We start from the raw sequence: 56582 nt of genomic DNA on the forward strand, positions 1-56582 counted from the left end.
TCTTTCACCTCCTTGGTTAAACTTATTCCTAGGTATTTTATTCTTTTTGGTGTGATTGTAAATGGTATTGTTTTCTCCTTCTGCTAGGTCATTGTTAGTGTATAGAAATGCAACTGATTTTTGTATGTTGATTTTGTACCCTGCAACTTTATTGCATTTGTTTATTAGGTCCAATAGTTTTTTTTTGGTGGAGTCTTTAGAGTTTTCTACATATAAGTTCATGTTATCTGCAAATGGAGATAGTTTTACATCTTCCTTTCTGATTTGATGCCTTTTATTTCTTTTTCTTGCCTAATAGCTCTGGCTAGGACTTCAAACACTATTTGAATAAAAGTGGTAAGAGTGGGCATCCTTGTCTTGTTCCTGATCTTAGAGGAAAAGCTTTCAACTTTTTACCATTGAGTATGATGTTAGCCATGGGCTTGTTATATATAGCCTTTATTATGCTTAGATATGTTCTCTTTATATTCAGTTTGTTGAGAGTTTTTATCATGAGTGGATGTTGAATTTTTTCAAATGCTTTTTCTGCGTCTGTTGAGATGATGATATGATTTTTATCCTTCATTTGTTAATGTGGTATATCACAGTGATTGATTTGTGATGTTAAACCATCCTTGCATTCCTGGAATAAATCCCACTTGATCATAGTGTGTGATCTTTTTAATGTACTGTTCAATTAAATTTGCTCATATCTTGTTGAGAATTTTTGCATCTATGTTCATCAGGGATATTGACCTGAAATTTTCTTTTCTCATAGTGTCCTTGTGTGGTTTTGGTATGGGGATAATATTGGGCCCATTAGTGAGTTTGGAAGTGTTCCTTCCTGTTCTGTATTTTGGAAGAGTTTAAGGATTTGTATTAATTTTTCTTTAGAAATTTGGTAGAATTCTCCAGTGAAGCTGTCTAATCATATATTTTTGCTTGTTGGTGGGTTTTTGAATACTGATTCAATCTCTTTAGTAGTAATCAATCTGTTCAAATTTTCTATTTATTTGTGATTCAGTCTTGGAATGCTGTATATTTCTGGGAATTTATACTTTTCTTCCAGGTAGTCCAATCTGTTGTTGCATAATTGTTCACAGTAGTCTCTTATGATCCTTTGTATTCCTGTGGTATTAGTTGTAACATCTCCTCTTTCATTTCTGATTTTATTTATGTGAGCCCTCTGTCTTTTTTTCTTGGTGAGTCCAGTTAAATATTAGTCTGTTTTGTTTATCTTTTAAAAATATTATTTCTTAGTTTCACTTATCTTTTCTATCATGTATTTAGTCTCTATTTTATTTCTTTCTGCTCTGAAATGCTTTAGAAAGTTATTTTATCGAGGTTGTAATGGTTTATAACATTGTGTAATTTCAGGTGTACATTGTTATGTATCAGTTTCTGTACAGACTACATTGTGCTTACCACCAATAGTCTAGATTTTATCTATCACTATATATATGTTCCCCTTTACCCCTTTTGTCCACACCCAAACTCTTCCCCTCTGGTAACCACTGATCTGTTGTCTTTATCCCTGTGTTTATTTATCTCCCATATATGAGTGAAATCATATGGTATTTGTCTTTCTCTGTCTGGCCTATTTTGCTTAACATAAAACCCTCAAGGTCCATCCAAGTTGCTGCAAATGGGATGATTTTTTCATTTTTAATGGCTGAGTAGTATTCCATTGTATATATATATGCCACATCTTATTTATCCATTTGTCAGTTAATTGGACTTGGGTTGCTTCCACATCTTGGATATTGTGAATAATGCTGCAATGAACATAAGGGTGCCTAAAACTCTTCGAATTGTTGATTTCAAGTTCTTTGGATAAATGTCCAGTGTGATACCTCTAGCTTTGTTCTTTTTTCTCAGGATTCCTTTGGCTATTTAGGATCTTCTGTTGTTCCATGTAAATGTTAGGATTCTTTGTTCCATTTCTGTGAAAAACGTTGCTGGAACTTTGATAGGGATTGCATTGAATCTATAGATTGCTTTAGGAAGTATGGAAATTTTAACTATGCTAATTCTTCCAGTCCAAGAACATGCAACATCTTGCCATTTCTTTTTGTCTTCTTCAATTTCTTTCAACAATGTTTTATAGTTTTCAGTGTACAGTTCTTTCACCTCTTTGGTTAAGTTTATTCCTAGGTATTTTATTCTTTTTGTTGCCATTGTAAATGAGACTGCATTCTTAATTTCTCTTTGTGGTACTTTGTTGTTAGTGTATGGAAACGCAACTGATTTTTGTATGTTGATTTTGTATCCTGTAACTTGACTGTATTCATTTATTATTTCTAAAAGCTTTCTGGTGGATTCTTTAGGGTTTTCTCTATATAAAATCATGTCACCTGCAAATAGTGATAGTTTTACTTCTTCCTTTCCAATCTGGATCCCTTTTATTTCTTTTTCTTGGCTGATTTCTTTGACTAGAACATCCAATACTATGTTAAATAAGAGTCATGAAAGTGGGCATCCTTGTCTGGTTCCTGTTCTTATAGGGATAGCTTTCAATTTTTCTTCATTGAGAATGATATTAGCTGTGGGTTTGTTACACATGGCCTTTATTATGTTGAGGTATTTTCCTTCTATGCCCATTTTATTTAGAGTTTCTATCATAAATGCATGCTGTATCTTGTCAAATGCTTTCTCTGTATCTATTGAGATGACCATGTGATTTTTATTCTTCATTTTGTTATTGTGCTTTGTCACGTTGATTGATTTGTGGATGTTGAACCATCCCTGAATCCCTGGAATAAAACCTACTTGATCATGGTGTATGATATTTTCATGTATTGTTGTATTCAATTTGCTAGTATTTTGTTGAGGATTTTTGCGTCCACGTTCATCTGTGATATTGGCCTGTAATTTTCCTTTTTTGTGTTGTCCTTGTCTGGTTTTGGTGTCAGGATAATGTTGGCTTCACAGCATGAGTTAGGAAGCTTCCCCTCCTCTTCAATTTTTTGGAAGAGTTTGAGAAGGACAGGTATTAAGTCTTCTTTGAATGTTTGGTAGAATTCACCAGGGAAGCCATCTTGCCCTGGACTTCTATTTTTTGGGAGGTTTTTGATTGCTGTTTCAATCTCCTTACTAGTTATTGGTCTATTCAAATTCTCTGTTTCTTCTTGATTCAAATTTTGGGAGGATGTGTGATTCTAAGAATTTATCCATTTATTCTAGATTACCCAATTTGTTGGCATATAGCTTTTCATAGTATTCTCTTACAATCTTTTGTATTTCTGAGGTGTCCATTGTAATTTCAGGTAGATTGCTTATTTCTGTTTCATTTAGTTCTTTTTCTGGGGTTTTGTCCTGTTCCCTTGCTTGGAATGTATTCATTTGCCTCCTCATTTTGCCTCTTTCTCTGTGCTTATATCTCTGTATTAGGTGAATCAGCTATGTCTCCTGATCTTGGAGAAGTGGCCTTATGTAAGATATACCTTTTGATTCCCAGCAGTGTGCTTCCCTCTCATAGGCAGTGCAAATGTTCCCCTGTGTGGAGTATGTGTGTCCTTCTGCTGTGGCAGGGTTGCTCTTACTGCAGGTATCCAGGGAGTCTAGGCTTTCTCCCCTGGCCAGCTGTTTGTAAATCAGGTTTGGGGAGCTCCAACACAGTTGACTTCAAGGTCTAGTAGCATACTCATGTTGCAGTCTTTCTGTTAAGTGAGTAGGCACCCAGCATGGCTGGTTTCCAGGCTCAGGGGCTTACAATGGCTGTAGGCCTCATGCCTGCATGGCTCTTGTCAGCTCTCTTAGGCTTGCAGCTGAGTAGGGCTGGCCCCAGGCAAGGGACACCCAATTGTTTCATGCTTTGGAATGTGGGGACAATCCTCTTTGTGGCTGTTTGTGAAGCACAGATCTTCTGCTGCTGATAAGCCCCACCCCCACAGGTCCACACACACCATCAACACAGTCCTGGCCTGTGCACATTTCCCGACCCCCTGGAGTGTACCTAGTCACTCTACTGCAGAGGCCCCACTCTCTCCACCAACAACCCCCACACTTCATCTGCTCCTCATGCTGGCCCTGTCCCACAGAGGTGGACACACTCACCTGCCTGCAGAGGATCAAGGCACCCAGTCTATGCAGGCCAACAAGTAACCTGAGGGGTTGCTGTTGGGTAAGGCCAGTCCCTAGGGCAGTCTGCCTGTCCTGGCTGAGATGGGTTAAATTTGTGCTCCAGTGGGTGTGGCAAACCACTGGGCTCACAGGCCAGGGGAAGAACTCCAATGGCAGCTGCCAGCACCTGTGTCAGTGTGCCTGTACTAGGTCACAACAATGGCTTCTGCCAATGTCTCAGTCTCCAGAGAGGTCTCCCCCTCACCAAGAACACCCAGAGACTACCAGGTGAGTCTCTTTTCACCAAAGGACTGTGCACCTTTCTTCCTGGTGATTTTAGGTTGCTTTCTGAGATGGATGAATTTGTGCCTGGACCCTTTAAGAGTTGGGTTTTCCCACTTATGTCTGATAGCTTTTCTAGGAGTGTTCCCCATTGTAGTTACTACCCAATGAGGGCACATATTATAAGACTCGTCTCAGTTGTGCTTAGTCCAAAGGATGCTTATAGCAGTAACGTGCCCCTGCTCAGGTCCTTGCTCCTCCAGGGAAGGCTGCATGCATTAGGGTTGCTCCCACTCGGCTGTGGAGCTCCGTGGCTTGCAAAGTTTGCCTTTTTCTCTCCAGAAGGAATTTATGCCTCTTCTGCTTCAGTCAGGACTGTCCCTTGTTGTGGGGATTCTTTTTATCCAGTTTTCAGTTCTTTCTTTGGGGTAATTTTTCCAAGAATAGTTCTAACCTGGTTGTGTTCATGGGAGGAGGTGAGTTCAGAGTCCAACTATGCCAGATGAGATCCTCCAGAGATTCTCTATTTCTTTTTGATTAAGTTTGGGAGGTTTATGAGTCTAAGAATTTATCCATGTCTTCTAGGTTATCCAATTTGTCAGCATATAGTTTTTGTAGTATTCTCTTATAATTCTTTGAATTTCTGTGAAATCCATTGTAGTTTCTCCTCTTTCATTTTAAATTTTATTGATTTGTGCCTTCTCTCTTCCTTTCTTAGTGAGTCTGGCTAAGGGTTTGTCAATTTTGTTTATCTTCTCAAAGAACCAGCTCTTAGTTTTTTTGATCCTTTCTATTCTGTTTTTAGTCTCTATTTCATTTATTTCTGCTGTAATTTTTACTATTTCTGTTCTGCTCCTTTTGGGCTTTGACTGTTTTTCTTACTCTAGTTTTATTAGGTGTAGCTTAAGATTATTTATTTGAGATTTTTCTTGTTTGTTGAGGCAGGCTGTACTGCTATAAATTTCCATCTTAGCACTGCTTTTGCTGCATCCCAAAAGAGTTGCTTTGTTGTATTTTTATTTTCATTTCTTTCCAGGTATTTTTTTGCTTTCCCCTTTGATTTCTTCATTGATCCAATGTTCAGTAGCATGCTGTTTAATCTCCATATATTTGTGCCTTTCCCAACTTTTTTCTTGTAGTCAATTTCTAGTTTCACAGTACTGTTGTCAGAAGAGATGCTTGATATGATTTCAATCTTCTTAAATTTATTGAGGCTTGCCTCGTTTCCAAATATGTTTCTATCTTTGAAAATATTCCATGTGCACTGGAGAAGAATGCGTATTCTGCTGTTTTTGGATGGAATGTTCTACACATCTCTCTTAAGTCCATCTGGTCTAGTGTTTCATTTAAAGACCCTGTTTCCTTGTTGACTTTTTGTCTGGATGATTATTCATTGATGTAAGTGAGGTGTTGAGGCTGCCTACCATTGTTGTGTTCCTGTTAATTTCTCCCTCTAGGTCTGTTATTGTTGCTTTATATATTTTGTTCCTGTGTTAAGGGCATATATATTCATAAGTATTATGTCTGCTTGGTGGAATGTTCCTTTCTCATTATATTCTGCCCCTCTTTGTCTCTCATTGTCTTTTTTCTTGAAGTCTGCTTTGTCTGATATAAGTATGGCAACACTTGCTTTCTTCTGCTTGCCATTTGCTTGAAGTATCATCTTCCATCCCTTCACTCTGAGCCTATGTTTGTTTGTCTTTAGAGCTGAGATGTGTCTCCTGGAGGCAGCATATTGTTGGGTCTTGTTTTTTAATCCTTCCAGTCACTCTGTGACTTTTGATTGGAGAATTCAATCCATTTACATTTAGAGTGAGTATTGATCTATGATGGCTTAATACTACCATTGTATCTCTTGTTTTCTAGTTGTACTATATTTTTATTGTTTCTTTCTCTTGCATTTCTGAATGCCGCTTCAGTTTGGTGGTTTTCTGTGATGATTTTCTCAGTTTTCTCTTTACTTATGATTTGTGGCTCTGCTCTGATTTTTTGTTTAGTGGGTATCATGAAGTGTGTATAAAAGGTCTCATAGATGAGATAGTCCATTTTCTGATAGCCTCTTATCTCCATTAGCCTAAGTAGGTTCTATCCCTTTTCTCTTCCCCTTCTGAGTTATTGTTGTCACAAATTATTCTTTTTTTGTGTTGTGAGTTTGTAACTAAATTGAATTGTTTATAGTTATTTTTGATGCTTTCCTTCCCTTTATATTTTATGTTATAATTAAGTATTTGCTAAGCTGTTTTGATAAAGAGCTGCAACTTTCTGATTTTGTCTATTTATATCCTTGCTTAAAGTTTTGCAAACATTTGCCTTTTCATTGCAGGTAGGAGGGCTTCCTTCATCATTTCTTCTAAGGGAGGTCTAGTGGCAATGAACTCTCTCAGCTTTTGTTTATCTGGGAAAGCTTTTATTTCTTCATCATATCTGAAGGATAGTTTTGCTGAATAGACTATTCTTGGCTGAAAGATTTTGTCTTTCAGTATTTTGAATGTATCATTCCATTCTTTCCTAACATGTAAAGTTTCAGCAGAGAAATCTGGTGAAAACCTGATAGGGGTTTCTTTGTAGTTATTTTCTCCTGCCTTCCTGTCCTTAATATTTTTTCTGTCCTTGACTTTTGCCAGTATCACTATTATACACCTTGGAGAAGGTCTTTTTGCAATGATTTAATTAGCAGTTCTATTGGCTTCATGCACTTGTACATCCAGTTTCTTCCCCAGACTTGGCAATTTACCAGCTTTATTTCTTTGAACAAGCCCTCTGCTTGCTCACTTCCCCCTCTGGAATGCCTATAATCTTTATGTTGCATTTCCTAATTAAGTCAGCTCTTTCTCAAAGAATTTCTTCATTTTTTAAAACATCTTAGTTTTCTCTTTTCCTCCGTGTGAAGGATTTCTACATTTCTAGCCTTTAAATCACTAATTCTGACCTCCATAATGTCAGCTCTATTTTTTAAGGATTCTAGATTTTATTTTTGTCTCATTAGTTGTGTTCTTCCTCTCCAGAATTTCTGTTTTTTATTTTATTTTATTTTTTTAGAGTTTTAACCTCCTTGGTGAAGTGTTCCTTCTGCTCATTAATTTTTTCCCTTATCTCATTGAACTGTCTTTCTGAGTTTTCTTGTAGCATGTTGAATTTCTTTATCATAACCATTTTGCATTCTCTGTCATTTAGATTGTAAATTTCTTTGACTTCAGGATCAGTTTCTGAAGACTTGGCGTTTTCCTTCTGCTCTGAAGTGTTACTGTAGTTCTTCATGGTTTTTAATGAATTGATCCCTGTCTGGTACATTTGTGGTAATATCAGGTGTCAGTTTCCACTTGCTACTGCTGGGGGGGCCAGAAGTTGTTTCATGATTCTGCTCCATCTGCTGGAAATTGTTTGGACAGGGCTGCTGTGCATTTGCACGGGCTAGCTGCAGCTGTTCTGTAGGTTGTGCTCACGTGGTCAGGGTCCCTGCACTGAGCTAGTGGGTAGCACACCATAGGCAAGGCCTCTGTGCTCCATGGACAGGTCACTCCTACATAGGTGGGGCCACTGCTCTTGGCAGGGGACTGGCTGATCTCTTGTGCTAGGCGGGATGGGTGCTTACACAGGGGCCGAGCCATGCTGTGGGCTGCTGTTCTTCACAGGCCAGGTGCTTTTAGAGCAGACAGGACACCTTCTCACCTGCGCTGCACTTGATGGGTGTGTGCTCTGCTGGGGCTGACCTACTGCCTCTCAGTGTAGAGTGTTTCCACTGATGGGGCCACTGCACCTTGATGGGTGCTCTTGCAGGCAAGGCTACAACTCTGAAAGTGCTCATTTGGGCCAGGCTTCCCCTGCCTCTTCTTATATTCATGCTGGCTAGTGTGTGAGGATCCATTGACCTGGCTCTCTGCCACTGGGATGGGGGAGGGATGCACTCACCTAGTTCCACTGCCTCCCAGGGATGCAGTCCAAACACCTTCAGATGTGTGGCTTCATGGATCTCTCCCACTTCCTGTTGGGTTGTGCAGGAAATCCTCTGCTGGTGAATGAGTGTCCATTTAGTTGTAACTTAGAGGGGAGAGGCAAGGGGAACAATTCACTCAACCGTGATGCCAACATCACTCTCTGCTCTGAAATTTGTTATTTCCTTCCTTCTACTAACTTTGGGCTTTGTTTGTTCTTTTTATAGATCCTTGAGGTGTAAAGTTAGGCTGTTTATTTGAGATCTTTCTTGTTTCTTAATGTAGTTATTTATCACTAAGAAGTTCCCTCTTAGAACTGCTTTTGTTGCATCCCCTAAGTTGTGGTCTAACATATGATTTGTTCTGGAGACTGTTTTATGTGCGCTTGAGACTCATGTGTATTATGTTGCTGAGGATAGAATATTCTGTAAATGTCTGGTCTAATGTGTAGTTTAAGGCCAGTGGTTTCTTACTGATTATCTGTCTGCATGATCTATTCATTCTTGAAAGCAGGGTATTAAAGTCTCCTGCTGTTAGTCTATTGCTATTTTCCCCTTTAGGTCTGTTAATATTTGCTTTATATATTTAGGTGCTCCTATGTTGGGTGAATAAATATTTGTAAATGTTACATTCTCTTGGCAGATTTCCCCTTTATCATTATTAAATGAATTTGTCTCTTATGACACTCTTTGTCTTAAAGTCTATTTTGTCTGATATCAGTATAACTACCTCAGCTGACTTTCAGTTTCCACTTGCATGGAATATCTTTTTCCATCCCCTCACTTTTAGTCTCTGTGTGTCCTTACTTCTAATGTGAGTCTCCTATAGGAAGCAGATAGATGAGTCTTATTTTTTAATGTGTTCAGCCACTCTATGTGATTTGATTGGAGAATTTAGGCCATTTAGCTTTAAAGTAATTTATTGATAGCTATGTACCTATTGCTCTTATGAAATTTTTTCTGGCTGTTTTGTAATTCCTTTCTTTCTCTCTTCTTCTATTGCTCTCTTGCAGTGTTATTTGATGATTTTCTTTAGTGTATGCTTAGATTCTTTGCTCTTTGTCTTTTGTGTACCTACTATAGGCTTTTGCTTTGTGGTTACTATGAGGCTTACATAAAAACTTATATAACAGCACATTTTAAGTTGATAGCAACTTAAGTTTGAATGCATTCTAAAGCTCTTTATTTTACTCTCTTCCTCCAAATTTTACTTTTTTGATGCCTCAATTTACACATTTTTAAATGTTTTGTATCTAAAAACATTATTGTAGTTATATTTACCTTTACTACTTTTGTCTTTTAACCTTCATACTAGTTTTATGAGTGATTATTCCACTACTTTTACTACATATTTGCTTTTATCAGTAAGATTTATACTTTCATATGTTTTCCTGTTCCTAATTAGTGCCCTTGGTTTCAGCCTAAAGAAGTCCTTTTACATTTCTTATACGGCCAGTTTAGTGGTGGTGAGCTCCTTTAGCTTTTGCTTGTCAGGAAAATCTTTATCTCTCCTTTACTTCTGAATGACAACATTGCTGATCAGATTATTCTTGGATGGCAGCCAGTATTTGAAATCTTTTCATTTTGAAACAATTATATATTCATAGATCTTTGCAAAGATCATACAGAGAAATCCTGTGTACGTCTTCACCTAGTTTCCCCAAGTGGTTATATCTTAAGGAACTATAATACAATATCCTAACCAGTGAACTGATATTGGTACAATGTGAGTGTATAGTTCTACGCCTAAATTTTATCACATTTGTAGATCTGTGTAACCATCACTGCAATCAAGCACAGAACCATTCCACTCCGGAGATCTCTGTCATGCTACCCTGTATAGTCATAACCATTTCCCTTTAGACATCATCACCCTAACACCTGACAATCACTAATCTGTTCTCCATCGCTGTAATTTAGTCATTTCAAGAATGTTAAATAAATGGAATCATACCGTATGGAATAATGGAATCATACTTTTTGAAATTGGAATTTTTCACTCAGCATAATGCCCTTGAGATCCATCCAGATCATTGGGTGTATCAGCAGTTTGTTCTTTTTCTTTATTGCTGAGTAGTAGTCTATGGTGTGGATGTACTAAAGTTTATTCAACTATTCACCTATTGAAGGACATTTTGGTTGTTTCTAGCTCTAGACTATTACAAATAAAGCTGCCATAAACATTTGTAAGGTTATTGTGTCAACATGAGTTTTTCATTTCTCTGGTAGTAATGCCCAGAAATGTGATTACTGGATCATGTTGTAAGTACATGCTTAGTTTTTTAAGAAACTGCCAAACTTTATTCCAGAGAGGCAGTAGCATTTTACAGTCTATGAGAAATCTAGTTTCTCTGCATTCTTAGCATTTTGCATTGTCAGTATTTTATATTTTAGCTGTTTTAATAAGTATGCAGTCATATATCACCATATTCTTAATTTGCATTTCCTTAGTGGATAGTGACGCTGAACATCACTCAGTGTGCTTATTTGCCATCTGGATATCCTTTTTGATAAAATGTCCCTTACATCTTCAGTCCATTTTGTAGTAAATTTTTTTCTTTTTTTATTGTGGAGTTTTGAGGGTCTTTTATGTGTTATAGATACATGGCTTTTGTGATATTTGAGGTGTGTAAATATTTTCTCTCTGTAGCTTATGTTTTCATTCTAACAGAATATTTTGCAGAACAAAAGTTTTAAATTTTGACAAAGCCAAATTTCTTGCTGTTTTTCTTTCATGGATTGTGCTTTTGCTATCATATCTAAGAACTCTTCACCAGGCCCTTGGTCCCAAAGATTTCCACCTATATGTTCTTCTAAAACTTTTACATTTTACGTTAAACTTATGATCTATTTTGAGTAAATTTTTGTATAAAATGTGAGAATTGGTGTAGTGTGTTTTTTATTTTTCTCATTTTCCTTTTTTTGCCTATGGATATCCACTTGCTCCATCACCATTGTTTGAGAAAGCTGTCCATCCTCCATTCAATTGCTTTGTCAAAAGTGAGTGGATGTGGGTCTATTTCTGGATTCTCTATACTGTTTCCCTAATCTATGTGTCCATCCATCCACAATATCCATCAGTCTTGAGTACTGTAACTGTATAAATGACTTAAATTTGGTTAGAGTAATTTCTCAACTTTATTTTTCTTTATAAAATTTATCTATCCTAAGTATTTTTCTTTCTAATAAAATTTTAGAATAACTTTGTCTGCAACTATTAAAAATCTTGCTGGGATTTGTATTGGAATTGCATTAAACTGTGATATCAATTTGAGGGAGAACTGACATCTTTGTTGAGTTTTTCAGCTGATGAATATGGTAAGTCTCTCCATTTATTTATTTTTTATCAAGGTAACATTGATTTGTAACATATAAATTTCAGGTGTACATCATTATATTTCGATTTCTGTGGAGACTACATCATGTTCACTACCTAAAGTCTAATTACCATCTGGCACTGTTCACATGTGCCCTATTACCCCTTTTGCCCTTCTCCCTTCCCCCTTCCCCTCTGGTATACATCAATCTAATCTCTGTATCTATGTGTTGGTTTGTTGTTGTTGTTGTTTTTTCCTCTTATGGATAAAATCATGGGTATTTGAATTTCTCTGACTTCTTTTGCTTAGAATAATACCCTCAAGGTCCAACCATGTTGTCACAAATGGCAAGATTTCACCTTTTTTATGACTGACTAGTATTCCATTATGTATATATACCACATCTTCTTTATTCATTCATTCATTGATGGGTACTTAGGTTGTTTTCAAGTCTGGGCTACTGTGAATAAAGCCACAATGAATGAAGGGGTGCAAATAACTTTTCACATTTGTGTTTTCCTGTTCTTTGGATAAATAACCACAGTGGAATAGCTGGACCATATGGTAGTTCTATTCTTAACTTTTTGAGGGATTTATATACTGTTTTCCATAGCTCCATTTATTTAGATTTTTGATTTCTTTCATCAGCATGTCAGCTTACAAGTCCTGTATATGTTCTGTTAGAGTTTTACTTAAGTGTTTCTTTTTTTTTGAGTGATTGTAAATGGTACTTATTTTTAATTTTTGTTTTATGTCTTTGTTGCCATATATAGAAATACAAACTGATATTTTTGATTGATCATGAATTCTGCAATCTTGATGAACTTCGTTAGTAGTTCTAGGAGGGGTTTTTTTTTGGAGGGGGGAGGCATTCCTTGGGATTTCTTATGTAGACCATCATATCAACTGAGGATAGGAAGAGTTTAATTTCTTCTTTTATGATCTGCATGTGCTCTGACCACCTTCTCTTCACCCTGTTGATGTAGGAGGGGTCCTCCACCCTAAATAGTATGAGATTCCTGAACACACAGCACTCAAAATGGACAGATGAGAGTGACAGCAGTTCATTACATATACTCACAGCCTGTGGAGGAGGATAATGCATTCCATGTAGGGCCCCATGGGGGCTTCCCTCAGGGATAGAGTGAACCAGGAGGGGTTATGAGAGGCAGGATTTGTAGTAATGAGTGCATGAGGTCCCCTTGGTTCCAACAGGAGAATGTTATTGATTTTTTTGAATCATTCCATGCCCTGGCAGAGAACTGAAGCCCTTAGGCTGAAGATCAGGTGGAGTGCAGCTGTTCGGGCTAATAGGAGAAGTAGCCAGGTGGGGAGGCTTTCCTGCTGGGTTAGAGGAACATATCTGGTGAAAGCAAAAGAACTCATAGTTAAGTCTTTGGGGGCCCTTTGAGCTTTCAAGATGTTATGGAAGCATTTGAAATTTCAGCTCTCACCATATAGCATGCCATTTATTTCCTTTTCTGGTTTTATTGTGCTGGCTAGAACTTCTGCTACTACGTTAACTGAAAGAAGGAGAAAGCCATATGACCATCTTGATAGAACCATAAAATATCATTTGACAGAATTCAACACCTGTTCTTAATTTTTAAAAACTCTAGTATTAAAAAAGACCAGTATTAAAAAGGGATTTTCTCAATCTAAGAAAGGATAGCTACCCTACTGCCCATATCAGATTCAATGGTGAAATATTTAAAAATTTCCCCTTGATTTCTGGAGTACTGGAGGTGATAGAGAATGAAAAATGGCAAGAAAAATAAATAAAAGGTATAGAGGTAGCAAAGCAGGTTAAATTGTCATTATTTACTTTTGACATGATCATGTACATTTTATTACATACAATATTTAAATATTTTCCAAGTAAAAACTATTAAATAAGATATATTCAGAAAAGTCCAGCTTTCAACTCTGTTCCCTGTTACTCATTCCCTCTTTTGCCCTTTAGACAGCCATTTAAAAAATCTTTCCATCATTTCTATGTACAAATATAAGTACAATAGAATATAATGGGTAAACTATATATTCTTATTCTCTTCCTCTATTTTATTAAACAAAATGTTGTATAACACACACTCTCCTGTACCTTGCACTGAATATATTTTAGAGATCATTCCATAGCAGGGTACAGAGAGTTTCTCATTTCTTTCTTCCAGCTGCAGAGTATTTCGTTGTTTGGATGCACATCAGTGCATTCATACATTCTCCTTTGTTTCCCAGCATTGTCTCTGATTTCTGCTAAGGTGAGATCCTTACAAGATTCTCCTGTGACAGACAGCTTGTCACACAATCCAGAGAGTCTCAGAAATGCATCTTTTCCACTAGAGTTGTAACTTTGCCCTGATGGCCTTCTGAGTCCACTTATGGGGAAGAGTACATCCCAAGCAAAGAGTGAGCAACCGCTGATTTTCATTTAAGAGATAGAAAATAATTCAAGTGTTGAAACCTATCCTTAACTGATGTAAGGGCAGTTCAAGAAGACCCAGGATTATTACTTTTAAAAAAAATCATGGAAAAAGAGACCAAAGAACATGATTATAAAAATCTAGAAGGCATTAAATCCTTACAAGTTATCTGCTAGTCTTATACTCATTTTACCCTCTCTGTATCCCTTGGCGTGAAGGACCTTGTGTGTTTGTTTTGTTGTTGTAGGACCTTGTGTTGTTTGTTAAAGGACCTTGTGTTGTTTGTAGGAGACCACCATGATATGCCGTCATTAGGGCTTTATCCCAGCTCAGGTAAATATGCCTAATTATAGGGTTCAGAATACACAAGAAAAACTGAGGAAGGAATCAAGAAACTTTCCTGATCAACAAGTGACCAAAATTCAGGAATATAAATGAAAGCCATTATTGTATTGTGTTGGAATTTTGCCTTTCTCTTGTCTTTCTACTTTTTGTCCCTGAAGCTATGTGAAGCAGAGGATTTTCACACCATGTTTATCTAAGAAAAACTTCATAAAGAAATATGAGCAAAAGGTGAGTTCAGATGCACAAGGGGCCATAAGGTTTGACTACAAAACAGACTGGGAAAGAAGGAAGATAAGGTACTTCAGGCAATCCTGGGGACTTCCAGGCCTAACTGAAGAAGCCATCAATGTGAACATTTTCTGCAGGGTCACTGAACCAGGAGAAAACCAGATCCTGAGAAAGCACTCTCTTGTTGGAATAAAAGCCAAGCAGGAAACCTTTCCCTGTTGTGAAGAAGCTGGGACAGAAGGTTCTTTCTTGAGGGTCATCATCTTAACTTCAGCTCAGGAGTCCTGCAGGAGACAGAAGAAAGTCTTGTTTCCAGATCTAACTCTACAAGCAGCTTCCTCTCCCCTTTCTCAGGGCCTCATGATAAAGCTCTGCAGTAAGAAGGAGAAAAAAATTCTAACATCACCCTTAGCTGCTTTAGAGAGCAGGCCTTCTTTAAGTGGAGAAAAGAAGCTTTACTTCAAATTGCCTGATCAGAATTCAAAGTCTTCTTCCTGTCTTGTCATCTCTCTCACCTGTTCTAGGAAAACCAAACCTATCTCTAAAAGAGAATAAGACCATTACCTGTTGGCTGAAGTCCAGTGTTTCCTGGGAAAAAGAGGGGAAGATATATAATTAAAGGATATGGAGGCAAATCTTCCCCCAAACAGAATGTCCCCAGCCCCAGACCCCTCACCTGAGATTTCCATACCACCACAACTCACAACGCACAACACCAGAGCAGAGAGGAGAGCAGAAACGGAGAGTGTGTGACCCGTGGAGTTTCTGCCACACAAATCCAGTGTAATTTCATCAGCCTTAATGGCCTTTCCTGTTTTTGCCCCAAGATCTGGGCCCACAATCTCCATACATGTTAACCCGTCTCTTGTGTCTACAGGCCATAACCTCTTCAACATAGTAACCATGGACTATTGACTTCTGGATTTCCAGGAAATTTGAGGTCAATTGAAGAAAGAAAGGTTTTGTACAAGGCCACTGTTATACAGAGAACAAACCTAAGCAAAGCCATGTTTCTTCCCCCAAAAAGTCTGTGTGGGTCTCAGTTTTTGACAGGGTCCTCACATTTCTGGTTCCTGCAGTGGATGAACAGCCCCACCCCAAGGATGAGCAGACCCAGAACAAAGCCCCTGATTCCACTCAGCATCTTGCTCTTTGCAGATTGAGAATGCCCCTGAGAAAAGAAGCCAGTTTTAGTGATTTTTACCCCAAATCCAACTTCTTTAATTGAGACTCTGGGATTGAGAGCTTTGAGAATGGGGGAAGAAGGCTGCCCTGGAAGAACTACAATAATTTGGCATTTCTGGAAAAGAGATTTAAGAATCACACCAATTAGCTACAAGTTTCAGGCATTGAACTCATTTAAAGATCAGAGTCCTGACATAAGGCCACTAGTTCAACATCTGATGGAAGAGGAGGCTGGGACTCCATGAGGTTGTGTAGCTTGTATAGGGAGACAGAGCTAACAAAAGGCAGAGCTGAGATTGGACTACCTTGTGATAGGAAGGTCCCTACATTGTAGAGGATGTGTCTCTGATCAGATCACAATGAACAACTCAGAGCAACAGTGCAAGCCACTGTACAAGCCCAGCCCAAGGAAAGGAATGGTACCCAGGGCCAGGGGGTACCATGACCTGTGATATCATGGGAAAGCTCAAAACAAGGACAACCTCTCTTTTGCCTGCCAGGCATAATTGCCTCCCCAGGGGGTGCAGATATTTGTAGAAACTATCAGGGGATATCTATAAACTATCAGAGGATTTCTATCCAGGATATCACAGGGTTAGCCCCTGTGACCTGTGCTGAAAGAGAGGAGAACAAGGAATGAATGAAAATATGGTGTGTGGAGAGGAGAAACCTGACAGTCAGGGATAAGCAAAGTCCCCTCTTTGGTGGGCGAGGAATTTATGAGGTCAGAGAGTGTCTCACTCCATTCCACTGTGATAGAGCTTGTCTGGGTTGGGTGGTCCACTTGGCAGGTGTAGACCTCTCCACTCTGAGGAACTGTCTCAAGCATCACCATGGTCTGGAAGGTCCAGTCTCCATTACGGATCAGGCCTGTGGAGATGACTCCAGCCTCCTCTTCCTGCCCATTCCGGAACCATCTGACTTCGATGTGGCCTGGATAGAAACCATTCACAGAGCAGACGAGGAGGTTGTGGTGCTGCAGGGGCTGGGTCTTTGCAGGATACACAGTGACTGTAGGCGCAACTAGGAGGGAAAATGTGGAGGGAATAAGTGAGGAAAACAGAGCAAGTCTCCTTGGTGGCTGCCTTTCTGCCTCGAGTCTCCAGTCCCAGGATCTAGTCTTGGGCAGGCCTCCCTCAAAGCTGGCCATGTGGCCCAACAGGAGTTAGAGTCTTAAGTGTGGAATTAATCCTTACAGCATGGGCCCGTTGGCTTTGAGAGATTTTGAGGAAATCTGTGGGACTTTTTCATATCTGGAAACAGTTATTCATTGTTCAATTGAAGTATTTACAAATCTCTGCAAGACGTAGAGTATATTAATTCAAAGTGTGGTCTCTGGAGCTGGGCTGCCTGGGTTCAAATCCAGGCTATTCCTCTTATGGGTGGATCCTGGGAGAGTTTGTAAATTCCTCTATGCCTTAGTTCTCTCACCTATAAAGAGGAGTAATAATGCTAACTTATCTCTTATGGTTATATGAGGATTAATGGACCTAAAATATGTAGAACAATTGCTGGAACTTCACATTCAATAAATGTTAGCTTTTATTGTCTTTGTTCCCAATGAAAGAAAATATAATTCAAAGTAGTAGGATAAGTTGGGGAACAGCAGTGGGATAGATGGAGATAAGGTACGAAATCATGAGAAAGCACGTAAATGCACTCATAACTTAGATCACCACAGAAATGGTCCTACCCTGGGACCAAGCAGGAATACACAAAAGTGACTCTCTAAATCTGAGTTAAATCTCAAGAAAAGCATCAGCCCTGAAGAGGAGGATGAAGAGCAAGGAAAGTCCTTTATTTAAAAATCTTTTATATTTACACTCAGCTGACCAATCTCTCTTCTTTGCAAAAAAACCATATCTATTATTGGAATTGTTATAATTATCTCTTCTTCTAAACTGACATTTGAGGTCAGGGCAGAGTCTGGACCCACTGATACATGTGCTTAACATCTGACACGATCAGACCCTCAACAAATACAATTATTTTAAAGAAAGGAGAAACTTTGGGGACACCATTTTTACAATACCACACAATATTAAATTTAAGATAGATGGCATATCATTAGTAATGATTTTGCAGTATATTTCATTAAGTAAAAATGTTTCAATTCTTAACGTGAAAAATAATAAACAGAATGAAATATAAACCAGAAACTGGAGAAAATGCTGAATCAAATATCAGCAAGGTGTTAATAATCCTACTGCATAGAGCTCCCATAAAATCACTGAGAAGAACACTAGGAGCCCAATGATGATAAATAATAGATAATGCTTTGAGCAGTAATTACAACTAGCAAATAAATATGTGAAGAAATAGAAGAACCTTAGAAATAAAAGAAATAAAAATTAAAAATAAAAAGATATACATTTCCAATTAAGTGGCAATATTGAAAAAACCTAACAAAAGGGAATGTGAGGTAAATTGTGTCATCTATACAATGAAATAATATATAACTACTTAAATATTATTTGCATTATGAAAATCGTCACATCAGTATGTTAATATTAAGTAACAAAATAATAATTCAAAAAGCTAGTTTCACAATCATTTCAACTGTGTAGAAATGTATACACTAAGAAAACAAAAAAGTAGCAGGAAATTGAGACCTAAAAGAAGCCTCAAAAAGGTCAGAGGTGCCTGGGTGGTTCCTCCACACTTTCTCCCTCCATATTAGTGTTCCCCACAAATTTCATTCTCAATGAAATGCGTATGTGCAGCAAGACAGGCACCGTTATTTCAGGATTAGGACTGGTGGATGGTAAGATCAGTCTGCAACTGGCCTCCTCACATTCTCTCAAAACTTTTACAGTTCTCATCTCTCCTCCCTTAAAACTTTACCCCAAACACACACTCCACCTTAAATGTCCCTCCCCACATGTCTTACCACCCACCCCAGCCAATGTTTCCTCCCTCTCCAGCCCCCTGCACTGCCAATGCCCCCCTAGCACCACTTCCCCACGGTGGCCACCAAGGCCTCCTGAAGCCTCACCTCCTGCACCCCACACCCCACACATACCCCAGCTCCCTGTCCTCTCAGACCCCAGGCCCACTCCCCCCACCACACACACATATTCTCTTTCTCCCACCTCAGCTCACAATACACCCCTCACAAATACACACACTGTCCCCCCACAATCACACACTGACAAAACCACAGTCTCTCCACAACCCCCTCTCACAGGGACCCTTGTGACTTTTACCTGCTCACAATACTACATGCTCACCCCAGCACTGCGTCTGTCTGTCTCTGTCTCTTTCTCTCGCTCTCTCTCATACACACACACACACTGTCCCCGGGCCACCCATCCTCCCCGCTCACCTCGCCGCTGCGTGGTGAAGCTCTCATCAACCCCATAGTTGTGTCTGCAGAAGGTGTCCACGTACGCCCGCATCTGCTCCAGGTCGTCCTTCTGCTGGTTCCAGACCTCTGTGTCCAGCACCCCCATCTCGGTCACCGCCCGATACTCCTCCACATCGCTGTCAAAGCACAGGAACTCCTGGTTATAGATTTTCTATAAACATACCGCACCCACTCTGTCCAGTTGGGGAAATGACACTCCTGTTTAACCATCTTCAGGAAACTTGCTGTAGGGACAGGACTCATCGGGTCACCTGGGCGGGCTCCTGAGAAGAGATTGATGACGATGCCCACCAACTGGGGGCGCCTGGACGCAGGTGGGGGCACTAGGACTCCCCCAACTGGCTCCATGGGCACCCAACTACCAGCACCCCATGGGGTCATCTTTCATCTGGGGGCTGCGGAGGTTGCTGGGGTGTAGGGGATGTTGGGCGGAGGAGACTCCTCTGATCGGGAGACGTTCAGGATCCACTTGGCTTAGGTGCTTGGCTGGAGACCTCCAAGCAGGAGCTGGAGCTGGAGGAGGATTTCTTCCCATCGCTACCTCGGCTTAGAAGCCTCCACCTGAAAGACACTCACTGTTCCCTCCTCTTATTCTGTAACCTTGGACTACTGGGACTGGTTCAACTGACCCCATCTTATCAACAGAGTACTTAAGAGTTGTCTTTCAGGAACTGAGAGTCTCCCCTTGTCCAGTTCAGGCCAATTAAGACATCAACCGGGCCTGCACAAGTGCTGGACAAGTGACCCAGTCAAGGGGCTGGAAACTCCACTCTCAAATCCTACCAATGCCACCATTTTGTGAACATGAGGCAAGAAGTTTGACTGTGCTTGTACAGATCATCAATTACCTTACTTGTCCTCGCCTCCAGTCATCTATCTCCACGTTTCAGACCACCTTCCTCCCTACTGCATAAATATCCCTGAGTCATTATTTTTGAGGAGGTGCATTTGAGACTCATTTTCCTCTTTCCTCACTTGGCTGTCTTGTAATTAAGACCCTCTCTCTGCTGCAGTCTTGTCGTCTGGGTGATGGGCTTTCTGGGCAACCAGTGAAAACTAACCAGGTTTCGTAACACCTCCACATTTCAGACTGCCCTCCATTTCATCCCATAAATTTTTCCCCAAGCCCTGGATTGGGAAGACAGATCTGAGTGCATATGCTCCCTGTCTCCTTGCAGATCTATCTCCCAATAAAGCTGTTTTCTTCTTCCAAAAGCTGATGCTGTAATAATTGATTTTTTAAAAGTATGCATTGGGCAAGAGAACTCTAATTTTATGTGGTAACAACCCCTCAGCTCTTTATTCATTCCTTAAATATGGCCCACCTTCTTCATTCTGTAAATACTTCATTACTGCTGACCTTGTGCCAGGCCATACTGTCTCCTGGGAATCCAAAGAAGGGAAACATAGACATCTCCCCTCCACTCCCAGAGCTTAAAATTTAGTGAAAGTAATGGACAAGAATCAACTACATAAGAAGTTATACAAGAGTGAGAAGTGTCAAAAGATAAGTGTGGAGTTCTAGAACAGAGAATAACAGGATGATCTCAGTCACCTCAGAGTGCCAGAGAAGTGGTCTCTGAAGAGTGACATTTAAGATATGACATAGAAGGTTAAGTTGATGTGAGCTAGAGAAAGGTATGTGTGTATGTTTGGGGAGAAAGGGTGGCACATTTCAGGTAAAGATAAGACCATGTGGAGAATGTTGAAAGAACTGATGAATTTCCTCAAGAAACCAGAAGAAACTAGTTCACTGAAGAAGAGAGGGAGGAAGAAGGGTAAAAGGCTAGACTGGAGAAATCAAGTGGAGCTGGAGACATAAAAGCCTTTTAGGTGATGCCAGGATTTTGAAATTATACTAAATGTATACTGAGGAAACTACTGAAGAGTTTTAAAAAGGTTAAAACCGTAATCCCAATACAAGTCCGCAATCCCTTTTGTGCATTTCCAAATCAAGAAAGCTCAGAAAATCAGGTTTAAAAAACAATTTTGCTGCCAAAGTTCATTTGGTGTATCTGACCTGTGAAGTATGGGGTCAAATGTGTCTCTCAGCTCTTATTGGTTACATGTGCTTCTGTAGTTTCAATATATGCAAACTTGCATATATGTATAAATATACACATATATATCATATAATTGTATATATTTATGATGTTGTCTTTATGTTTAATTAAACTGTGATCAAAAAGAGTTAAAGAATAACCCTGTGGTTAAAAGTGAGATGAATAAATAGAACCTTTTGATATCAACAGTATGGGAAGTAGAATTATTGCAGAAATTTGAGACATTTACTGAAAAATATTTGTGGCAGTCACCACTATTTATGACTTAAAAAGGCAAGTTGTTGAAAGTTAATAAAGATGTAATGACCAAGAAATTTTTAAATTTTTCATGAAATTTTGAAAAATGTTGCATAAGGTAAAGAATAAAAATGAAGATCTTGAACTTTCCTCGATTGACTGGATTCAACAAGAAAGTGGTGAATTTGTGCAACTGTCTAGTTTTTTTGGTAGTGAAACAAGCTAAAATAAACTGTGAAGAATTGAATTGGAAAGAGAATGTGGGTATAAAGTGTGAGTCTAGAATTTTTAGAAGCAGCACAGTGTAAAGCAGAGTTTTCAACCATGGTCTATAGACATTTTCGAACAGATATTTCTTTGTGGTTGGGGGTGGTGAGGGCTGTTCTGTAAATAGTAAGCTGTCTACCAGCATCCTTGGCCTCTACCCACTAGTTGTCAGAAGAAACGCCCAGTGTGACAACCAAAAATGGCTCCAGATATTGTCAAATGTTCTGTGGGGGAGAAGGAGCAGGGAGGAGGGGGGTGAGCTGTCTCTGGCTGAGAACCACCGGTGTAAACCACCTGAAAAAAAACTGTGGTGAAGAAGCCAATGTTAATAATAGAGCAGCTGAGAATTACATTGACAAATTTGCCAATATTATATCTGTTGAAAATCTTGGTCCTACATGAAACTTATATTTTTAGGAATCTGGTCCTAGGGCAGAGCTATTTTTCCAACAAAATAAATTTGTTCAGGACCAAAGTTTACTAAATTCTTTGCTGGGTCTATCAATCACTCTGATACTCTAATTTACAATAAGAAATATATTTTTTTTGTCTTTTTCCCCTTTGCTGGCACAGAACTCCTAAATCTCCGGGAATTTCTAAGTGATGAGAGCAATAAAGGTGTCTTTTGTTATGTTAATGAGAAGACTTTTGGATTCCACCTTGGGATGGTGGCTGGGTGCCAGGAGAATCTAATTGGAGGGTTGGAACTTTCAGTCTCACCCCCTTGACCTCCAGGGAGGGGAGGGGGGATGGAGATTGGATTCAATCACCAATGATCAATGGTTTAACTAATCATGACTATATAATAAAACCTCCATAAAACCCCCAAAAGATGTGTTCAGAGAGCTCCTGGATTCATGATCATGTGGAGATTTGGGGGAGAACAGTGCACTCAGGGAGTGTGGAAGCTCTGCGTCCCTTCCCCATACCTTGCCCTATGCATCTCTTCCATCTGGCTGTTCCTGAGTTATATCCTTTTATAATAAACCAGTAATCTAGTAAGTAACATGTTTCTCTGAGGTCTGTGAGCCACTCTAGGAAATTAATCAAACCCAAGGAGGGAGTCATGGGAATCTCTAATCTATAGCCCTTTGGTCAGAAGCACAGGTGACAATTTGTGCTTGTCTTTGGCATCTGAAGTGAGAGGGCCTGTCCTGTAGGACTGAGCCCATAGCCTATGGGATCTGATGCTATCTCCATGTAGCTAGTGTCAGAATTGAGTAGAATTGTAGGACATCAGCTCGTGTTGGAGAATTGTTTGGTGGTGTGGAAAAACCTACACATTGGAATTGGTACCAGAGCACTTTAGCCACTAAGTCATATAATTTATCCTTCACATCATCTTCTTTAATAATTTCTCTGTAGCTGGTCCACTACTTATCTATGGTACTAAACTATAGCCACAGCCATTTTATTCCTGTTCAATGTCCCAACTAATTCATTTTCTAACTTTCAGTCTCCTACTCCCAACAATACGAGCAGGCATCAAATTAGCAGCCTTGGCCAGATGTAGAACTCTCACTTCTGTAGCCAAGTCGCCTCAGAAGGGGAGAAACCGAGAAAGACATGACATTCTCACATAGACAGTTTACGAAAAATGAGCAGGTCTCCAAACTTTGAGTAGAAGCCTTCACAAAGCTTCTTTTGCCCCACAGAAATGATGGCAGAGAGGAGCGCATTCTGGCCCAGGCCAGGTCTATTCCACTGTTCAGAAATTCTCTAAGTACCTTCTTGACACATGAAAAAGTTAAAAAATAAAAATGTGTGAAGTTGCTGCTCGCTGTAGCTTGTATGGGTAGTGCTGTTGGTTCATGCTCATGTGCCCAACTTCTCCATCGTGTTCTCACTTCACCCACCTCTTAGTGGTACTCACTACCACTGGCCACTCGCTCCTCCTTGAAAAGAACCTACTTTCCTTCACTTCCATGCATCACATTCTCTTGCTTTTCCTCAACCTCACTGTTTACCCCTATCTCATTTCCCTTTGCTGACTCATTGGCCCTTGGCCATCTTCTTGTCTTCTACACAGACGCACTCTGTCTCTATGCAACCTCCTCTACTTTCCTGGAATTTAAAACAGCACATGTGTCAGTGACACCAATGTATATATACCTCCAGCTCTTGTCTCCCTTTGCACTCTAGTCTCGTATATTCAACTGACTTCTTGACAGCTCCAGAAAAAAGTCAAAAATTATCTCAAAGTTAATTTAAGCAAAGCCTTTATTCCTAATCACCCACTTCAAATTATTTCCTTCCACATCTTCTCTACCTCAATAAACAGCACAACCATCCACTGGGTTACTATAAAGACAAAATCCTCAGGGATAAACTTAATTTTTCTATTCCCCCACCTCCACTTTTTTTTTGTGATGAAGATTGGCCCTGAGCTAAAATCCGTGCCAGTCTTGCTCTATTTTATGTGGGATGCCACCACAGCATGGCTTGAAGAGCAGTGCTAAGTCCATGCCCAGGATCTGAACTGCAAACCTCAGGCTGCTGAAGCAGAGTGTGCAAACTCAACCACTATGCCACCAGGCCAGCCCCTCCTCCACCGCCACTGTTAATTTGTTAACAAGTCATACAAAAATCTATCCCAAAAATTTTTATTTGTCTTGACCACCATCTTTGTTACTACCACACTATAAATGAAGGCACAAGCTTGTTTTTCCTGGAGAATTCTACCATGCTCCTAAATGGTCTCCCTGACTCCACTTGTGAATCTCTACAATGCAATCTCCATATGGTAGCTAGAATTATTTTTAAAAAATAAATATAAATTGATTTTCCTTGTAACCCTTCAGTAGCTTAGCAAATCTCTTTAAATAAAATTCAAATTTTTTACCCCGGCCATCAGGGCCTAACATGATCTGGCTTTTGACTTCTCCAATCTCATCTTCTGCCACTTCCCCACTTGCTCGCTATGCTTCAGCCTCTCTATCCTTCTTTCTGTCCCTTAAACATAGCAAACCTCTTCCTATACTTCATCCTTTCCCCTGTTCCTTCTCCCTGGAACACTTGTCCATTAGATCTTCCACATAACTGGCTTCTTATCATCATTCACGTCTCAATTAAATGTGACTTTCCCAGGAGGTGCTCCCTAGCCACCAGAACCAAAGTCAGGTGAATCCATTCTCTCTGTTCCATAACTATGATGTATTTTTTTCAGAGCACTTATTGCTTTCTGAAATTTTTTTCTTTGTTAAGTGTTTATTGGTTTATTGTCTTTCTCTGCTGTCATTAAGTAGGTTCCATGATAGTAGGGGACTTTTCTATCTTATTGAAATAGAATTCTCTGAGCCTACGTCAGAGCCTGGTATATAGTAATTGCTCAGAAAAATATTTGTGTCTTAATAAATAAACCCAGAATTCTGGAAATTGATCATTGCGAGAAGGGGCTCAAGCTCCAACACTCTTTATTCTGATGACACCTTATATCCCTTCCACATCCCATGAGAAATTCAGACAAATTTACTCTTTCTCTGCCTACTAGTTGCAAGAAACATTCACTGGTAAGGAAAAGGTGACTTTAAGAAAGAGGAAAAGTTTCACTGTTTCACCTCATCTGATGGGTCTGTCATAGTGCTGAGAGTCTGTGTAAACTTTGGGGATTTTCAGTAATGGTGATGACATGGCTGGGGAAAGAATAGGGAAGACCTGGAAGTAGAGGTAACCAAACACGGTTAATTAAGGAAAACAGGGGGAATGATATTGCAGGTCATCCTCCACCCCTCAGGATAATGATAACATTTGCTCCTAATTGGGGCATTCTATTTCTTTCCTCTGTTTCATTCCAGAATATGAGGAGACTGAGTTGTCTGGTGAGGAAGTAATGTCTTCTTCCTTCTCTTTGGATGGCAAGTCATCTCCCAATCCTTTGGCCAAAGGGAGATATTGTGGGGATAAGATGTAAGGATGGCTGTGGCTGAGTGGCACTGTCTGCCAAGTCTCTGAAATGGGAGGGTGGTGGTCACTCATGAGACTGTTATCACCGTCCCTGCAGGTCTCAAGAGCTGTTCTCCCACCACAGCCATACTAAGGTCCTAATTGAAGCTTCTTCCCCTGGAGCCTGAAGTGGTACTGAGTGGCCTGGCCCCAGACTAAGTAAAGGACATTTATGAAGTCAATGTTCCCAAGCGACTCTTTTCCATGAGGGCTGGGAGGAGTCCTGACTGATTCCAGAGTTTGTGTTCTGAGATCACGCATCTGTCAGTCTTCTACCCTCCTTCCTCCTACTTCTATATGTTGTTAGTCCCCATTTCCAATGACAGCGTTCAGAAATTCCCCCAAGACCTGACTCCTTTCAGTCGCAAACTATTTACTTTTCTATGGTCCAGCCCTAACCCTGTAAGTAGTTATCCTGTCTTTCTCTCTTCTGGCTGCAGCCTCCACAGTCTTCAGAAGAAAAATACTCAGTCACTGTTTCCTTTTCACTGCTTGTGAAACATTTTTTATTGCAAAATTGGTCTGTTGTGCTTTTCAATGTGTATCTGCTGGCTGTTTGAGATTTATCATATTCTCAGACATGCCAAATCCCTGGTTCCTTCTCTCTGCCTTCTCCAGCACAGACACTATTCCAGGTAGATCTTGGGATGATTACTGGTTTATCTCCAACAACTTATATATGAACTTCATGCGGTAACTTGTCACCTTGTTTTGTTGAAAATATTAACATATTTTTAAAAACTAACTTTTTAATTTTGATATAATTGTAGGTTCACATGCACTTATTGAACTAGAACACCAATCTCACACACACTTTTGCCAGTTTCCCCTAAAGATGGTATCTTGTAAAGTATAGTAAATTACCCAATCTGGATATTGACTTTGATATAGTCGAGATACCGAACCTTTCCATCTCCACAGTCTCCTTCATCTGGCCCTTTTAGACCCATGTCCACTTCTCTCCCATTTCTGCTCCTTCCTTAATCCCTGGCAACCATTAATCTGTTTTTCATTTCTATAATTTTGTCATTTCAAAAATGTTATATAAACAGGATCATACAGTATATAACCTTTTGAGGTTGGCTTTTTTCACTCAGACTAATGCCCTGGAGGTTCATCCAGGTTGTTGTGTACATCTCTAGTTTGTTCCTTTTTGTTGTTGAGTAGTATACCATGATATGTATGTACCACAGTTTGTTTCCAGTTTTTGGCTACTAGGAATAAAGCTGCTAAAAACATTCATGTGTAGACTTTTGTGTGAAAACATTTCCCAGGGTTAAATTCTCAGGAGTGCAACTGCTGGGTTGTATGGTGGTTGCATGTTTAGGAATTAAAGAAACTGCCAAACTGTTTTCCAGAGTGACTACCATATTCATTTCCACCAACAATGAATGAGTGATCTAGTTTCTCTGCAACCTCATCAGCATTTGATATTGTCCCTATTTGTTTTGAATTATTTTATTGAGGTCATATTGGTTTATAATGTTGTGTAATTTCAGGTGTATGTTACTGTTTATCACTTTCTGTATAGAATACCTCATGCTCACCACTGATAGTCTTGTTTTTATCAGTCCCCATACGTATATGCCCCTTTACCCCTTTTGCTCACATCCCCACTCCCTTCCCCTCTGGTAACCATTAATCTGTTCTCCTTATCCATGTGTTTACCTTCCACATATGAGTGAAATCATACAGTGTTTGTCTTTCTTTGCCTGGCATATCTTGCTTAACATGATACCCTCAAGGTCAATCCGTGTTGTTTCAAATGGGATGATTTTGTCTTTTTTATGCCTAAGTAGTATTCCACTGTATATGTATACCACATCTTCTTTATCCATTTGTCAGTTGATGGGCACTTGGGTTGCTTCCACATCTTGGCTATTGTGAATAATGCTGCAATAACATAAGGGTGCATACATTTCTTTGTACTATTGATTTCATGTTTTTTGGGTAAATACCCAGCAGTGGGATAGCTTGATTATACAGTATTTCTTTTTTCAATTTTTCGAGAAATCTCCATACCATTTTCCACAGTGACTGCACCAGTTTGCTTTCCCATCAGCAGTGTATGAGGGCTCCCTTTTCTCCACATCCTCTCCAACATTTGTTATTTTTTGTCTTGTTAGTTATAGCCATTCTGACTTGTGTATGGTGATATCTCATTGTAGTTTTGATTTGCATTTCACTAATAATTAGTGATGTTGAACATCTTTTCATGTACCTGTTAGCCATCTGTATATCTTCTTTGGAAAAATGTCCATTTGTATCCTCTGCCCATTTTTTGATCAGGTCGTTTTTTGTTGTTGTTGTTGAGTTGTATGGGTTTTTTATATATTTTGGAAATTAACCCCTTGTGGAATATATTATTTGCAATATTTTCTCCCAGTTGGTGGGTTGTCTTTTTGCTTTGTTTATGGCTTCCTTTGCCTTGCAGAAGCTTTTTAGGCTGATGTAGCCCCATTTGTTTATTTTTTATTTGTTTCCCTTGCATGAGTAGTCATGGCATTTGAAAAGATGCTGCTAAGACCAATGTCAAAGAATGTACTGCCTATATTTTCTCTTAGGAGTTTTATGGTTTCAGGTCTTACATTCAAATCTTCAATTGACTTTGAGTTGATTTTTTTGTGTATGGTATAAAATAGTGGTCTACTTTCATTCTTTTGCAAGTGGCTGTCCAGTTTTCCCAGTATCATTTATTGAAGAGACTTTCCTTTCTCCATTCTATGTTTTTGATTCCTTTATTGAAAATTGCTGTCCATAGATGTGTGGTTTTAGTTCTGGGCTTTTAATTCTGCTCCATTGATCTGTGCTGTCTCTTTTTTTGTCAGTACCATGCTGTTTTGACTACCATAGCTTTGTAGTATATTTTGAAGTCAAGGATTGTGATGTCTGCAGCTTTGTTCTTTTTCCTTAGAATTGCTTTGGCTATTTGGGGCTTTTTGTGTTCCATATAAATTTTAGGATTCTTTGTTCTATTTCTGTGAAGAATGTCATTGGGATTATGATTGGGATTGCACTGCAGATTGCCTTAGGTTATATGGACATTTTAACTATGTTTATTCTTCTAATCCATGAGCATGGAATATCTTTCCTTTTCTTTATGTCTTCTTCAATTTCTTTCAATAATGTCTTATAGTTTTCAGTGTTTATGTCTTTCACCTGTGTGGTTCAATTTATTCCTGTATATTTTATTCTTGATTGCAAATGGGATTGTACTCTTGACTTCTCTTTCTGCTAGCTTATTTTTAGTGTATAGAAATGCAAATGACTTTTGTAGGTTGATTTTGTATTCTGCAACTTTGATGTAGTTGTTGATTATTTCTAATAGTTTTCTAATGGATGTTTTAGGGTTTTCTATATATAGAATCACATCATCTGCAAATAGCAAGAGTTTTAATTCTTTCTTTCAAATTTGGATATATTTTATTTCTTTTTCTTTCCTACTTGCTCTGGCCAAAACCTCAAGTACTATGTTGAATAGGAGTGGTGAGAGTGGGTACCCTTGTCTTATCCCTGTTCTCAGAGGGATGGCTTTCAGTTTTTCACCATTAAGTATGATGTGGCTGTGGATTTGTCATATATGGCCTTTACTATGTTGAGGTACTTTCCTTCTATACCCATTTTATTGAGAGTTTTTCTCTAAAATGGATGTTGGATCTTGTCAAATGCTTTCTCTGCATCTGTTGAGATGATTGTGTGATTTTTATTCCTTATTTTGTTAATGTGGTGTATCACATTGATTGATTTGTGGATATTGAGCCATCCTTGCATCTCTGGTATAAATTTCACTCAGTCATGGTGTATGATTCTTTTAATGTATTACTGTATTCAATTTGCCAATATTTTGTTGAGGATTTTTGCATCTATGTTCATCAATAGTTTTGGCCTGTAATTTTCCGTCTATATATTGTCCTTGTCTGGTTTTGGTATCAGGGTCATGTTGGCCTCATAACAATGAGTTAGGAAGCATTCCATCTTCTTCAACTTTTTGGAATATTTAAGAAGGGTAGGTTCTAACTCTTCTTTGTATCTTTGGTAGAATTCTCCAGAGAAGTCATCTGGTCCCAGACTTTTGTTTTATGGGAGGGCTTTTTTTTATTGCTGCATTTATCTATTTACTTGTGATTGGTCTATTCAGATTCTCTATTTCTTCTTGATTCAGTTTTGGGTGGTTGTATCAGACTAAGAATTTATCCATTTCTTATAGATTGCCCAATTTGTTGGCATATAGTTTTTCGTAGTATTCTCTTATAATCCTTTGAATTTCTGTGGCATCCATTGTAATTTCTCCTCTTTCATTTTTAACTGTATTTATTTGTCCCTTCTCTCTTTTTTCCTTAGTGAGTCTGGCTAAGGGTTTGTCAATTTTGTTTATCTTCTCAAAGAACCAGCTCTTAGTGTTTTTGATCCTTTCTATTCTGTTTTTAGTCTCTATTTATTTTATTTCTACTTGAATTTTTATTATTTCCCTCCTTCTGCTGACTTTGGGCTTTGTTAGTTCTTTTTCTAATTCTGTTAGGTGTAGTTTAATATTACTTGTTTGAGATTTTTCTTGTTTGTTGACATAGGCTTGTATTGCTATAAATTTCCCTCTCAGTACTGCTTTTGCTGCATCCCATAAGAGTTGGTATGTTATATTTTCATTTTCATTTGCCTCCAGATATTTTTTTGATTTCTCCTTTGATCTCTTCATTGATCCAATGGTTGTTTAGTAGCATGTTGTTTAATCCACATATTCATGCCTTTCCCAGTTTTTTTTTCTTGCAATTGATTCCTAGTTTCATAGCACTGTGGTTCAAAAAGATGCTTAATATGATTCAACTTTCTTAAATTTATTGAGTCTTGCCTTTTTTCACCAACATGTGGCCTATCTTTGAGAATATTCCATGTGCACTGGAGAAGGATGCATATTCTGCTGTTTTTGGATGGAATGTTCTCCCTCCATATATCTATTATGTCCATGTGGTCTAGCATTTCATTTGAGACCCCTGTTTCCTTGTTGACTTTCTTGTCTGGGTGATATATCCATTAATGTAAGTTAGGTGTTGAGGTCCCCTACTATTATTGTGTTGCAGTCAATTTCTCCCTTTAGATCTGTTAGTAATTCCTTAATATACATTAGTACTCTTGTGTTAGGTGCATATATATTCATAAGTGTTATTTCCTCTTAGTGGAATATCCCATTTATCATTACATACTTCTCCTCTCTGTCTCTCATTGTCTTTTTAATCTTGAAGTCTGCTTTGTCTGATCTAAGTATGGCAATACTACTTTCTTTTGCTTGCCATTTTCTTGGAGTATCATACTCTATCACTTCACTCTGAGCCTATGTGTGTCTTTAGAGCTGAGGTGTGTTTCCTGGACTGCATATTGTTGGGTCTTGTTTTTTTTTAATCCATTCATCCACTTTGTGTCTTTTGATTGGAAAACTCAATCCATTTACATTTAGAGTGATTATTGATATGTGAAGGCTTAGCACTGCCATTTTATCTCCTGTTTTCTGGTTGTTCTATATTTCCATTGTTTCTTTTTCCTTGTATTTCTGATTGCCATTTTAGTTGTTGGTTTTCTGTGATGATTTTCTTAGTTTTCTCCTTATTTATGATTTTTGGCTCTGCTCTGATTTTTGTTAGTGGTTATCACAAAGTTTGTATAAAAGATCTCATAGATTAGATGGTCAATTTTCTGATAGCTTCTTATCTCCATTAACCTAAGGAGTTTCCAACACTCTCCTCTTCCCTTTCTCAGTTATTATTGTCCCAAATTATTCTTTTTTCGTGTTGTGAGTTTGTGACTAAATTGAAGTGTTTATAGTTGTTTTTGATACTTTCCTTCCCTTTATCTTTTTTTTTCACATTTTCTTTTTGTGAGGAAGATTGGCCCTGCTCTAACATCTGTGCCAATCTTCCTCTGTTTTATGTGGGATGATGCCACAGTGTGGCTTGATGAGTGGTGTTAGCTCTGCTCATGGGGTCTGAATCTGTAAACACCAGGCTGCCAAAGCAGAGGATGAGAACTTAACCACTATGCCACTGGGCCAGCCCCTCGTTCCCCGTATCTTTTATGTTATAATTAAGTGTTTGGTAAACTGTTCTGATAGAGAGGGGCAATTTTCTGATTTTGTCTATTTATCTACTTGCTTAACTTTTTGTAAATCATTGCTTTTTTGTTTCAGGTAGGAGAGCTTCTTTCATGATTTCCTGCAAGGCAGGTCTAGTGGCAATGAACTCCCTCAAGATTTTTTTTCATGTGGGAAAGCTTTCAATTTTCCATTGTATCTGTATCCATGGTATCTCTCCTCCTCCACCTGAAGCATTTCTATATTTCTGTTCTCTAAATCACTAATTCTGTCCTCCATAAAGTCAGCTCTATTTTTTATGGTTTCTAAATTATTTTTTTATCTCATTAATTGTGTTCTTCATATCCAGAATTTCTGTTCTGTTGTTTTTCAGAGCTTCAATCTCTTTGGTGAAGTATTCCTTCTGCTCATTAATTTTATTCTTGAATTCATTGAACTGTCTTTCTGAGTTTTCTTGTAACTCTTTGAGTTTCTTTATGACAACTATTTTGAATTCTCTGTCATTTAGATTGCAAACTTCTGTGTCTTCAGGATTAGTTTCTGGAGATGTCATTTTCCTTCTTCTCTGAAGTGTGACTGTAGTTCTTCATGATGTTTAATGAATTTATCCTTTGCTGCTGCATTTGTGGCATTATCAGGTCTCAGATTCAACCTGCCACTGCTGGGTGGTGGCTAGAGATGTTTTCTGATCTTGCCTCATCTTCCTGTAGTTGTTTTGGTGGAGCTGCTCTGTTTTTGTGTGAGCTGGCCACAGCCACTAGGCAGGTTTTGCTCATGTGGATGCAGCCTCTGTGCTCCATCAGTGGGTCACACAACACAGGCTAGGCCTCTGTGCTTGGCAGGCAGATTATTCTTGTGTGGGCAGGGCTACTGCACTCAATAGTGGACAGACTGAGCTGCTGCCTAGAATTTTTTTTGATTTAACAGTGTAATGAACACTCAGCATCTTGTATATCTCACTTTGTTTGCTGTTGTGCAAGAAGAGCAAGTTCTGCTTCCTCTGCTGACAATTTTCTAAGCCTTCTTAAATTAGACAAGCGCAGTGATAATTTAGCAGAATATTATTAACATTTTAACCTAATATAGTTAATTGAATTTATATTAAACAGATCTGATATAGGAATGTATTTAATATTAACTGTACTGAACTTTCCACAAATCTCACAAATATGGTAGTTACCTTTGTTTTGAAGGGGATTAAAAATGAAATGCATCAGAGTTTCCATCTTAGAAAATAGAAATGAAAGTCATTTTTCTCCTTTTACTTCCCTATTTTAATATTTTAGAATCATTTTACCTTTTAAACAAAATTATACATGGACATGGTTTAAAATATCAGGTATTTCTATAAGGTTTGTAATAGAAAACAGCAGACTTCACTGCCTCCTCTTTTTCTTTTTCCAGACACAAACTCTGTTAGGTAGCCCCATTTTCCAGGGGAGAAAATAGAGGCTTAGAGAGGTTAATTAACACACCAAAGTTCACTTGATTGAAAGTGATGGAGCTGTGATAAGAACTCAAATCCTTTTGACCTCAGAGCCTGAGCTCTGAGCTGTATTGCTTCTCAATTATAAGACATATCAGTTTCCTATTTCTGCTGTAACAAATTGCCACAAATTTAGCAACTTAAAACAACACAAATTTATTCTCTGACAGTCCTGGAGGTTGGAAGCCTTCAGTGGGTCATACAGAGCAAATCAAGTGCCAGCAGGTTGTGTTCCTTCTAGAGGCTCTAAGGAGAATCTATTTCTTGCCTTTTCCGGCTTCTAGTGGCCACCTGCACTCCTTGGCTTGTGGCCCTTCCAGCAATCACTTCACTCTAATCTTGGCTTCTGTTATCACATCTCCTTCTTTGATTCTCCTGCCTCCCTTTTTCCATTACAAGGACCCTTGTGATTATTTTGGGCCCACTTAGATAATCTGGGGTAATCTCACCATCTCAAGATCCTTAATCACAAATGCAAAGTTCCTTTCGCCACGTAAGGTAACATATTCACAGGCTCCAGGGATTCGAATGTGGAAATCTTGGGGATGGGGCATTATCCTCCCTACTGTACATGGCAAAGTTTCATCTGAATGACCCATAGTAAACGGCAAATATCTAAAATGGAAAATATTCTCTTATTTCTTAAACTCTCTCTCCATCTGTCCTGTTCTCCTTGGTGACTGGCATCACCACCATCCTGCTCTCTCAAGCATCTTCTACTCTTCCCCTTCTCCTCCCTCCCATATACAACTGACAGAAGGACATTATCCTGCATCTGCTTCCTCACATGTCTCTGACCCTCTGTGTCTTCATGCGTCTTGAGCATCATTAGACTTGGAAGCCATTCTCCATGTTCTTGTGGGTCAGCTCAAATGTCTTCTCCACTAGAAAGTTTCCTAATCCTTGTGACTCCAGAGTATTTTAGACTTCCCTCTGCTGAGCCCATTGTCCGTTTGCATGTTTTCTAGATGGTAAGCAGGGATACACATCTTATTTCTTTAGTTTTATATCTCCAGAGCTCAGCTGACTGTCCACCACACAATGAATGACTGTACTTCATTGCTCCTGCCTTGTTTGCTACCAACTTCCACCAACTAAAAAAGATCTCTCCAGTTCTTTTCCCTGTTGCCACATCACATCCTCAGGGCAATAACAAAGACTAAGTTTCTGAACCTCTTACACCTGGGACAAGGCTTTACCATTTCAGACCTTGTCCCCATCCTCCTCTCTACCTACTCTGATTGCAGATTTTAGTTTTTGTGGTTCTCATGGTCATGGAGTCTCCATGTCCATTATGTTCTGATTTGTCTTGATCATGCCGACGCTGATTTATCTTGATCACACCAATCTTACTAGTCTCCGATATTCTTTAAGTGTTTTGTCCTCAATTTGAAGACACAAGGTTTGACAGATTGTCAGTGGGAGGGTTCCTGATTTCCCCTCTGTGTCAAAAAATGATCATCTTTTATGCTTTTCATTGTTGATTGATTGTGCTTATGTGATTTCTAAGAGAGTAGGAATCTGTGGAGTGTCCCTGGCAGCAAAGTTTTGCCCAGAATTTGACCTGAATCTGCACCTCTGCCATCTTGCTCCATCAGGAAGCCTTCTTCGTTTTCACCATTGTCCCAGGGAGGTGTGATGGCCTCTTGGAGTTAGGCCCCAGAATGCGCTGTCAGAGGGGGAGGGTAAGGTGGGAGAAGCAGTCACAGGTCTTCTGTGGGGGGGATTTTCCTGTCAGAAAGGTCTCCTCAACTAAAGCATCCTCAATAAACCAAAGAGGAGCTGAGAGAAGACTAAGATTTCATGTCAAAGTGAGAGACACTATCACGATGCTAGATTAACCTTTAAAGAAAATTCTAGTTGGAAAAAGTTCAGAAATTTAACAATCTCATATTTCAGTCTGGTTTTCTTATGCAAAGATCAGAGTCTGGGCTCCGAGAATGTGATGTGCTCTTTGACCACCAGATGGCGGTCGAGATCGAAATGTAAGATGATTTTCTCAGCTTCTCCCGTGGCGGAAATCCCCGTGGAAACCTGGCGTTTTCTAAGGGGCTTTCCCCACGTAGCCTTCGCGTCTACTTCCTCTCACATTACCTCCGTCTGCCAGGTTCTGAAAGGAGCGGTGGGCAATAAGAAAATTCTGGGAAGGGAGAAGAGGTGGTGGAAGCTTTCAAGACCAGCAGGGAAGCCCTCCTGCTTTTGTCTGTCACTGCCCGTCTCCTTTCCCTCAACCCCCTCCCTCCTTAGGCTGCTGTTCTTAATTACACCACTTGCCCCCTCATCGCTTAAGTCTCCAGCTGTAGCAATAGGGACGTAGGCCAAAGACAAATTAGTTTAATATTCTGTAAAATGGTCTTATGTATACAAAAGAAAATCTGGTCAATTAGAACTTAAGATTTACAAGAAGCAAGCCCATCTGGCAAATTGGCTATTCTGTGACCTCAGGACACTGGCCAGCTTCCCATCACCCTGAGATGTCCCCAGGGACCTAACCACATGGTTGAAGGCATAAAAGGGACTATAGAGATGATCTAGTTCAATCCAAGCATTTTGCTGAGTATCATGTAGTCCAACTAGAACTGAGCCCCAGGAGGCCAGGAATGCTGCCTTCCACTCCCGCGCCCCCCCCCCCCCCATGATGTTCCAGTGCCTGGAACAGTGCCACGCAATAAATATTAGTTCAATGAAAAAATGAAGTAGAAAAATTCAGGCCATACTGGTCTAAAGAGCTTCTCTTGCGTCGTACAGCTTGTGAGTGGCAGAGCAAGTTCTAGAACTCAGGTTTTTTGACTTTCAGTTTGGTGCTCATTTCATTAATTTACATAATACCAACAATATTTCTATTTTGAGTCTTTTAGTCCTAATTATTGAGTGAAAATCTTCATCCCCTCCTAAGCAATTTAGTCACCAGAGAAATGGAAAGATTTTCTTTCTGTCAGAAGTATCTAAATGGTATATATTTTCTCTCTTTCATGTTGACCACATTCACTAGAGTCCTCTCTTACCTTTTCTATCTTCTTCCCTAGATGAATATTTTTGTTAGCATTTATACCTTATGAATGTGAATATTTGTTTATATATGCACACATGTATATACAGATACATACATATGCATAGATAGATACACACATACACAATCACTCTATGGTGTTTCTTGAGAGGCTTTAAAATTTCTGTCCTTATTTACCCTAGAATATGCTACAAGACTTTTTCATGTGAATTACAACTTGACTGCAAACCAATTTCTGCAACTCTGTGATTTAGACAGTATGTTTTTGAAATTCAGGGCTCATATTTGAAGCCATCATTCGTTTCTTTGTTTCCTGACCACGATGTCTTACACAGAGCAGCCACACTGGTCTCCACCCTAACTCACTGCTGTGCAAGAGAAGAGTGGCTAAAAGCCACTCAGGTGCTCACTGGGATTGCCTGGACCATGAACTAGCTGGCCCAGGGAACCTCTTCTGCAAGCTCAGGGGCTGAGCTGAGACCAACCTTCAACTTCCCCTCATACTAGAGGAATTACAACTTCCCATGGGCTGAAGTTCCCCAGATACTGGCAGAGGGTGTTCCCGGACAACTCTTGTAAGTTACTGTGCCAAAATCCTCTCTTCTTGGCACCAGAGTAATCTGAATATTCCCACTGTCAAGGCCACCTTCTCACATGTGCCCTATAAAAGGGGGAGCATTAAGGAGGTGAGGTCCTAACCCTGGAATAGATGCTCGATGAGTGTCCAGGCTCAGATTCCCCATCTGTTGGAAGGGGCAGGGTGAGGCCTGTGCTTTTCCTCTGTGGTTGACCTCTGGCCTTAAAAGTTTTCCACTTCTCCAGTGAATCCTTAACTCACGCATTGAGACCCTGTGCACAGCAGCACTAATCATCACCGTGTTACACACTCACTTCCACCTTCTCTGGAGGAAGACTGCCCTCCTCTGTGAGCCTACACCCATGCTGGGCTATAAAGTGAGTTTTGGCTGTTGATGCATAGCAAACATTTGTGTTATTTTTGTGTGATAACAGAGAAGCAGAGATGCCACAATACATAACCCTTCCTTCCTCTCTCTCCCTCCCTCCCTTCATCAATCTATCTATTTTCTGACTATCTGTCTATCTATCATGTTCATCATCATCATCATCTATCATTTATCTATCATCTTTCTCTGGGTCTATCATCTATCATGTTTCTATCAAGAGATAGCCTACCATAGTTGTTTAGAGCACACGCTCTGGAGCCACAATGTCTGAGTTTAAATGCCAGCCCTCCTATGTAATGATTATGTGAACATGGACACGTTGTTTGACATCTCTATGCCTCAATTACTACATCTGTAAAATGAGAATGATAATAGTAGGTGATCCTACATGATTTTTATGAGGATTATTATTTCTTAAGTGCATAGAACAACGCCTGGCACTCAGTAGTGTTAAATATCTATTAAATATTAAAATTTTATAACACTACACACATTGCGTAGTATAATATAAATATACATGTATTTAATATAGATGTGTCAATATATTTTACATTAATAAATTAAATCAGCTTGAGGCTATTAGAGAAGAATGATAATAGGACAAAAGCCAAAATGGTCTCTGAGTGTGTAGTCTGTTCTGAACATGAGACAGTAAACAGCTGTCTCTCCTGAGCTATCAGACATGGACTCTTTTTTGTGCCTCTGCTTTTGGGAAATCTGTTCCAAGAGCAGAACTGTGTATATGTGCATGTGGGCTTGTAAGTCAGGTCCCCTGTGGGGACACACCGGTACAGGGAGATGTGCATGACTGGGCAGGACACAGAGGCATGATGTAAAATGGTTAGATGTGCCTGAGTTTAAAGAGAAGTATCAGGAACTCACAGTTCATTATGAGATTAAAGTCTCTATTAGTAAAAAAAGAAACACATTTCTCTTTTTGTTAGACATTTAAAAAATCGAAACCATACCCATTCTAGTAGAAAGTAATATGTGCAGCTCTCTATTGCAGAGCCTGTCTATTGCTGTTCATAACAACAGGCCTCTGGGGTGTATAACATTTTTACAAATGTGGAAACACGGTGCATCTACTAATTTAGTTTGTTCATTAGTTTCCCCAAAATGAGAAAGAGGATACACCTTTTATTCTTACTTTATTATTTGAAAGAAAAAATTTGTGAGAAAAGGAGTGCTTTAAATGACGCACAAGCAATTGATACAACTGGTTGTCCAAAGATGTTATGGGTTAAAAATGTGTAAGTCTCAAAAACATTGCAGAGCAATTGAGTGATTCATTAGTAATTGCCGATGCAGGAAATGGTGGGCTGGAGAATATTTAAGATTACTGAGGTTGGTAGAAATAAAACTACAAATAATTTTATAAATATTTCTTGATTTCCAAGTTAGATACAAGATAAGATCTTGGGTCCTCTAGTAGTAGAGGAAGATTCTGATGCTGACAATGAGTTCTACCCATAGAGCCTAGATTCTGAGAGATGTTGGCAAAGAAGTTGGTATCTTCTTGGCATTTGTCCCCAAGGATCATCCAAAACTGAGGGAAGCTGGGTTTACACAGATAGCGTTCACCAAGGAAGTGTCTCCTAACTGTTGCCCAATCCCACAACCCATATTCATTGCTTCTCCTGTTCTGTCTCCCACTTCCACCCCACGTCTGTCTACACTATGTTCACCGTCATATGGGGTGATTAGAAGGACTTTACCCAGAATCAAGATATTTTCCTGTGTCCCCTTCATCTCAGGCATTCCTCAGCAGTGGCTTTCTTTAATAATAGACCAGAGATGAGGACAATGTCGAGAAGAAATCTAGAGAGGGCTGGAGTCAGGTGGACTAGCTGATCCTGTCAGATTAGGTTTTAGCCACTCCTAAAAGACCTCTGAGCTCTAAATCCTCTTGTCACTTAGAGTCTGTACAAAGTTGCCCTGAGATCAGGAAATTCCAAGGACTGAAGAAGTTCACTTGATATAAAGCCAAGCAGAAGTGAAGTTTTTATGGTTCTCAAGGACAGGAAGCACGGCAATGCCTCTGCTTTCTCGGTGGGGAATGGGGTGAGAGGAGGTGGTCATGTGGATGGGGGTTAGATGAGGACTGTGTGATGCATTCTAGGACTCATACTTCGTGTTCTCTCAAAAAGAATTCTTTCTTGAATTACTTGAATCTTGAATCTACTAACACATACCCCCTGCACAGCCTGGGTAGGTGTCTCTCCTATGAGCTTCCAGAGAACACATTTGCATTCTGAGGGGACACTGTTCATCATCAGCTCACTGCTGGTGGAAGCCCAGTGACAGCTTTATATTTCCCCTCTAGTAATGCAAAAACATAAGGTTTTTCCTCATTCTTTCAAGGTGGGAATACTTAATTCCTGTTCTTGCTTCCAACGAGGACTACTAGCTCTTTCTTCCTTCCTGATTTACTTCTCCTTAGCTACTCTTGGGTGCTATCTCTTTATTATCTATTTGTTTATTCTTTTGAATAGACTTTATTTTTTGTAGCAATTCTAGATTCACATCAAAATTGAACAGAAAATAGAGAGTTTGCACATAGACTCTGTCCCCACACATGCCCAGCCTCCCCCACTATTACGTTCCCCAACAGAGTGGTACATTTGTTACAATTTGATGATTCTACATTGAAACATCATTATCACCCAAAGTTCATAGTTTGCATTAGGGTCTACTCTTGGTGGCGTTCTCTTGGTGGTGAGTTTTGACAAGTGTATAATGACGTGTATCTACCATTATAGCATCATACAGAGTATTTTCACTGCCCTAAAAATCCTCTCAGCTCTGTCTATTCATCCCTCTCTCTCCCCAGCCCTTGGCAATCAGTGATTTTTTTTAGTGTCTCCATAGTTTTACATCTTCCAAAATTTCATAGAGTTCTAATCATATAGTTTGCGGCCTTTTCAGATTGGCTTCTTTCCCTTAGTAATATGCATTTAAATTTCCTGCATGCCTTTTCACTGCTTGATAGTTCATTTCTCTTTAGTGCTGAATAATATTCTATTATCTGGGTTTATTTTTGAAAATACAGATTTCTTTAGGGAAAAAAGCAGGAAAAAAATGACTGGCCCACTTCATGTCTCTATTTGTCTTTATAAAATGTAACAGTCAAGTATTAGGGTGGAGATATTTGCTCTGATGACCATTAGGATAAAATCAAAACTCTCTGCCATGTCTCATGTGATCTTTTCTCTATAAACTCTCCAGTTTTGTTCCAGCCATACCGACCTTCTTGTTCTTTAAATGCTCCAAACTCATACCCTCCTCAGGGACCTTGCACTCTCTCTTGTCTAGAATGCTCTTCCTCCAGATCTTAACATGATAAAAAAACAAAAGGAAATATTTGTTGTATCTGTTGGCATCTAAGCCTCATGAGACAGGGACCACACCCATTTTTCTTCTATATTATGTCCCTCGCACCTAATATGGTGACTGATATATAACGGGTGCTAAAATGTTTATTGATTAAAAACATTAGTATGTTTCTCCCAGTAGAATGTATGCACCATGAAGGCAGGTATTTTATCTATATCCTCAACATGTAGAACAGCACATTTAAGCATTCAATAAACATTTGTTTAGTGCATATTACATTCTTCACATTCATCTTCTTTCAAGTTTTTTTTTATTCTTGAAAAACCAGAAAACTATGGGTAATAGGAAGGGCACAAAAGACGAAGATAGACACTATAGAAAGATTTTCCTGATAAAAACATTTTTTTGTGTGTATAAGGAATCACAAAGTTATCTGGATACTTAACAACAGTGGTATGAGGGACATGTCTGATCATTGCAGGGCCTCTATTTTCAATTGACTTCAGAACTTCATTGTTAATTGTATATGATATATGAAACATAATGGGTGTTTATTTGCTAATCATCAACATTTATAATTCAAGGATATATCTGAAAATTACTGCAAGATTTACCTGAGATTCTGTTTCCTCAATAAAAATTAAAGAGGTTGCTCAGTAATTTATTAGGAGAGGAGCAATTGGGGATTTGCCTAATTTTAAAACATCATATATATTTAAAAGCACATGTGAAACCAGTTGATGTATATCCTTGTTAATTTAATGTTAATGTGAGATATAAATGCATGTTTTGTATCAATTTGCAAGACAATAGTGAGGGAGCATTATGATCCCTCTTCTGATTCAATCGACAACCCTCAGTCTTGCTCTTGGTTACGTATTTAACAGTGTCCAAAAGCTGTATTATTTGAAATTATGACATTTTGTTTTTTCAATATTTTGCTCAAACGCTTGTCTTATTACTATAAATGACTGAAATATCATGTATAGTTCAAGACTGATTATTAAAGGTATATCATTAAAACAAATTTTAAGCCGTGATTTTGGGCAAGTTACTCAAACTAAAGGATGGTTTTCTTATCCGAAAATTTGGATAATCATTATTACCTCATAAATTGTCAATAAGATTACATAAAGTAATATATTTTAATGTGTAGTGCAGTTTGTGACAAATACCGGGTCTAAAATGACAGCTATTATTGTTATACCAATACAAATAATAATATTCATAATTATAACAATAATTATATGTCTGTTCTTCTCTGGGTTAGATTCATATCTCCAAGAGCTCCTATTAACCTTCATTTTAACCTTTTTACCTCCTTGTTGCTATTGTAGCACCTGGGGTTATCAATAGCCTCAGAAGTACCAAGACATCCCTGGAAAACTAATTTTTTCTGGAAAGAATCCTCTGAATTTTGGTTATGTAAGATGTATGTGTTGAGAATGCAGATAGCTGGTTAAATAACTCAGTGAGTTTTACTCAACTATCTGCTCATCACAGCCTCTATTTGATCCCCTCTAAAAGCACACAACAGAGCTTGTTTCTGGGGAAAATGAACTACCATGTCTTCAGTTCTAGCTGTCTATCAGGATCTGCAATTAACGTGTCATATACACAATTTCATTTCATCTAAATAGTAACCCTACCAAGTGGATACTGTCTACACTTTAAAGTTAAGATGATAGAGGCTAATAGAGATAATGTAATTTGTTGAAGATCACAAAGATTACAAATTCTCTGTGATACAAGTACATTTTCCTCAAAATCTGTTGCCTTTTACATTATATCTCATATTGTTTCATAAAGCTAAGTCAAGGAAGAAAATGAAGACCTTTTAGACAATTATCTTCTCTTCTTAGGAATATCATTCCATTTCCTTCCACCTCCTCACTGTCAAATCCTAAATATAAGAACCAGAGAACTTAAATAAATGCCCAAGGAAGAAATGCTCCAAATCAACTTCTTCTTTTTGTTCTTGAACCTCCCTACGTATATTTAGCCTATCACAAAGTTTATTGAAATTTGGTGCCAATCTAGTGCTCGGCATCAAGTAGATGGCCCATGAATAATTTTGGATCGAGAACTTTCATTAAAAGTGTTTACCCAGACGCAGATGAGAACTTAAGTTATTGGCTTGGTTGACTTTTTTTTCCTAGAAATTGTCCAATCCTAAAAGTCATAGAAATTTTCCTTGTTTTCATCCTCTGCAAAGTGAAACATCAGGTTAACTGGTGGCAGCTGTGCTGACTGCCAATGCTTTTGTTGAGCTGTTTTCTGTTTCAAGTCTGGAAAGATGACTGTGACAATCCCCAGGAACCCTTGGAGCACAGTTGGAATTGTGATGTTGTTCTCGTGGTGCTGAGGACTCCCATGGTTCACCACAGAGGTGCTCCAAGTAAGTGCTGGACAGCTACCTCCAGAGATCCCAAATCTGGGAATTAATGTCTTGGGGGCGCTGGGGCTTAGGGTCGGGTGTATTGCACTCTGACCAAATCCCAGGTAGAATTTGGAAGGGCTCGTATCATAGTCCAGATTTCTCCTCTTCAGGAAAGAAAATTTTGCTAGATTCCTTTCTTCAACCTCTTCAGTTGGAGGGAGGGTAGTTTCTCTCAGGGAAAAGACTTTGGGATCTCAGAGTTGGAAGAAAAAGAGAAAGTACATTTCCATGCCAGATGCAGGACAAAAAGCATATGAGACTGCTTGAGAAACATTAAGAAACCTCAGAGAGTAAGCGAAGAGGATTTGCCACCTGAGGGACTTTCTGGGCCAGGTGATGTCGTGTACTGTTGGACTCAGGGTCGGAGAAATTCAAGACAGCCATGGTCTCTGTAGCTTCACTGTCTGAAGACACAATTGCCCATTCCTTGAGTGTAAGTGACACTTTCACAAAGATAGTGTTCTGGGTCTGAGAGAAAAAAATGGGATGAGGACAGGCAGTAACTGTCACTAATTCTGAGTTTATGTACAAACTTGAGTCAGTATTGATGGTGAATAGGGTTATGGGAATAGTGAAAAAACCACGGAAATTACTATTTATTTTGCACTAAATAATTCTCAAATCCTGTAGTAATATCATTACACAAACCACCTCACTTAATCTTTCTAAAAGACACAACACACACACACACACACACATATGCACACACACTGATGACTCTGGGGTAAGTATTATTACCCCACAATTTATTTACATTAGTTATTTTGATATATAGTATAACACAGACATTATATAAAATATACACGTTAAATTTAACAAAAGTTACAAAGAAATAACCAAATAACCAGTAACCAGGTCAAAAATGGGTGAATATTACCAGCACCCCTAAAGACTGTCACATACCTCTTCTTAATTACACTGATTTCTATTTCACAGAAGTAAGCACTATTGTGACTCTTATAATCCTAATTTATACAATTTTAACATATATGAATACATCCTCAAACATTATAGATTAGTATTTCCCCCTCAAATGTTCTATTAATGTCGTATTTCTTCTTGCTTATTTTGCTCAATATTATGTTTGAGAAGATTTGCCATAGATCTTTCACGTAAGAGTAGTCCATTCATTTTCATTCTTGTGTAGTAGATTCCATCATATAGGTACAATGGTGTACATACCCATTCTAACGTGGATAGACATTTGGGTTGCTTCCCTTTCTTTCCCATGTATCCTGCAGCATGGACTAGAGTATATACTTAGATCGGAATTGATGGGTCAAGAGGGCGTGCGCATCTTCAGCTTTATGAGAGAATGTCAGACTATCATTCATATTGATTGTCCTGTGTGCACTCTCACCAGCAGTTTATAAAAGAACCCAATTCTTGGCAGCTTTTGGTACTTTAGACTTTTTAATGTTTCCTTATCTGGTGGGTATGTAGTGATATTTCACTGTATGTCTAACTTGTATTTCTCTGATTATTAATAAGGATGGGCAGTTCTGCATATGTTTCTTGTTCCTTGGTATTTACTCTTTCTCGAAGTATCTATTTAGAGATTTTCTTCTTTTTTCTATCATATTATCTTTTTCTTATTTTATTTTTAAAAGATTCAAAAATAGATTCTGAATCAAGTCCATTGTCAGTACATGCTTTGCAAAGACTTGTTTGTACTTTGTGGCTTTTTAACTCTCTTCATGATATCTTTTGATGAGCAGAACTGACCTTGGGGTGATCTCACTTTATGGCAGTTGAAGCCTTATTGTACATGGGTGGGAGTGGAGGAAATAATGGTCTGGAGCTGCTCACTCATTTCCTTTTGGAGGGTGAGATCAAGACTGAGAAATGCAATTTTGCCACTACCCAGGTTAGTGAGTTTTTCTTTCCTCTCTCTTTTCATTCTTACTGATGGCAGCATACCCTCAGGTCCACTCACAGGTATTATTCCAACTCTTCTTGCTCAGAAATGTGACACACGTAAGATGGAAAAGGAGTTGAGTGTGCTTGTCTGGACACTCTAACGTGCTTTTGTTATTTTGTCCTTACTTCTTGCCACATTCGTAACCTGTAAGTTGAGGCAGGGGAGGAGCCTGGAACATTCTGCATAGTTTCTGCAGGGAACTTCAGAGATTGTTCTCCAGAATAAGATCCGAGCTTTGGTATCAGTCATTCAATGAGGCTTTGATGATGCCCCAAGGTTCCAGTATTACAGAAAGTCTTGCTGAACTTGCTGGTAGGTGAGATTACAGGAATTACAGTTCTTACCTGTCCAGTTCGTCCATGACTTGTGCTTCACCGAAGTGTTTAGTTCTGCTCTTCTGCCTTCCACGTGCCCGTTCAAGCTGAAGTTTTGTGTTCACTTTAGCAGAGTATCATTTTTACTCATTAGCAAGGGAGGTAATGAGGAGCGGGTGTTGATACAGCATCAACCTTAGTGTCCTGATCTGCAGACAGGCCCCGAGGGAGGGCAGGGGTGAGTTTTCCCCAGGGATTGGTGTGGCTCTTTCTTCTCTTTCCTCCAGGGCTCGTGCCCTGACCCCAAACCTTCTCCCTGGGATCTGTCACCTTTTTCCTTTGGTCTTGTCCTGTCATCAACTTTGTCCAGGCTTCCCAGCCTCCCTTCTGTCAGGCCTGTCAACACACCAGCTCTGCCAGCTCTGTCACCCATCGAGATCTGGCTCCCAAAGAGACTGAGAAGCAGCTGCCAGGTTCTTTTTGTGTTCTTGTCTTTCTTCCTGTGACTTTGCTTTCCACCCTGTGCTGGAGGCGCTGCTCTCTGTGCTGCCTGCTGTATCTGTTTGAACCACAGTACTCTCAGCAGGCATTTCTGATCTTGTTCTCTTCTGAAGACTGCCCATGAACTAAATATCATGCTCTTTCAATAAATTTTTTCAAGATTAAATAGATTTAGGGATCAACTGTGTTCCCAATTCTCGTTGAATATGATGGTGGTGGTGAAGAAACAGTGAGCAAAGATAAGGTCAGATTCTCAGAACTTAAGTTCACTTATGCCACAAAGAAGGTAAAGATACTAAAAAATCATGAGTCCTCATACTTGGTCTAATTTTATTTTGTGCTAGTTGTGGTACCTAATGCCTATGTTTTCATGAACCACACTGACAGCACAAATATCTCCTGTCAAGTGCACTGTGTACACTGGAGGAAAAGACAATGATTATTAATTAAATCTGACCTACCCAAATACACGATTAGCAATGGAAGTTTTATTAGAAAGCACTTTTTCGTTTGCATATGATGAAAACTCTCCTAATACCACCTTAAGGGAAAAATTAATTTTGGGGATTCACGCAATTGGAAAGTTCATATGTAAATTTTGCTTCAGAAAATTTCCTACATCACAGGACTCAAATGAGACCTCTATTTACCTTCTCTTTTAGCTTCCTGTCCCCTCTCTCCTCCTTCTGTCCTCGCTCCCTATTCTCAGTGTATTTCTTTCTCTTTCTACTCTGTCTGTCTGTTTGCTTCTCTTTGTCTTTCTCTCCATATCTCTTTTGCCTTCTCTGTCTGTCTGAATATTTCTCTCTCTGTTAATTCATTAGATGGCTTTTCTGTCTTTCTGTCTCTGTCTCTGTGTTTCTCTTTATATCCATATCTCTGTTTATGAATTTTTCTCTTTCTCTGTCTTTTTCTCTCCCTTTTCTCTTGCTGTGACTCTTTGTCACATCTATCTCCTAATTTACTGTGTCTGTCTCTCAGAATGTCTTTCTGCCTCAGTCCATTGGACTATGTGCCTTAGTGTCATTTTCTCTCTCTCTTGTCATTCTGTCTCCTGTCTTTACTTTTGTCTATATTCTCTCTTTATGTTATTTATCTCTCTGTCTCTCCTTCTCCATTTCTCTCTGTGTGTATTTTCTTTCACTTGCTTGTGCTCTCTGTGTCTGATTTCTGCTTTTCACTGTGTATTTCCTTATTTTCTCTGATGAGAGTCAAGCATTTTCCACATGGCTAGGAAAATGGTCATCTCATATTTTCAACCCATCATCTGAATGGCAAAACACCATTATGTCACCTCCAATTTAACAATGTGCAGAAAGCCCAGCTTGAATGACACTCCAATTTTTCAACCAACCACTTCAGGCATGGGAATGTCAGACTCTGATTGGCCACACTTTGGATTTGAATCCACTTCTGTGTCACAGATGGAGACATCTACCCCCCCAAAACAAGGACAGAAAAATGAAAGACCAGATAGGGAATGGGGTGGTAGTAATAATAATAATAATAATAACCATAATTATCATAATCCATTATACAAAGCTCTGATATATCTTTCTCTTTTCCTGTTTTTTTTTATTTCTGTTCAAAAAATTCAGAAGATTCTCCCTCTAAGTAGAATTTGTGTAGTCTGTACACAACCCAGCTTCACTTGTCCCATTCTAAAGGGAGAAAATACCATGTCACATTGACCGCCACATCCAGGATCTCTGATGATATGAATTTCTTTTTCTGCTTTGGATGTGGCTCTTATTGGCTCTACAAACAATGGTGAAATGATAAATTCAGCTCCCTTCAATACAGGAGGAAATGATAATGTAACCGCAATAAAACTGTAACCAGTAAAGGGAGAAAAGGTACAGAGCGTGTCCTGCTGAGTGAGATAGCAGAGGAGTGAGGTTGGTCACACAATCTGGCTAGACCTTGGCTCTGGACCCGAGGAGAGTCTATGCTGTCCCTCATCCTACATGGCCACTTCTGTGAGGTGGCACAGGGTAGGATTCTTCTGTGTGTCACGCGATTTAGTAGCATTTTTCATTTTGATGTGTTTAATGGGGTCTGGGGCACATTGGATATTGAGGAATATCTTAGGCATTGTGCAATTCTAAATTCTTCATGAAATGTATTTTTCACCCTAATGAGGAATGTGTTAGGTAGCAACTAAAACTAAATTCTTGTTGAGCCAAGATCCTTCAATGTGGTCTCAATTCTTGTAGCTTCTTTCTTTACTACAGGTTTATGTGTCCCAATCATAGTCACAGGTCTTCAGTTTACCTATTTCCTTCTTCTGTGGATGGGCAGAAAAGGGTGACAAAGAGAGAGACTTCTCTGGCCCATTTTCCCAGGTCATATGCCAGTAAATAGCTTTTTAAGTGGGAGGCATTTGTACCTTTACCAGGAAAGAATTACATTACATTTGAAAGGCTCCTAAATGATCGTTCTATGCCCCCACACAAATATTTCCCTGACTCTTTCTGGGTATCAGTCATTTCTCATTTTGTGTGTTCCCTTTTTGTTTAACTTTACTTCCAACAATGTCTTTGTTGAGCAGATAATTCCATTTTCACTGGTTCCCTGTGGTGCACGACCATTTGACTCTCAGTTACCTTGGATTTGGGGCCATGGGCAGAAAGAATGCCTCTTAACTGTGAAAGAATTTCAATCTAAAATGGAACTGGAGGACATAAAATGGAAAATCTCATGCATGTGCCCTCAGAAAAACAAAATGTAAGGATTGAGAAACTGATTTCTCATAAATGCCTGATTTACAGAAAACTGATAATAACGCAATTTTCTTCAATGGTAGGGAATTGGTCAGGGGTTGCCTCATACCAACCTTGGGAAATTTTGCTTATGGTGTCCGGAGGTATGAACAAGAAATGACCCAGGTTGGGTTGGTCTTGCAAAATAAGATGAATTGAGATTTGTTTGTATGACTGGATGCTTGGGGACTTTTCAAAGGTGGTCTCTATGTGTTTTTGATTTTAACAGACTCTAACTGAACTCTCACCTCTTTACATTTCCTGCCAATAAATAAAGCCTACCTCAAACCCTCAATGGACTCCCCCATAGCCTGCTAGAGTTTGCATGTCCTGTCCTGAATTGCAATTCCTCTGCTATTCCCAAATAAACTCATCTTTTTGACAATTTTGAGCTAGACTCAGTTTACCTCTTTAGTTAGGTTGACATAACAAACCTAACTAAATTTATTTAGTATTTATGCTTTTGGATGAATTGGCTTGAAGAGAAATTTGATTCTTTCTTGTTGTATTTTATCAATTATATAACTGTATTTTTGACATTAGGACTTTAGTAGGCTCATGGTCTGAGGATAGGAGATATCTTATTCAGCTGGTATGTTCCCACCTAATACCAATTGCTATTTCTGACATAAAGGACACATTTCCATCAAAACTCAGGTGGTTGTATGTCTTAGCTTCTTCTATATGTCAAAACCAAATTCCGGGTATTTGTTTTAGTGTTAATCAAGGTTGTTTCGGTTGCAATCTATAGGAAACCACATCAAACAATATGTTAAAGGAGAAAGAAAGCACGCAACTGAGAGAAATCGATTGGTTTTAGGGTCATATCCTTGTTTATCTGTTCTCTCTCTCCATCTCTCAGCTTTATTTCTCCCAGTGTGTTGGCCTTATTTTCTCTTACTTTTTGCTCAACATCGTGGATCTTCACATCCTTTCAGTTACATTATCCTTGAATCAAGGGGGCTTTTGTCATGACTCCACGTAGAAAAATTCCAGGGATGGATAATTATTGACCACACTGGGCCACGTACTCAGCCCTGAATCAATTCATTGTTAAGGTATTTGATAGGTTAGGTGAAGGTCAGTTGCCCACTGCTGTATTCACAGGGATGTAATCTCTTACCAGAAGGAAAAGAAGGGAAGTTACTGGGAAACACATGCAATATGTACTGGAGTTATGTAATATAGCATTTCTCACACATACCTCCCCAACATACATGCACTACTGTCTACTTTTGAGGGGATCATCAGGAAAAATACAGTTGCCAAAGTTAGGGATATCATTGTACTTGTAGCATTTGAAATTTATGTCCACACAAGTTTATTTGGTCAGAAACTATTTCGTTTCTTTTTCTTGAGATATAATTGACATATAAAATTATATTTGTCTCTGGTGTACAACATATTGATTCGATATATGTATATATTGTGAAATGATCACCACAGTAAGTCTACTTAACATACATCACCACAGATAGTTTCAAATTTTATTTTCTTGTGAGGAGAACTTTTAAGATCCACTCTCTTAGCAACTTTCAAATATATAAAGCAGTATTATTAACTACAGTCATTATGTCACTATGCTGTACATTACACCCCCGGTAGTTATTTACTTATAACTGGAAATTTGTACATTTTGACCACCTTCACTCGTTTCACCCTCCCCCAGTCCCCAACTCTGGCAACTACTAATCTGTTCTCTGCATCTATGAGTTCAGTGGTTTCTTTTTTTAGGTTCCACATATAAGTGAGATCATATGATATTTGTCTTTCTCTGTCTGACTTATTTTCCTTAGCATAATGCCCTCAAGTTTCATCTATGTTGTTGCAAATATCAGGATTTCTTTCTTTTTTTTTATGATTGAATTTTTTGACTTCATTGCACATATATATATACCACATTTTCTTTATCCATTCATCCATCAGTGAATTCTAGGGTTACTTCCCAGTCTTGGCTTTTGTAAATAATGCTGCAATGAACATGGAAGTGCAGATATATTTTTGAGTTAGAGTTTTCATTTCCTTTGGGCATATACCCAGAAGTGGAATTACTGGATCATGTGGTAGTTCTATTTTTAATCTTTTGAGGAAACTCCATATTGATGTCTATAGTGGTGGCACTAATTTACATTCTCACCAACAGCACATAAGTGTTCTTTCTCCTCATCCTTGCCAACACTTGTTATTTCTTGTTTTTTTAAAAAATTATTTATTTGTTTTTAATTGAAGTGACATTGGCTTATAATATTACATAAATTTCAGGAGTGCATCATTATATTTTGATTCCTGTGTAGACTACATCTTGTTCACTACCCGAAGACTAATTACCATCAGTCACAGTACACATGTGCCCTATTACCCCTTATACCTGCCTCCCTCCCCTGTTCTCCTCTGGTGACCACCAATATAATCTTTGTATCCATGTTTGTTTGTTGTTGTTTCTGCTGTTCTTTTTAAACTCCACTTATGAGTGAAATCATACTGTAATAGACTTTCTCTGTTTCACTTATTTTCCTTAGCATAATATCCTCAAGGTCTACCCATGTGGTCACAAATAGCATGATTTCATCTTTTTTTATGGCTGAGTAGTTATTCATTATGCATAAATACCACATCTTTATCCATTCATCCATCGATGGGCACTTAGGTTGTTTCCAAGTCTTGACTATTATGAATAGTGCTGCAATTAACATAGGCATTCAAATATCTTTTTGACAGTGTTTTCATGTTCTTTGGATACATACCCAGAGATGGAATAGCTGGACCATATGGTAGTTTTAGTCTTAACTTTTTAAGGAATCTCCATACTGTTTCCCACAGTGGCTGTACTAGTTTACATTCCCACCAGCAGTTTATGAGGGTTCCCTTTTCTCCACATCTTCTCCATCACTTGTTATTTCTTGTCTTGTTAATTACAGCCAGTCTGATGGGCATGAGGTGATACCTCATTGTGGTTTTTATTTGCATTTTCCTAATAATTTGTGATGCTGAGCATCTTTCCATGTGCCTGTTGCCCATGTGTATATCTTCTTTGGAAAATGCCTGTTCAAATCCTCTGCCAATTTTTTTTTTAAGGATTGGCACCTGGACTAACAACTGTTGCCAATCTTTTTTTCTTTTTCCTTTTCTGCTTTATCTCCCCAAACCGCCCCTCTGTACACAGCTGTATATCTTAGTTGCAGGTCCTTCTAGTTGTGGGATGTGGGACGCCGCCTCAACGTGGCCTGACGAGGGGTACCGTGTCCGCGCCCAGGATCTGAACCCTGGGCTGCCACAGCAGAGTGCGTGAACTTAACCACTCAGCCACGGAGCCGGCCCCTGCCAATTTTTTAATTGTTTTTTTTTGTTGTTGTTGAGTTGTGTGAGTTCTTTATATATTTTAGTTATTAACCCTTTATCAGATATATGACTTGAAACTATCTTCTCCCAATTGTTAGGTTGTCTTTTTGTTTTGTTGATGGTTTCCTTTGCTGTGCAGAAGCTTTTTAGTTTGATACAGTTCCATTTGTTTATTTTTTCCTTTGTTCCCCTTGCCTGAGGAGACAAAATATTCAAAAAGATACTGCTAAGACTGATCTCAAAGAGCATACTGACTATGATTTTTCTAGAAGTTTTATGGTTTCAGGTCTTACATTCAAGTCTTTAATTTATTTTGAGTTAGTTTTTTGTGTATGGTCTAAGTTAATGGTCTACTTTCATTCTTTTGCATGTGGCTGTCCAGTTTTCCCAACACGATTTATTGAAGAGACTTTCCTTTCTCCATTGTGTGTTCTTGGCTCCCTTGTTAAAAATTAGCAGTCCACAGATGAGTGGTTTTATATCTGGACTCTTGATTCTATTCCATTGATCTGTGTGTTTTTGTGCCTGTATTATACTGTTTCAATTAGTACAGTTTTGGGGTATATTTTGAAATAAGGGGTGGGATACTTCCAGCTTTGTTCTTTTTTCTCAGGATTGCTTTAGCTATTCAGGGTCTTTTGTTGTTCCACATGAATTTTAGGATTCTTTCTTCTATTTCCATTAAAAATATCATTGGGACTTTGATAGAGATTGCATTATATCTACAGGTTGCTTTAGGAAGGATGGGCATTTTAACTATGTTAATTCTTCCAATCCATGAGCACAGAATATCTTGCCATTTCATTTTGTCTTCTTCAGTTTCTTTAAACAACGTTTTATAGTTCTCAGTGGTTAGGTCTTTTACTTCTTCGGTTAAGTTTATTCCTAGGTATTTTATTCTTTTTGTTGTGTTGTAAATTTGACTGTATTCTTAGTTTCTTTCTGCTGTTTCTTTGTTAGTATACTGAAATGCAACGGATTTTTGTATTTTGATTTTGTCCCTTGCAATTTTACTGTATTCATTTATTAATTATAACAGTTTTTTCATGGATTCTTTATGGTTTTCTATATACAAAATCATGTCATCTGCAAGTAGTGACCACAGATAAGAAGACGTTTTACTTCTTCCTTTCCAATTTGGACCCCTTTTATTGCTTTTTCTTGCCTGATTGCTCTGGCTAGGACTTCCAATACTATGTTAAATAAGAGTAGTCTTATCTTGTTAGTATTATTAAAGGGATATCTTTCAGTTTTTTACCATTGAGTATGATGTTGGCTATGGATTTATCATTTATGGTCTTTATTATGTTGAAGTACTTTCCTTCTAAACCGATTTTATTCAGACCTTTTATCATAAATGGATGCTGTATTTGTCAAAAGCTTTCTCTGCATCTGTTGAGATGATCATGTGATTTTGTTAATGTGGTATATCATGTTGATTGATTTGCAGATGTTGAATCTTTCTTGCATCCCTGCAATAAATCTCACTTGATCATGATGTCTGATCTTTTTAATGTATCGTTGTATTCGATTTGCTAATATTTTGTAGAGGTTTTTGCATCTATGTTCATTAGTGAAATTGGCCTGTAATTTTCTTTTTTGTGTCCTCCTTGTCTGGTTTTGGTATCAGCATAATGTTGGTCTTGTAGAATGAATTGGGAAGTGTTCCCTCCTCTTCAATTTTTTTGGAAGAGTTTCAGAAGGATAGGCACTAATTCTTTGAGTATTTGGTAGACTTCACCAGGCAAACTGAATGGTTCTGGACTTTTGTTTTTTGGGAGATTTTTGATTACTATTTCAATCTCCTTACTAGTGATCAGTCTATTCAGATTCTCTATTTCTTCTTGATTCAGTTTTGGAAGGTTGTACGATTCTAATAATTTATCCATTTCTTCTAAATTATCCAATTTGTTGGCATATAGCTTATAATATGGTACTAACCATTTTATAATCTGTGTTATCCATTGTAATTTCTCCTCTTTCATTTATGATTTTATTTATTTGAGCCTTCTCACCTTTTTTCTTGGTAAGTCCAGCTAAAGGTTTGTCAATTATGATTATCTTTTCAAAGAACCAGCTCTTAGTTTCATTGATCTTTTCTATTGTTTTTAAATATGTACTTCATTTATTTCTGTTTGGATTTTTGTTATTTACTTCCTTCTGCTGATTGTGCTCCTATTTTGTGTGGATAGGTATTTACAAGTGTTATGTCCTCTTTTTGGATTATTCCCTTTATCATTATGTAGTGCCTTTCTTTGTCACTTGTTACAGTTTTTGTTTTAAAGTCTATTTTGTTTGATATAAGTATTGCTACCTCAGCTTTCTTTTCATTTACATTTGCATGGAATATTTTTTTTCCATCCCTTCACTTTTAGTTTGTGAGTGCCTTTAGGTCTGAAGTGTGTCTCTTGTATATAGCATATATATGGGTCTTGTTTTTTTAATCTATTGAGCCACTCTATGTCTTTTGATTGGAGCATTTGGTCTATTGACATTTAAAGTAACTATTGATAAGTATGTACTGTTGTCATTTTGTTAGTTTTTTTCTGAGTGTTAGTAGTTTTTCTCTGTTCCTTTCTTCTTCTCTTGCTTTCTTTCCTCGTGATTCCATGCCTTTCTTTAGTATTATGTGTGAATTCCTTTCTCTTTATTTTTTTAAGATTTTAAAAAATTTTTTCCTTTCTCTCCCCAAAGCCCCCTGGTACATAGTAGTATATTCTTAGTTGTGGGTCCTTCTAGTTGCGGCATGTGGGACGCCGCCCCAGTGTGGCTGGATGAGCAGTACCATGTCCGTGCCAAGGATTTGAACCGATGAAACACTGGGCTGCCTGCAGCAGAGCGTGTGAACTTAACCACTCGGCCATGGGGCCGGTCCCCCCTTTCTCTTTATTTTTTATGTATTTATTATAGGTTTCTGGTTTGTGGTTACCACGGGGTTCATATATAATAATCTATGTAAATAGTGATCTATATTAGTTGATGATCTCTTAAGTTTGACCTTTTACTAAAAGCCCTACTCTTTTATGCCCCTTCATGTTTTATGATTTTTTTTTTTTTAAAGATTTTATTTTTTCCTTTTTCTCCCCAAAGCCACCCGGTACATAGTTGTGTATTCTTCGTTGTGGGTTCTTCTAGTTGTGGCATGTGGGACGCTGCCTCAGCGTGGCTTGATGAGCAGTGCCATGTCCGCGCCCAGGATTCGAACCAACGAAACACTGGGCCGCCTGCAGCGGAGCGCGCGAACTTAACCACTCGGCCACGGGGCCAGCCCCCATGTTTTATGATTTTTGATATCATATTTTACCTTTTTAAATTTTGTGTATCTCTTAACCTCTTTTCATGGAGATAGATATTTTTAGTACTTTTGTCTTTTGATCTTCATATTAGCTTTGTATGTGGTTGACCTACTATCTTTGCTGTATATTTGCCTTTACCAGCTTTTTTTTTTAAAGGATGATTAGCCCTGAGCTAACATCTGCTGCACATCTTCCTCTTTTCTCTGTGGAAGACTGACCCTGAGGTAACATCCGTGCCCATCTTCCTCTATTTTATATGTGGGTTTGATAAGCAGTGCATAGGTCTGTGCCTGGGAGCCAAACCAGTGAAGCCCAGGTCACTAAAGAGGAGTGCACAAACTTAATTGCTATGCCACCAGGCCGGTCCTACCAGTTATTTTTTTATTCCTATTTGTGGCATGTTATTTTTCACTTAAATAAGTCCCTTTAATTTTTATTGTAAGGCAGGTCTAGTGGTGATAAACTTCTGTAGTTTTTGCTCGTCTGGAAAACTCTTTATCTCTCCTTCCATTCTGAATGATAATCTTGCAGGATAGATTTTTCTTCGTTGTAGAGTTTTTCCTTTTAGCATTTTGAATTTGACATTTTAATTATAATGTCTTGGTGTGGGCCTCCTTGGGTTCATTTTATTTGGCGTTCTCTTTGTTTCCTGTACCTGGATGTCTGTTTGCTTCCTTAGGTTATGGAAATTTTCAGCTATTATTTCTTCAAATAGGTTCTCTGCCCCTTGGTCTCTCTCTTCTCCTCTGGAACACCTAATACTAATATGGATGTTAGTATGCTTGATATTGTCCTAGAGGTCCCTTACACTGTCCTTGTTCTTTTTAATTCTTTTTCTTTGTTCTGTTCATCTTGAGTGATTTCCTCTACTCTTTCATCCAGATCACTGATCTTTTCTTCTGTGCTATATACTCTGCTGTTGATTCCGTCTAGTGATTTTTTTGTTTCCATTATTGCATTCTTCATTTCTGACTGGTCCTTTTTAAATATTTTCTAATTCTTTATTGAAGTTCTCACTGTGTTCATTCTTCTCCCAAGATCAGTGAGCATCCTTATGACCTTTAGTTCATACTTTTTATCACTTAGATTGTTTACCTTTGTTTCGTTTAGTTCTTTTTTCTGAGGATTAGTCCTGTTCTTATTTGGAACATATTTCTTTGTCTCTTCATTTTGCCTACTTTGTGCTCATATTTATGTATTAGGCAGATCAGCTATATCTCCCAAATGTGGTCTTATGTAAGAGATGCCTTTTGGGATCCACCAATTTTCTTCCCTCTGATTTCCTGTTCCAAATGCTCCATGGGTATCCCCTGTGTGGGCCACGTGTGCCCTTCTGTTGTAGTGTGGTTGCTCTTGCTGTGGGTGCATGGGTAGTCTAAGTTAGCCCCCAGGCTGGCTGATTATAAGACTCAGCTGAGTGTGGCTGCTATGGTCATTGGGTGGGGCAAGCCCCAGTACAGCTGGGTGTGAGGTCTAACAGCACATAACTACTACTGTTTTGCTGTTAA

The 56582-nt window shown here is 38.7% G+C and overlaps 1 pseudogene; it reads right to left on the bottom strand.

Annotated features, from left to right (window-relative positions):
• Positions 1 to 16344: 16344 nt before the first annotated feature.
• On the bottom strand, positions 16345 to 19464 carry LOC123288261 (H-2 class II histocompatibility antigen, E-S beta chain-like; annotated as a pseudogene).
• Between the last annotated feature and the right edge of the window lie 37118 nt (positions 19465 to 56582).

Source organism: Equus asinus, chromosome 8 (assembly GCF_041296235.1).
Source record: "Equus asinus isolate D_3611 breed Donkey chromosome 8, EquAss-T2T_v2, whole genome shotgun sequence".
Taxonomy (NCBI): Eukaryota; Metazoa; Chordata; class Mammalia; order Perissodactyla; family Equidae; genus Equus; species Equus asinus.